This window comes from Mangifera indica, chromosome 2 (genome assembly GCF_011075055.1).
Source record: "Mangifera indica cultivar Alphonso chromosome 2, CATAS_Mindica_2.1, whole genome shotgun sequence".
In the NCBI taxonomy this organism is placed as follows: domain Eukaryota; kingdom Viridiplantae; phylum Streptophyta; class Magnoliopsida; order Sapindales; family Anacardiaceae; genus Mangifera; species Mangifera indica.
Window position 1 is genome coordinate 2,748,724 of NC_058138.1, and position 60,948 is coordinate 2,809,671.

The window sequence follows — 60,948 nt, forward strand, 5'->3', positions numbered from 1 at the left end:
CCGAATCTGGTGTGGTTCGTAGCACCCACACATCGTATCATGCCAGCTAAAATGTCTGGCAACAATTGAAGCTAGGCCCAATATCCCCGTGATCGTGCTTTCGTAGATCTTCAGCATGTTTAAATCATTATATATATTTTTTCAATTTTTAAATCATTATATTATTTTTTTAATTTTTTTAATTTCTTATTATTTTTTCAGGCAAACCTTAAAGCTCTCCACACGTTCTGTAGAGCTTATGGATCTAACACAGCCAACAATTTTCTATGTCATGTTAAAATTGAGAGGGCTTAGTTGTGCCACGAGTTAAGCCAATCGCTTTGAGAGGTAAGGTTTTGATTAATCATAGTAAGGGCCAAAAGACTTATTCTCTTCTAAAGTTTAGAGAAATCTCAAACACTTACTTCTTAATTTTTAAAATTTTTAAAATTTATTATTATGTTAAAATTTATTATTATAATTAATAGTAAAAATATCATTTAGCTAAATATATAAAAACTAAAACTTAAAATTTCTTATATTTTATCTCTTACTTTAAAATTTTAATGATTTTTCTCATTCAAAGTTTGAAAAGTGACTATTCCCTTTTAGCGTTTTTTTTTGTCACCACTTTCTAATGAATTTCATCGTCTACAATCACATTTTCTTTCCCTTTTAGCTTCTCAAGTCTTATTTAATGCCAAAACTACGTGGGAGGGAGAGAGAATGTAGTTGAAGACAACGAAATTCGCTGATAGAAAAAAAAACCCTAGGGGAAAATAATTACTTTTTAAAATTTTGAGTACGGAAAATTTGTTAGATTTTCTAACTAAATGGAAAAATATGATAAATTCTTAGTTTTTTAAAATTTTTTAGTTAAATAACATTTTTACTCTTAACCCTATCATAAATTTTAATAGAATGATAGATATTTAAATTTTTTTAAATTTACGAGTGTAAGTTTCAGATTTCACCAAACCTCGGATGGAAATAAATCTTTTTCCCGTTAAAATAAATATTAATAAGATATTAATGATAATAAATTATCACAAGATTAAATATTATTATATTATTAATTCAAAATCAATCAATTATATAGTAATATATCATTGATACTATATTAGTATTTATTATTATAAGAGCATAATATAACCCAAAACTTTAATAAAAGTTTAGAGAAGAAAGCAAAAGCTTTTGTTGGGAAGGCAATTAAAAAATGTTTATGAATATTTTGTTAGGGGGTTCAATCTGATTTTATACCAATGTGACATACAAACTTTTTTTCAATACAATTTTGCTCTTACATTTGATCTTCCATCAAAACACTTAAAAACTTTTACTTATTTAGCATAAAACTTTTAATTTTTTTGATTATCTTCATTTCTCATTAATCAAGTCAAATAAATCATTACATCCATATTAGAATATGAATTAAAAGTTTAAATTGTGTTCTCACAACTTCCACAATGATTTTTTAATGTACACTTTATTAGAAGTTTAAAAGTAGGTAAATATGGACGAGGTAAAAATAGGGTCATGGTGCACTAAAAAAGATTTTAGGTTTTGTGTTGGGAAGTATCCTACTATCGTATTTGTTAGAGAAAAGGAGAATAGGTCACATGAGAAGATTGAGACCTTGTAACAATTGGTCTTTGGGAGAGGACTTGATTCCCTACAATGTTGCCAATACAACATTATTCATCATTAGATCATGGCGTTGATGATATTGGTTAAACCTCTAATAATATCATTCAACTATGTCTTCACAGCAAGTGTTATTACTTGTACTCTAACTATTGGTGCAGATTGGTTCTCGACAATATCTATGAGTTATTTTGCATGAAAAATACATTGATTGATTTTAAGAGTATGACCACTCGGGTCATTCTTTGACTTGGTATATTTTTTGGAAAAAATATGAAAAGAGTGTTTAAATTGAAATCGAAAAAAAAGGAGTGTTTATTGAAAAAACAAAGAGTTTTTTAAAGACTCTTCACTCTAGCATCAAATTATTGATGATAAAAGTCCCCAACTAGAAATACGCAAAATTAGATGTGTACTTTTATATAAACAATGATGAACAAATAAACTTTTAAAATTGGTTAAGCGTATCTACCATAAACTTACATGTAGTATTATGTCATTAACCTTTTTAGAAGGATTTGGATAGACTACTAGTTTGTGAATATATAGTGTCTTCCATTTGTCTTTATGCAATTTTGCTATTTATTGAACAAAAGACACTTGTTTACCATGCCTATCTTGTTAGTATAAATAGTATACATTGTGCAAATGGTTGTAGGGGTAAGACTCTTTCTCCCAACCATTTATGGATATAAAAATTTATAGAGTTCATTTGGTTTTCAATTAATAAAGATTGTTTTAGTAATTTATCTTTTATTATTTATATTATTATATTTTATTTATTATTAATAAAAATTACGATAATCTTCTATTACCAATATTGATATAATAGATAATTTATATGGTAATTTGATTACTGTATTTATTTTAAGTATTAAAAGATTACCAAAATAATCTTGATTTTATTATAATTATATTATTATTTATTAAATTTTTAGGACAAAAATAACCTTATTTTCAATTAATATAATAAGTAATATAAAAAATATTTTAGAATAATTATTCCTAAAAGTATTTAAGTAAAATAATTTATTAGTATTATTTTATTACTATTAAATAAACACAATAATTAATTATATTTATGAAATTTTATCTAATATAATAATAATTTATACCTATTAATTTTTTAAATAATTTACTTTAAAAATAATCTTTAAATTTTGATAATAAAATATTATCCAAATTATATGTTCCATTAATGATATTTTTATTCAATTTGAGTGCCGATGAAACATTTAATCACTATATATTAGTCGATAGCCATTTGTGTCACATGTAGGGCTGGACTTACACTGAGCCCGAAACGAGCCAGCTCTATATGAGCTCGATCGAATTTAAGCTCGAGCTATTCATCAAGTTTTTTAATTAAAAATTTTGATACAAAACGGTATCGTCTTGATAAATATGTATTAAAACGATGTCATTTTAATAATAAAAAACGAGTTAAACCGAATTCAAACTGAGTTCAAACTTAATTTTCATGAGCTCGAGCTCAAACTCGTTTGTGCTTAACTCCGTTCAAAACTAGCACTAATCACATGTGGAACAATTAAAGAATATAGTGCAGACTACAGAGTACTAAAATTTCCCCTGTAAGACAATCTTCCAATGCAAACGATTCAAATTGGCATCCACCTTCTGACAAACAATGACTTATCGAAAATGAAAATGGGCCAAAGAAACAATTTAAGTTTTTAGAGTGGCCCGAAAATTTATTCTTACGCAAGGAGTACTCCATTTTTTTCACTTAAAAGAATAATTTTTTAACAAGTTTTATCTTTTAATTTAAAAAAAAATAAATTTTAATATTATTATCAAGAATAAAATTTTGATTTAGTTAAATATATTTAAAAAATATTTAAAAAACTACAAATTTATCACATTTCTTATTTAAAAATCTAAAATTTTTCATTAAAAGTTTAAAAAATAATTATTTTTTTAGGTTTTTTTCTCTTATTTATGGCAAATCGCTCCGTCCAGACCATCGACATTCTCTCTTCTTATTGGCTTCTCTCTCCCTTCGGTCTTGTCACCACCCTCCCTTGGTTCAATAAAGATGCGATCGTCTTCATTTGAGAGACTATCGATCGACTTCTCTCTCTTTTGCTTATTTGTTTTCTTTTGGTTGAATTCACTAAATCAAGAGATTTCACAATTAGATATTACTTTTATAATAAAATAGTTTAAATTATATATTTAATAAATAATTATATAAAATTATTTTGAATATTATTTTTGAATAATTAATCACTTTGATTATTATTCATACAGTTTGATTATCGATTAAACCAAATCACTCTCTTTATTTGGTTGATATTCCATTCGATTATAAAAATATCAGATAAAAAGAAGAAAGAGAACTCTTGAAGGAGATGAAAGAGAAAGATAAAAAGTATAATCGAGACAATATAATATAAATTATTGATAAAAATAATAAAATTATATAATTTATTTTAAATATATAAATAATTTAATATGTACTATTAAATGATTGAATTATTATAAATTAAAAATAAAATAAATTTTAATTATATAATAATATATTATATATTTATTTGTATATTAAAAAAATATTTTTTGTATAATGAAAATAAAAATAATGTAATTTATACATTTTAACGGAGGAAACGTGCTTTAAATTCAAAGTGGGAAAATGTTGACCACTTTCTAATTAATTATTTGTGGTCACACTTTGACAACTTTTTTTAACAGCTTTGTATTATGGACAATAAATACCTAAAAAAATTAGGTCACCAAATTCCTTTTTAAAAACTCTTTATTTGGCGCTACAAATCTCTCCCTCACATACGGTCATTTCTATTTTTAATACACTTACACGTGTCTCAATCTCTGTCATCCAAATTCCACGTGGCACCACCCCTCGTTTCCCTCTCTCTATTCAAATTCATGCTCAGCTTTCCTGAGAAAAAGAAAATTTTTTTTAAAAAATTGAAAAGAAATTAAACTCGAATTGATTCCTTTCCCATTCGCTGTAAGCGTAAAGGGGTTGCCTTCCTGTGCATCACATGAGCTCCACATTCCGCTTGAAAACGGTGTCGTGTCGTTTATCGTAGCTGATCGTTTTGATGAAGAATCACGGCGGCAACGATGGGCACGTCAAGATTGAGATCGAAATCGAAGACGAGAATGAAAATGGCGGCAGCCCTTCAGGTTTTTCTTTATTTTAACACGTGGGTTTTGGATATTTTGTTCTCATTGAACAGGTTTCTTTGAAAATGATGGGCTTTGGGGTTAGGTTTTGACTGGAAAATTAACTGTAAGTAAAATAATAATAATAATAATAATAATAATAATAATAATAATAATAAATGTAGGGGAAGGTATATGATCAAATGTTTATTAAGTAGATTGTAGGGATTTTAAAAAAATAAATTTTGATACCAAGAGGATTTTTGGTGAATCTTAGAAAGTAATAAGTTTAGGGGAGGTTCATGTTCTCTTTTTTTAAATAATTTTTCAAGCGTAAAGAGAGAAGCTTGTAATGAAATCTAGAAATTTTAACTTTAGTAGAGGATTTATATGAAATGTTGATATTGTAACTGGGAAGATTGTAATGAAAAACTGAAGCTTAAACTTCTGTTTATGATGAAATTTTTTACATTCGGAATGGAGAAAGTACTGATTAAATTCAGAAATTTAATCTTCAGAGGATTTTATGTGAAATGGTTACATTGTAACTGGAGAAGTTTGTGATGAAAATTTGAAACTTTAACTTTATGGGGGGTTTATGATGAAATATTTATATTTTAAATGGAGAAGGTTGTGATGAAATTTATAAATCTTAAATTTAGGTGAGTTTTATGATTAATTTTGATATTTTAAATGGAGATGCTTGTGGTTTAGAAATTAGAAGTTTGGAGTGGTAGATCACAGAATTTAGTAGTGGCTGGAGAAGTTTGTGATGAGATTAGAAATTTTAACTTTAGGGGAGGATTATGACAAAATTCTTAATGCTGCATGTGGAGAAGGTTGTAATGGAATATAGAAATTTCAACGTTTAGGAGTTGTTTATGAAGAATTTTTTTACATTGTAAATGGGGAAGGTTATGATAAAATTTAGGTTGCCTTTGGTAATGCTCTTTTATCATTTGTTTTAAATATGACTCAAAAGCTAAAATTAGAAGTTACAAAACTCAAGAACAAAATGGAAATAGTGGAATACATTTTGGCAGTATTTGTTAAAAATGGTAAATGCTTCAATATTATGCTTGATATGTTAAACTTAATATGTAAAAAAAAAATTGAATGTAAAAATACAATTATGGATGTTTGAAAATAACAAAAGAAGTGATTTAAGCTATAATTAATTCAATTTTAACATGACTAGAGAATATAAATGTTAGATTTAACATGATGTTATTCTTCATCCGGTAAGATGATTCCGGCTTTTTAGGATTTTTCCACGTAGTGTCACCTATATTTTTGGGGATTCTTTTTGCATCGGCACTTCCTACTCTTTGTTAAACTCTTAGTCCCGTCTTAGATGTGATATTTTTGTAGTAGTGGTTTTTGGATCCGCTATCCAAGTTAACATTAATATACTAAAATGTGGGGGATATTAGGTATAATGAAGTATTTGGAGGGTTTATGATCATCAATTTTTTTGTGGGTTGTATTTCATTTTCTTGATTTTTGAATATATTTTGTTTTTCTTAGAGCAAGACCCGTCTGATGGTGTTTTGACTTCTACCGCTGGAAAGCTGTTTTCAACTTCTACTGTTGAAGAGCCGGTTTTGACATCCACTGCTAAAGAGTCGGTTTCGACTTCTACTACTGAAGAGCTGGTCTTGACATCTACTTCTGGAAGGCCGATTTCAACTTCTACTGTTGAAGAGCCAGTTTTGACTTGTACTGCTGAAGAGCCAGTTTTGACTTGTACTGCTGAAGAGCCGGTTTCAACATCTACTGCAGAAGAGCCGGTTTTGACATCTACTGCTGAAGAGCCGGTTTTGACATCTACTGCTGAAGAGCCAGTGTCAACATCTACTTCTGAAGAACCTGTTTCAACATCTACTGCTGAAGAGCTGTTTTCAACTTCCACCAAGGTTGTAAAGCCTGTGAAAAGTGGAAGTCATCATAAACTAGCTATTTTGGCTTCCAAACTGTTTGATGATAAAGTTCCTTTCAAGAAAAAGGTTCAACTCACTATCATTTTTGTTAGTTATAGTTATTTTAAGCTATGATTGAAGATTACATGGTTTTGCAAAATTTTTTTTTTCTGTATGTGGTTAATTTATATTCTTTAAAATGATGTATTGTGTAAAGGCCATGAAAGAAAAATGGGATATGCTATATTTAAACATCATTTCTAGGATTTGCCCTTGTATTATCACTAGTTTGAGTTTAGTCTATTGAGTTTTCGTGCTGGCATGAACCAAGTCATCATGCTTGTTTGTGAGCATACAGTTTTTCTGAAGGATGTTTAGATGGAATTACTCTTGGACATGTCTTTTTAAATTATCTGAAATGTCCCTTAGGTTTGTCATAGAATTAAGCTAATTAGTTGTTTGAAAAACCAAAAGAATCCTCTGTTTTTAGAGCATCTTTATTAGTTTTATTTATTTTTACTGGGTTTGGTGGTAAATTCCACTAAAACTCTTCTTTTTGTATAATGAGATAGATGGGATTCCTTTAATATCCTTGATTGTCGTATAGATGGACCATTTTGTTCATAATAATCTGATATTTACCAAAGAATGGCTGATTTATAAAAATTTAAACATTTGTTAATGCTAAAATGCAAGGCTTCTACCATTAATTTTACACTGGATTAGTGTCTGTTTTGATTTTATGTTATGCTCCCGTTAGTTATTTATTTTTCATCTGTAATGTTTAAGCATTGTATTCATTTGATGTTTCATTGCTTGTACATTTAATATATCATTGCCTTGATCTGGTATAGCTGATGTGCAGTAACGTAATTATTTCTCAGTGGAGTTCTGTATGTTAACTGATCTGTTGAGATGAGGATGGTGCATTTATGCCATTCCTTTTGTGTATGTATTCTCATAAATTATCTTTCCAATTCTCATAATTTCCTTGTTAGAGTTTTGATTGATTGGACAATTTGCTGCTTTTTTGTATTGACATATTTAACTTTTTCTTAATTGTCTCAGATTGGAAATTGACATTTGCTTGAAAATAAAATGTGCAGCTAAAATGTTTGAAACAACTTGCTACTGTCAAAACTGATGGGACTGTACAATTTGAAGTTCCAGGAGATATTAAACCACAAAGCCTTGATTTTGGAGCTGGAGTTGTTCATAATGGATCTCCTGACAAAGAAACTGCTGAACCCACAGCTGTAGAAGATATACCTACATTGCAAATAGTAATGCTTATTGTTGGAACAAGAGGAGATGTTCAACCATTTGTTGCAATTGGAAAGCGTTTACAGGTTATAGCATTTTTTGGCATTTATAATTTTTTAAAAATATGGCTCTTGATCCTGCTATGTTTGTATGCTTGTCTGGTTCTATTTTGGGTATCTGTTGTGATTTTATTACTACTCTCTCCTCTTGAGATGGATTGGGTGGATATATGTCTGAATAGATGTTCTTAGAACCATAGCCAGAAGCATATGAGTTTATGCAGGTGAATATTTTGTGTGCAGGAAGATGGCCATAGAGTTAGACTAGCAACTCACTCGAATTTCAAAGACTTCGTTTTGAGTGCTGGGTTGGAGTTTTTCCCCTTAGGAGGAGATCCGAAAGTTCTTGCTGGATGTAAGTGTCCAATCTTGTTGTAGTACTTTGTCATCCTTTTTTTGTTTTTTAGATTTTGACTTGGTTTTATTTTTTCATTGGTAATATGGTAACTAGTTTGACAGTAATTCCATGAATCCCTTTATCGCTTCAAAAAGGCATCATACTTCTTTTCTCATATAAAGGATGCTCTCTGTCATTTTTATGTTCAAATACGAACACAGTTTAAGGAGCGAAACCATGGAGAATTGTGAACTATTTTCAGCATTTGCAAAGTTGAAATATTGTAAAGGACTGTTGAGCGATAAATTTTCTGCAGATCGTTTACATGAAAATCGCATGCTGTTTGTTTGAGAGACTGATTTTGCACTAAGGGATGTTCTCCCTCATTTTTATGTTCAAATAAGAAGACACAGTTTAAGGAGTAAAACTGTAGAGCATTTCAACTTTTTCAGCATTTGGAAGGTCTAAATTTTGTAGAGGACTCTTAAATGATAAATTTTCTGGTAGTTCATTCATGAAAATCTCTTGCTGTTTGTATGATGAAATGAATTTCTTAGAGTTTGTGTGTGATAACTGCATATCTACTTGTCTTTAATTTTTCATAGTTTTGGGAACATGCACTTTATTTTTACTTTCCCATTACGTTATGTTTAAAAATATACATTGCTTGATAACAATATTTTCGTCATTTGTATCAATGATCTCAGAATTTTGGTTTCTGATTGAATTAGTTTGGAACTTATATCGATGAGGATAGCAGCTGCCAAAGATATGCTTCATTGTTTTAACTTGGGTGCCTAATAGATAATTCTTTTAAACCATTATCGTGAAAAATTCTAAATTAAATGGCACTACCAATGAAACATGTCCCAGGATGACACTCCTTTTTTCTTCAAAAGTGTTTAAATTTGATATATACTATGGGTTAATCGCTATGTTTTCTGCAGACATGGTCAAGAATAAAGGCTTCTTGCCATCAAGTTCCTCTGAAATTCCTATTCAGCGGAATCAGATGAAGGAAATTATTTTCTCTTTACTTCCTGCATGCACGGAACCTGATCCTGAATCTCACATGCCATTTGAACCAGATGCTATTATTGCCAATCCTCCAACATATGGTTAAATCTTCTCTCTGTCTTTTTTATTTGTTTTGTCTACATACTACGCTTGTCACTATCTTTTTAGAAATAGGTATTTTACAAGGGAAGGATCTTATGAATTACTGCAACTTTTATAACAAAAGCATTCTTATTGGATATATATATATATACTTTTTTTTCATGTGCTGTAATATGGTAGGAACATAGACTAAAGCATATTTCCTTTGTTAATTTGTCATTGCTATTTCTGCTGTTTATATCTTGTTTGGATTAACACAGCTGAATGCACAAAATGTGTTCAGGTCATATACATGTTGCTGAGGCACTAAATGTACCCCTTCACATGATTTTCACGATGCCATGGACGTAAGTGTGTTTGATTTGGACAATCTAAATGCTGCATTCTCTTTTCATTTTAGGATTGTGCAAGCATCATCCATTTTTGTTTTGCACATAATTCAGAGACACAATCAGTTATGGGAATCTGTCTTTTTCCATGCTTATTTTGTTGCTTTGATAGCATGAACCAATGCATGTCTTGTGCTTCCATTTTAGTTTTGGATTTGATTCAACCGAATTGCTTGGTAATGTTTTTCTCCTTTTTCTCAGGCCTACTAGTGAATTCCCCCACCCTTTATCTCGCGTTAGGCAACATGTTGCTAATAGAGTGAGTCTATGCTATTATTATGAATATTATTAGAATTTACTTTAAGATCTAGAAATGTACGTATGTGTCCATTTGAACCTAATTCTTCATAGATACTAAGTGTATTTAAACTGAATTCTTGTTTCTGGTGGGCAAGGATTACAAAACCCTCAAAACTTTTCTCCTCTTATCTGAGATACTAATTCCAGTTGTGTTTTCTTTTTTTATTTTTCGTACTGGTATAATTGTTTTGAAATATAATATTAGACATTGTTTAGATTTTGAAAATACAAACTTCAGATTTTCTCTCTATTTTGTGACACAGTTTTCAAAAACAACTTGGTGAGGATTTATGCAAGGAGTTGTTAAACATAATTTTCTTCTCTGTAGTCTTCTTTTCCATTGATTTCATTTCAACTTTTTTTCTTATGCTCTAAATTAACATTTTGCGGGTTTCTTTTGGTTTTACTATAGTGGCTTTTTGGTGTGTGTGTGTTTCTTTCAAGCCTTTTAAGTTTAACTGTAGATGCTTGATGCGAATCTGGGTATTGGGCTGGCCAAAACACACTTCTTCAACTTCACAGCTTCTCGATTTAGCACTTTTCGCTTCACCTCACTACCACAATGATTTTCCTGCTCACTTTGTGATTCTCAACACAACACAATCCCACAACACATTAGAATATACTGGAAAATCCTGGTATATTATATCTGAATGGAAGAATCTTGCTATGCTGAAATCAGATTAAAAAATATTCAGAGTTCATAAAGGTTGCAATAATTACAGCAAACCACCAAACATCCCTAACCTCAAATCCTAAGGTTGCTTTGCATTCGAGAGGCAAACACTCTCCTTGAATCCCACTCCACTTTTCTGTTAATTCTCAGCTGCCTTCCCCTCTCCTTTTCCTTCACTTATATGCTCCATAACAACCAAGTCTCTTGATGGAATGCCACTTACTTAACCTTTTCAAGTTTGGTGCTTCTGGATCCTGTAAAAATGCCATCTGTTCTCCCCTTTTGCTGCCACTTGCCCTTGAGATATTTCCCTCCCTTTTGTTCTTTTTGTGGGTGATATAGATATGGGTTCTAAAATTGCTTCATCAGCTTCAAAAGCCTACTGCAGCTTCTTTGCCTTTATCTGAGTGCATGTACAATCATTGTTTCATATCCCTCCTTAGAACCCTTCAATAAGTACCGCATTAACTTCATTTATTTATAATGTTATTGCTTTGATTTATTCCCGAATTAACTTGTATAATTGTGATTTCTGCTGCAGCTTTCATATCAAATTGTCGATGTACTGATATGGCTTGGAATACGAGACATGATCAATGTGTTTAGGAAGAAGAAGCTGAGGCTAAGACCTGTTACATATTTAAGTGGATCCTGGGGCTCTCCCTCGGATGTGCCTTATGGGTACATATGGAGTCCTCATCTTGTTCCAAAACCGAAAGGTTATTTATAATACTTATATAGAGCCTACAAATCTTTGTATTACTAGTCTAGCTGCTGCATTTTCACTTTTCATTTAATGGTTTTTTAGCAATTAGATCTTTTTGGATTTTCATGGTTTCATATTATTCCATCACACGCCTTGTAGCAAAAGGTCATTACTTTTTTCTTGTTCTCTATCTTTCAATACTATAGTAATTTGTATGTCATGGATTTGATTTTTTATTCTTCAATAAAAGATATTCCATGCTTGATTTTTTGCTATTAGATGGATGTTGAAACTGGTCTATCCATATTGACATGCTCTGCAGACTGGGGGCCTAAGATTGATGTGGTCGGGTTTTGCTTTCTTGACCTTGCTTCAACTTATCAACCTCCAGATTCGCTTGTGAAATGGCTAGAAGATGGTAAAAAGCCTATCTATATTGGTTTTGGTAGCCTTGTGAGTTTCTTTTCCCACATATATTATGATTTTACTGTTTGAGATTTTTACAGATGTTAAGATGAGCTGAGGATAACTTGATTGTTTATTACCAAATATTATTCCATTGATGTGCTCACTTTATTGGAAAAAGATTTGAAATTTACGGTTTTTTTTTTTTTTTAACCATTTCTTCTTTAAAAGTTAAAACGGCTTATCTGCCCCTCTCCTCTCCTCTCTTTATTTTTAATTTTACTTAAATCATGCTTTTCTGAGGTTTTGGAACTTATCTCCAACTATTTTCCCCTGTTTCAGTTTGCCTTGTAATAATCTATTAGAAACATTATTTAGCACAATTTGTAAAAATCCATGAGTGAAATGAGAATTTTTGATGCGCTTATGATTGTACCTGAATCAATTGGTGTAGATTGAGTGGTCTGCAGCTTTTATGTTCTTGGCAAGTTATCATTTTTTTTTTTTGGACAGATGCTTGTTGTGAAAGGCTTGATTATTCTCTTTTATTTTGTAATTGTTCTTTTCAATCAATGATATTCTTTCTTTCTTTTTAAAAAAAATAAATAAATAAGGAACAAAATGTTAGTCTTTTCTCTCTAAAACTGCAACAATGTCTTTGTATCTTTATCTAAAATTCTAACTAATTCTCTACTTTCTCTGCCTTTATTACCTTTACGGACTCTGCAATTATAGATCACCATATTTCTTTGTGATGCTTTTCTGAATTTACCTTAACCACTTCTTGTATGAACTGAATGGAGCCTAAACATAGAAACTGTTTTTTTTTTTGGGGTCAAAACCATGGTTTTCTAATGCATTAAAGTTCTGCTGATGCTAAAAAATAAAAGTAAAGTTCCTTGGATCATGGATTATTTATATTAACTAATCAGTTCATGTTTCATTATACACTTATTTATTTCTGTTCTCAATTCATTCAGCCTGTTCAAGAACCAGAGAAGATGACTGAAACAATAGTAAAAGCTTTGGAAGTTACTGGACAAAGAGGCATCATTAATAAAGGTTGGGGAGGTCTTGGGAATTGTAAGTACTAGTTCTATCTTGCTAATGTAAAGCGTGTGCAATCCTAATTTTGGCTTATGTTTGGGATTCTATAGAAGTTATGGGAGTGAATATGCACTTATGTATTTTCAGTGGCAGAACCAAAGGACTTTGTGTATTTACTGGACAATTGCCCCCATGACTGGCTTTTCTTACGATGCAGTGCTGTGGTAAATGCCCACTATTTTTATCATTTACATTTTATTTATTTGACTGTAGTGAAGTGGCTTGCTTTGGCGTTGTATCATTTCTTGTCATGTTATGTGGACATCCATGTGTATTCTTGTTCAAATCTTAAGTGATGGGTAGGATGACCTTGCATTTGGGGCTTGGATATCTAATATATGGAGGATGCAGAAAATTTTGTTCTCCATTCCAAACAATCGTTCAATAGAGAATTAAATCTCACTATAAATCTATGACACACAGGACTCAGTAGAATCTCTTTGAATACATATTTTCAAACTGTCACAACTGTTAGTTGTTGCATAACCAAATTTCATGCCTGATCCAAACCTGATAAAAGATTTTGATTGTGTCTGTTTGATCTTATAAATTGATGTTATGATTTTAGTGTTTCAATAAGTCATTTGACTGGCAGTTATAGTTAAAGCTCCAAGATTGATGTACACCGTCCAAGATTTTAAATTAGAGTGGATAATAGAGACTTCTGAGAATAGTTTTGCTTTTGACATACTTCCTTGCATGGTGCTTCTGCGTGATAGAGGATAGAAGATCAATTTAAGTGATGAACAATACTGATTTCACCTTTAGATAAATTTAGAATTATGCTACCTGTTTAAATTTAAAACTCATTTGGGAGCTGTTATGAATTTATGCTAAAACATTATATCAGAAATGAATTATTTTGATGTTTAATAATTCTCCAGATTCATCATGGTGGTGCTGGAACAACTGCTGCTGGTCTTAAAGCTGCGGTAATTTTTTTAACTTATTTTTTCAGTACATTGTTCATCATGGACTCTTAAATTGTGATTGGTTTATTCACAAAAGATGATTCACTGTTTTCTTTGAAATAGTGTCCAACAACTATTGTACCATTCTTTGGGGACCAACCATTTTGGGGAGAACGGGTTCATGCCAGAGGATTGGGTCCCCCACCCATTCCAGTTGAGGATTTTTCCCTTGATAAGTTGGTTCATGCAATAAACTTTATGCTTGATGACAAGGTAGCACATTTTTCAACCAAAATTGACTTTACATATTTATCTTTGTATTCTGCTAGAAAGAAATATACATCATTCTGGTGCTGAATTATAAATTTCCTGTTACTTCCAATGGTAGCTATGACTTACAGTTTTGTGGTTTTGTCAAGCATAAAATAAAGTGTCTTTCTGCAGGTTAAACAATGTGCTGTTGAACTGGCCAAGGCCATGGAAAACGAAGATGGTGTTACAGGTGCAGTAAAATCCTTCTACAAGCATTATCCCGGAAAAAAATGTGATGAAGGGCCTGAGTCACCCCTTCATCATTCAGGATTCTGTTCTGTGGGACAATGTTTTGGCTATCCTTGAATCTTTACAAGAGCTGACTCTCCAAGTTTGACACATTTCTGACCGCGTTTTCCCTGGGTTCTGACATACTCTCTTCAGGTTAACTTATAGCACCCAACTTCAATTGATGTTGCATTTTTCCTTTCCAAAAATTTATCTTGTGGATGCTTATTGATCAATAGAACTGCGAGTGATTGGTATACGGCATTCATGGTCCAATACACAAATTATGATAGTATACGAAACTTATGATAGTATGGACTTTTAGGCTTAATGTTGTAAGTTGTAACTATACACAAATTATATATACATAGCTATGTTGTAAGTTTATAAATGTGGTGTTTGAATTTTATTGTGAAAGTAAAAAGTAATTTTCAAAAGGATGAACTAAAATTCCTTTGGTTTGGTGGAGTGCCCCTTAATTTTTATTTCCATTTTTGGATTGAAATAGTATATCTGCATTCATCCAAGTTTGTCACCTTGAAGCCAGTTGGTTGATGAGGTCTCTTGTAGATGTAAAAGAGATTAGGAGATTCTTATGCATCTTTTAATATGGTTATATGTTTTCATAAAAGTTAAGACTACACTCAGGCTGAGGCAGGGATTTTGTTTGAGTTCAACTTGATCATATTTATGCTAAGCCAAAGCTCAACAAGCCAGAAAGTTACAGGCTCGAAGCTTAAGATAGAAACAATTAACTTGAGCTAGGATTTAACTTATAGCACCCAACTTCAATTGATGTTGCATTTTTCCTTTCCAAAAATTTATCTTGTGGATGCTTATTGATCAATAGAACTGCGAGTGATTGGTATACGGCATTCATGGTCCAATACACAAATTATGATAGTATACGAAACTTATGATAGTATGGACTTTTAGGCTTAATGTTGTAAGTTGTAACTATACACAAATTATATATACATAGCTATGTTGTAAGTTTATAAATGTGGTGTTTGAATTTTATTGTGAAAGTAAAAAGTAATTTTCAAAAGGATGAACTAAAATTCCTTTGGTTTGGTGGAGTGCCCCTTAATTTTTATTTCCATTTTTGGATTGAAATAGTATATCTGCATTCATCCAAGTTTGTCACCTTGAAGCCAGTTGGTTGATGAGGTCTCTTGTAGATGTAAAAGAGATTAGGAGATTCTTATGCATCTTTTAATATGGTTATATGTTTTCATAAAAGTTAAGACTACACTCAGGCTGAGGCAGGGATTTTGTTTGAGTTCAACTTGATCATATTTATGCTAAGCCAAAGCTCAACAAGCCAGAAAGTTACAGGCTCGAAGCTTAAGATAGAAACAATTAACTTGAGCTAGGATTTAAAATTTATGTTAAATATGTTTATCAATTACTCTTCATATTTAAAGTCACGAAATAAGCTTTTGTAAGTCTTAAGTGTAAGATTTTAAAATTTTATTAATATATTAATGTTATACTCGAGTTGAGTTGCAAGCTTATCAGGCCAAGCAAATTCAAACTTGGGCTCCGCTTGATTTGTTTGCAGCCTAATCACAATACACACAATTATGATTCATAAATGTTACGGTGAATTGACAAGGAATGTGAGAGTAAGATGGACTCTCTGTCACTTTGAAGCCTCACAAATGGAGATCAGTGCCAAGTTACAACTTGCACTGAAAATTTCTTCCACGATGAATACATCTTGCCACTTTACAAAGGAAAAATTTGCAGTAAACTTTAAAAACATAAACTTATATCTATGTTACTCTCTTTTAGCAATACTATACTTAGTTTAGTTGGAATGAGCAGCAGATATCTCACTTTTGTTATCTTGCATTGTTGTTTCCCCTTGGGAAGAGTTGACTGTTGCTTCTTCTTTCAGTACTGGAATTATGGGGGGTTTTATTCTTCTTGTTACAGTCATCTGTAATCCTTCAGTTGTGTGGATTGTTGCTCCTGTAGTCATCCCAACCTGCATGAACAACTGATTCTTTAGACTTCTTTTAAGTTTTCTTAAGATTTCATGGTAGATTGGTAGTCTTATGCGAAACTTGACTCGAATTCAATGTGCATGAGGATTTGTAACCTAGACATGACTGGATTGTGTGGATATGAAGTCCAACTACCAAAACTGAGTCACCAATAAGGCTAAATTCGATCCAAGTTGTTAAAGCTCAAACTTAAGTTTGGAAGTATTGAGCTCTTTTTTCGAATTGATTTAGATATTCGAATTTGAGCTAACATAGATTGAATCCAAAGTTAAAATTGTTTTTCTGTCAAGTTTAAACTTAACCTGTTGATATCAAACCGATCCTGAACTAACTCCTTTGGAATTGAACAAATCTGGATTTGGATTTTGTTTGGGATTTGCCTCAATCAAATCTAGCCCTAGTCACCAATAAGTAACAGTAGGGTTTTAAATCTTCCATGGAACTCAACACGGCCATGGAAATGGAGTCATACTTCTATGCATTCTCATTAATCTCCAAAGGCTCTAGAACATCCATTACAGAGTTTTAACAATCCACAGAGAAATCTCCAATTCTAATAACAATGATTTCTAAATTACTCATGAAGGAGTAATCATTCTGGATTAAAAATAAATAGATAACAGTAGGTGACTTACTGCAGGAGCTCCAAGAGCTATTTGAAAGTTGAATCGCCGAACAAGCATTGCAACTGCTACGACTGTCTGTAAATTTTCACAATGAACGGATTTACACTAAGAATCATAAACCACCATGGCAATGATGTACAAAAGCACAAGATTTTGTAGCTCATTTCCTAAGGTAAAGAGCTAACATATTCCAATAACAAGGCTATAAAATTTTCCAGAATAAAGGTTACAGATAAATGAGAAGTTTAAGACAATGATCATGGAAATACCTCAAATGAAGCAAACATATCGCCAATGCATTTCCGTGGTCCTCCACCGAAGGGCAAGTAACTGAAACAATAGTGAGGGCCATTAATGATTTGAAGCGAAAAGTACCGGGTAGAAAGTGAGAAAAATCCAATCTTGCTTGATAATTTGAAAAAGCATAAGGTAATATCGAAATAATAATACTACACTCACTAACTTTTTTTTGTTAACTTATTTATACAAACTGATGTGACCGAAAATACTGCAAGTATTATTGTAGTGTGGTAGCATAGTTCAATTAAATTACTTGTATTTAGTCGATTAACATTATTGAGGACCTCCCAAACACTAGTTATCGTTTTCATTTAGATAATGTACTATATACAACCCTAATCAAGTCAGAATAAACTATATATAATCATAGTACACAAGTGTTTAGGACCTATCTTATAGCTTAGATCCCAAAAACCACTCTCTTTTTTGATCAGGGTGGCAAAGGTGATGGCAACTTCACAAAAGGTATGAAAAATTGTTGATAAAAGCACTTTAAAAGTTGATAACTCACCGGAAATTCTGGTTTGTTTCATTTGGATTGGGTCCATCTAGAGGCCACCTTTCTGGATTAAATATATCGGCATCATCCCAAAGATGAGGACTACGATGAAGGTTCCAAACAGATATAAAGATATCCTCACCCCTGTAGAAACATGATAGAACAGTATCGATATCTTGAACAAAAGGAAAGAACATTCATAAAAATATATTTAACAGTAACAAATACGTTGAGATCAATGACAAAAACAGTAATGGCTATAAGACAATTTTCCTATTCAGTTATACCAAAATGTAACAGAGATGAGAAAAAGCTCTATGGTGTATAAAGATTTATGTACTAACTAGCAAAGAAACAGTAGTATTGAGACACGGTTGTGGATATATGACCTTTTTATAGGATACTTTCCGAGTGTGTCATTCTCAAGAGAACGCCGAATTAAGACAGGTGGCTGCGGGTAGAGCCGTAAGGACTACAAAGAATTTGAAATAAAATTTCAGAATCTAAATGAATGAATAAAAAGATTCAGTGTAAAAAGATTATGCAATGAACAATATGTATCGCCATACTTCATTAATTACTCGAGTTGTGTACTTAAGTTTCTTAATGTCGTCAATGGTTGGAAATCGATCTCCTAAAACAGAATCAGCCTGAAGGGAATTTGAAAATAAATGAACATAGATATATGAATTACATTTACAAGATCAAAAACTCGATTTTATACTTGTAAGAATTATAAGATACCTCATCCTGGAGCTTAGACAAGACAGCGGGTTCCTGCAGTCATCAGAAAAGAAAATATTGATAACGGGAGGAGGAACCAATAGAAAATTAGAAGTGCTGCATGCTAGAAGGCTTCAAGATGATTAGTTATGGATTATAATACAGAAGTAATTTTAACACACCTGGTGAGAAAAGCACTATGGGGCAAAGCCATGGAAAAAGAGAAGAACAGTATGCATTAACAGATAATAGTTAGCTTTTTGACTCAAAGCTTAATTGCAAGTACCTTGGATAGGAGATAAAAGGTCCATGTTAAAACTGCAGCTGATGTTTCATGCCCAGCTATGAGCACCGTCATCAAGTCATCACGGAGTTGCTTGCTCGAAACCTATATACAGTGACAAAAATATTTATTTACTTGTATTATGAAGAAGGATGCCCGAGAGCAGACAGTACATACATCGTCTCCTGAAGCCAAGAGAAAGTGGAGAATACTGGGATCTTGGTCATTCATGTACTCCTCCCCAAACTGTAGCTCCTCTTCATCAACCATTCTCTGCCATTACAGCAATTAAAAAGAGCCCATAAATGAATGAAACAACTCAACAGTAAATCAAATTTTGAACTCAGGTAAAGAAAATAGCAGCCAAACTAAAAGAAGACAGTAGACCTGCAAACTACGCAAGAATTAATTGTTTCATATGATTAGAAGAAACACAGATTTGATATTTGATATGTGACCAACGTAAAGTTTACATTCAACTCAGTTGAACCAAGATACAAATAGTGGCAATGAAATTCCACATATGAGAATAATACCAAATTGACAGTATCATCAGGTTTAATTAATGAGATTCAAGTGAAGCATATATTTTCAAATAATATAACAGAAACAATCCATTCCAAAATAAATGAAAGTGATCCTAGTCGAGCTGTATTGTCTGCATGAATCTGCAATTTTGCTGGGTACACCTATGGAAGAGAGATTAAAGCATGAAATATGTTCACTAAAAGACATATGGACGTGTACCGACAGATGTACATCAATTAAATCTTGCCATATGCCAGTTAGTTATAAATTTACCTTGCATGTTGCAATTAGATCATCAAGAGTATCGTTAATCAATTTGAGGGCTTTGTTAACTTTCCTTAGCCGTGGTGAAACATCTTTCCAAATTGGGATCTCCCAAACTGGTATTGGTGAAACACTCCTATCTTCTGCTTCTCTCAGAACAGTATAAACAGCCTGCTCTAGCCCGAATAAAGAGGCAAAATTATGAGAAACTATGACATGAATTCAACTTCAATGGACCATCAATTAAAATCATTGAAAGTAATGGAATGAAGTTCAGTGATTGAAACAATTATACCTCAACTATCCCAGCATCATTTGTTAGTGAATCAAAATCATAATTGAATACTGCCTTGCCAATTATGTCCAATGTCAAACGGGAGAAAAGTGATTCCATCTCTATGTCTTCTCCATCAGATGCAGCAGCATCCAGTTTCGTGCAAAGCCTATCTGTTGCTTCTCCAAATAGGCTAATCATAGCTGCCACATACTGGATATGAAAATAAAAAGGTCAATACAAATACTTCTGACAAAAGCTCTTTTAGGTTGTCTCAAGCTGGAGTGGCTCAAAATGCCTTCAAGCAGCAAAAAAAGGGAGAGATCTTGTTAGCCATATGGCTAGAAATTTGAGGCCCTGCCAAAAGAATGTTATTCTGCCACTTCAATGCTTCTTCAAATAGGTTGTGTATCTTCTGTTATTTTAATATTTTCATAGAAAACGTACGTCAATTTCATGGCTGCATTGATATGAAAATAGTTTTTCATAACAATCGGTTCTTTCTTTCTTGTACTACAGTTCACCTCTTTTTTATTATTAAAATCTCTTCTTCCTTTTATGAAATATATTTGATGTCTCTTAGGTCTCATGTATGTTGAAAAGTATAGAAACATGCTACCTTTTGATGCAATGCTGGGACAATGGCACGGCGTCGAACACGCCATATCTCCCCATCCGCAGGGATCAGTCCCTTGCCCATGACAAATTCTAGAATTTCAGCCAAAATACCCTGCAGAGTAAGGATTTATTAAAATTGAGGAAAAACATAGCTCATAAATTAAGAAATAAATTAATAAACTAGCTGAGAGCTAACTGGCTTACCTTTGAGTACGACTTTGAATTGTCTTTCAATATATGTTTAGCAATGGAAGGATCAGATACAATCAAAAAGGACTGCCACAGAATAAATCCACAGAGGTTATATGAAAAGACAAATAGTTCTTTGCCCTTGAAATATTGACTAAATTTGATTATTCTAAAATAACACAGAATTTTCTAGCCTAGTCAAAAGAAACAAACCTTTGGTCCAAATTTCAACCTGAAAATTCCACCATAAGTGAGGTAAAGCTCATACAAGGGAATGAAGAATGCCTCACTTCGGACAGCACTAATCTGCCCTTTTGCTTCTGGGATCTTTGGATAGTCTTCATTATCATCAATAAAATTAAATAGAACTCCCAAAATTTCATGAGGAATGCCCAATTTCGACAAACCATTCCTCAGTACTGCTGGAAAACTAAGCCACAACATAAACCCAAAGGAAAAGAAAAAAAATAATTCAAAGACAAAACCAATCACATAGTTTAATATAAAAAATATGCATTCCCTTTAACAAGCAATTCCAGGTAAAGCAAACAGCTTTAATCAAAATTAAAATCAAACACTGCCAGCCCCATAATAGATGTCATAACAAAATAAGCTATCTATCTCTTGATAATATATAATCAATGAAACTATATGCATTGACCATAAGTACTAATTTGTGTTGATGATTCATTATATTATTGGAATCAAAACCCTTTAGAAACTTCAATGATACCGGATTCACATCTGGGTAACAGAGCGTTCCCCTTTAGCAATTAGTACCAATAAAAGCAGAAAAACTTTACAAAAAACTAAAAATCAACACTTAATTCCTGTAATGGTACTGGAGTTCACATCTGAGTACGGAAGATTCGCCTTTAACAAATAATTCTAAGGAACTAATACAATTAAAGCAAACACATTTTGTAAAAACTTAAACAAAACACAATCAGGTACCTCAAGATTCATAGCTCAAATCTAAACATACCCAGATGACTTCACTGTAAATTCTCCAGAAGCAATCCGAGCAGACAACTCAGCCCTCCGCTTCTCTTCAAGAAGCCGCTCCAGTTTCTTCACTCCACCATCTCCCATCTCAGGCTCCCTCCCATTTGAAGAACAGCACGTGACTGTACCAGACTTCACTGTCCCCACACAATCCGCAAAGCATTCCAAAATCAAAACCGAAATATGCATAAAAAAACCGAACTTTAAAGTTCATTTCAAAGAGCAAGAAATGAAAAACAAACAAACCGCTTAGTTTAGCCAACGATGGTGAATTGAAGATGCTGTTTGTGCGAAGTTTGACAGAAGTGACGTGAAGTAAAGGGAAATGGGCAGCCATGAAAGTGATGAAAATGACAACAAGAGAACAAAGTTTTGAGCTTTCTGTTCTGAGTTTTCTATGTTTGGGCTGAGTTGATAACGCAGCCCCAAGCATGTGCAGTTATTAACTGGCGATGCTAACTGCTAAAAGCCAGATGAGGAATCTTTGAGGTTGCATTTACTTTCGTGGATTGATTGATACCATCCAAGAACAAACCAAAAAGGTTATCCTTTTCAAGTTTCGGGTGTCGGTGAAAAAAGTCAAGTCACTTCGACCACTCCCATGGTTGGTTAGTTAAAAAATTAGTTTACTAGGATTTTTTCTCCACGCTTGAGAATACTAATTTGTGGTTGTTTTAAGGGAAATTTTAAAAATTAGTCAAAATTAAGGGGGTCTAAGCGAAATTGCCCAAAATATTTAGGTTTAAGCAAAAATGCCCAGGTTTTGTGAAATAACGAAATTGCCCCCATATATAAACTCAGCAAATTTCGTTCCTTCCCACGTTAATGTTACTGTTTAAATTCAAAGAAAATTCAAAATTTCCAACTCTCCCACGTTCATCCGGAGTTCCACCGATTTTCTTGGTTTCTGGCAACCGGAAATGGCAAATAAAATTAGTATATCTCCCGTAATATTGTTTGAATCAAGTTATTGCTCATATTATTGAGATTTGATTGAGAATTTGCGATTTGAAATTTTAGGGTTTCGAATTGAACAATGCTTTAAATGTTATGATTTTTGGTTGTTTTGGTTGAATTGATTGAGGGGTTTTATGTTATACAACGTGTAGATTTGATTTATGCAAAAATCGGAGGCCGAAACAACAAAATTTTGGCCGAAAATGGCTGCCAAAGTGATCGGCGGTCCGACGTGGGAACAGTGTTTCCCACGTCAAGCACTTTATCCCACGTTCAACAGATTTTAGGGGGGGTAAATTAGCTTTTTTAAAGAATTGGGGTGTCGTGGGAAAGTCCTTAGCCCACGTCGGGTTTTTTTGAAATTGGTCATATAAACGTGAGTTTGGCGAAATTACGAAACAGCCCCTGTATATAAACACAGCCAATATTTTCTTATTTCTCACGTTAAACGCAGCCAAAACTCACGTCACCACGTTCATCCCACGTTCGACCAGATTCCGACGATTTTCTTGGTTTCCGGCAACCGGAAATGGCAAATAAGATTAGTATATCTCCCGTAATCTTGTTTGAATCAAGTTATTGCTCATATTATTGAGATTTGATTGAGAATTTACGATTTGAAATTTTAGGGTTTCGATGTGAACAATGCTTAAAATGTTATGATTTTTGGTTGTTTCGGTTGAATTGATTGAGGGGTTTGATGTTATACAACGTGTAGATTTGATTTATGTAGAAATCGGAGGCCGAAACAACCAAATTTTGGCCGAAAATGGCTGCCGAAGTGATCGGCAGTCCGACGTGGGAACAGTGTTTCCCACGTCAAGTGCGTTCGCTCAAGTTCTAAGCAAATTTTGGGGGTGTAACTTAGCTTTTTTAAAATATTGGGAAACCAGGGAGATTCCTTAGAATAGAGGGGTTTTTCTGAGATTCTTCATATAACAGTGGACCTTTTTGGAATAGGAATTTTCATGAGGGGGTAAATTGAAAATTTTCTTATCTAGGGTTTCTGATAGGGTAGTTTTCAAATTTTATATCCGTTTTTTCTGTTATATGGTTTTTCAACTTTTAGAATTCGAATTTCAATTCCGTTTTTTCGAATTTCACCGTTTTACGAGATATCGACTCGTATTTTTCAGATTTCTGAAAGATTTTTCGATTGTTGCTATTCTAACGTATTTCAACTTTTAGAATTCGAATTTCAGTTCCGTTTTTTCAGATTTCACCGTTTTACGAGATATCGACTCGTATTTTCAGATTTCTGAAGAATTTTTCGATTGTTTCCATTCTAGGGTTTTTCAACTTTTAGAATTCGAATTTCAATTCCGTTTTTTCGAATTTCACCGTTTTACGAGATATCGACTCGTATTTTTCAGATTTCTGAAAAATTTTTCGATTGTTGCTATTCTAACGTATTTCAACTTTTAGAATTCGAATTTCAGTTCCATTTTTTCAGATTTCACCGTTTTACGAGATATCGACTCGTATTTTCAGATTTCTGAAGAATTTTTCGATTGTTTCCATTCTAGGGTTTTTCAACTTTTAGAATTCGAATTTCAGTTCCGTTTTTTCGAATTTCACCGTTTTACGAGATATCGACTCGTATTTTTCAGATTTCTGAAAGATTTTTCGATTGTTGCTATTCTAACGTATTTCAACTTTTAGAATTCGAATTTCAATTTCGTTTTTTCGGATTTCACCGTTTTACGAGATATTGACTCGTATTTTCAGATTTCTGAAGAATTTTTCGATTGTTTCCATTCTAGGGTTTTTCAACTTTTAGAATTCGAATTTCACTTCCGTTTTTTTGAACTTCACCGTTTTACGAGATATCGACTCGTATTTTTCAGATTTCTGAAGAATTTTTTGTTTGTTTCCATTCTAGGGTTTTCAACTTTTAGAATTGGAATTTCAGTTCCGTTTTTTCGAATTTCACCGTTTTACGAGATATCGACTCGTATTTTTCAGATAACTGAACTAAAAGTCGTATTTGATTTTATTTTTTAAATAATCTTATCATGAAAAAACAATAAAAACGTATGATTACTCAAACATTTACACACTTGAAACAATTAGAGAAAATAAAGTAATACTGAAATAACTCATACGAAACACTAAATTTATTACATCAAATGACAATACAATTACACTTGAAACAATGACATGCTTGCACGAAATACGTGAAAGCTGAAACTTTCTACACGTGCAAGACATGTCACCAAAGTCCAAAATACCCATGAATCCACCAAATTCAACAACCTTATACCAAATCCAACAATCCTTCGAAAATCTGAAAAATACAAGTCCATATCTCGTAAAACGATAAAATTCAAAAAAATGAAATTGAAATTCCAATTGTAAAAGTTGAAAAACCCTAGAATGGCAACAATCGAAAAATTCTTCAGAAATCTGAAAAATACGAGTCGATATATCGTAAAATGGTGAAATTCGAAAAAACGGAACTGAAATTCGAATTCTAAAAGTTGAAAAACCCTAGAATGGAAACAATCGAAAAATTCTTCAGAAATTTGAAAAATACGAGTTGATATCTCGTAAAACAGTGAAATCTAAAAAAACAAAACTAAAATTCAAATTCTAAAAGTTGAAAAACCCTAGAATGGCAACAAACAGAAAATCCTTCAGAAATCTGAAAAATACGAGTCGATATCTCGTAAAACGATAAAATCCGAAAAAACGGAACTAAAATTCGAATTCTAAAAGTTGAAAAACCCTATAATGGCAACAAACAAAAAATCTTTCGGAAATCTGAAAAATACGAGTCGATATCTCGTCAAACGGTGAAATTTGAAAAAACGGAACTGAAATTCGAATTCTAAAAGTTGAAAAACCCTAGAATGGAAACAATCAAAAAATTCTTCAGAAATATGAAAAATACGAGTCGATATCTCGTAAAACGGTAAAATCCAAAAAAACGGAACTGAAATTCAAATTCTAAAAGTTGAAAAACCCTAGAATGGCAACAAACGGAAAATCCTTCAGAAATCTGAAAAATACGAGTCGATATCTCGTTAAACGGTAAAATTCGAAGAAACTTAACTGAAATTCGAATTCTAAAAGTTGAAAAACCCTAGAATGAAAATAATCGAAAAATTCTTCAGAAATCTGAAAAATACGAGTCGATATCTCGTAAAACAGTGAAATCCGAAAAAACGGAACTGAAATTCAAATTCTAAAAGTTGAAAAACCCTAGAATGGCAACAAACGGAAAATCCTTCGGAAATCTGAAAAATACGAGTCGATATCTCGTCAAACAGTGAAATTCGAAAAAACTGAACTAAAATTCGAATTCTAAAAGTTGAAAAACCCTAGAATGGCAACAAACGGAAAATCTTTCTGAAATCTAAAAAATACGAGTCGATATCTCGTAAAACGATAAAATCAAAAAAAACGGAACTGAAATTCGAATTGTAAAAGTTGAAAAACCCTAGAATGGCAACAAACGGAAAATCCTTCAGAAATCTGAAAAATACGAGTCGATATATCATAAAACGGTGAAATTCGAAAAAACGGAACTGAAATTCGAATTCTAAAAGTTGAAAAATGAAAATGCCTTTACAATGTAAAATATCCAAAAACCCCTCATATTTATCTAAAATTTTTTGAAACCCCATAATGAGTGAGGGGAGTTATATAAATGAAGGGAAGGGTAATTTTGACATTTTAGAAAAAGTTTGAAATAAATAAATAAATATCAAAATGCCTTTATAATGTAAAATATCCAAAAACCCCTCATATTTATCTAAAATTACATTAAAACCCCATAGTAAGTGGGAGAGTTATATAAATATGAGGGGAAGGGTAGTTTTGGTATTAAAAAAAGTCATAGGCATTTTTTTTTTGGAACAGTGATTTTGGGCATTTTGGCTTGAAAATAGTGATTTTGGGTATTTTTGCTTAATGGGAGGGCATTTTGGCCATTTTTTAAAATTTCTCTTGTTTTAATATATTATTATGTGATTAAATAATATTTTATTTTAATTTAAAATTATTTATATATATTATTATTGATACTTAAATATAGAGATATCAAATAGGTTAAATTAACTCGAAATTCGATGAAAAAATTTAATATGATAAGATTAAAATTAGTATTATAACGTATCACGTTTAACGTATGAGTCTTTCAAATTAAGCCTTGTGCTTAGACATAAAACCCATAGGTCAAAGTGGTTGTTTACTATTTACATAATTAATAAAAAATTAATTAATAATTATAACATGCAAATTTATTGTTTTATTAAAATTAATAGATAGTTTATGGCTCGACCAAATATATGTTAGGTTGTAGTTTTATAAATTTTAAAAGTTGACTTGAAAGCCCATTATTGTGTTAATTTTAGGCCCAATTAGGCCCATTGACATTTCTGTCCGAATGATAATTTATTATAAATGTATATAATTTTATTAAATCAATAATACTTTATATACTAACAACCGATACAAGTACGAATATAAATAATAAATTCTTTAAAAGTGATTATTATTGTGTAATATTATATATATAAATAAATTATATTAATATATTTATATAAAATCAAATTAGTAGCATCTAATTTGATATTTTAAAATAAAAAAATAAATAATTACATCATTAAACATACGCTTTCACCTTAATTTATAAAGATAAATTTATATAATTTTTTTATACACATAATTTTATACTATCGGGCATTTTTCTCACCCAATGTTTAGGCCGAAAACTCTTTGTTCAACAAATAAATTCATAAATGACACTTCCCCCACCAAAATATTGGATAAAATTTAGGATACAATGAAATAGTTCAAGACAATATACAATATCATCACAAGTTCCAAATTGATGATGGTGAGCTCTTGACCTAGGGCTGGATTCGAGCCGAGCTGAGCTCGGCTTGCAGCTAGCTCGGGCTCGGCTCATAGCCAGCTCAGGCTCGGCTTGACTTTTTAATGGCGGGCTCGAGCTTGACTCGAGCAGAATTCGGCTTGGCTCGAGTTCGGCTCATTTTCAGCTCGGTTCGGTAACGGCTCGACTCGACTCATTTTTTATATCAAAACGATATCGTTTTGTATATATATATGGATCAAAACGACGCCGTTTTGTATAAAAAATTTTTAAAAAAATATACCGAGCCAACCCGAGCCAGCTCGGGCTCGGTTCGAGCTTGATCGAGCCGAGCTGAGCCCGACTCGTTTCGGGCTTGAACCGAGCCGAGCCGAGCTCGAGCTCGAGCTGGCTCGGCTCGAATCCAGCCCTATCTTGACCACTAGGATAGGATTTTCAAATTTAAATTGTAGGGATTGGATGCATGTTTTGGGAAATATGAGATTTGTAAAAAAGATTATTCTTTTAAATTTTTTTCAAAATTTTGATAATAAAATTATTATTTTATTTTAAAATGTTAATCACCTTTTTTTTTGAATAATAATAAATATATTTAATATTAACTATATATAATGATTTTAAGTATTAATAAAATTGATGAAATATTAAAATTTTTAGATTTTTATTATATTTATAAAATTTTGATTTATTTAATATAATAACTATAAATTTATTCATTATATTTTAAATTTACCTGTTCGATCAATATGAGAAGAAAATAAAATAAGTTATAAGATGCCATTTGGAATTACATTAATAAATGAATGGTAAAAAAGATGATTAAATGGATATAATTCAATAAAATATTACCTCCATTAATATTGATGGTGATAATTTGACTAATACAATTATAAAATCAATTGTCAACCCATTAACATACAATTACTTTATGAACAAACCCTAATCAAGAATAAAACATGCATCACTTAAATAACTTGTTCTTATTTTATCATCCTTTTAATCTCTATATTTTATGCATTTCTTTTATAAGTTTGTTATATGGATAGACTTTCTTTTATAAATATATATGAAAACTTTAAAAAGAATTTAATCATTAGATACAACCATTCGAGAAGTGTAATAAAAGACTTAGGTTTAATCATTAGATACACAAATAAAAATTTATCATATTTTTTCTAGGTTTAAAAATCTAATAATTCCTCCCAGGGTTTTGATCTCCTTCTCTTCGAAGAACAACAACTTTTTGACCGTCGATAATCTCTTTCTCGGTCAGCTTATTTCTCTTTCTTAGTCGTCATTTCGTCCTCCTTTAGTCGTTTTTATCTTTGACGTAAACAAAATTGTTTTTGTTAGAGACAAAGACAAAAACTATTTATCTTCATTTTTCAAACAGAGATGACCCGTCTTCGTTTGAGATGAAGATAAACAAAGATGATTTTGTCTTCGTTGGAGATGAAGAAGACCCCATAAAAGTGAAATGATGATCAAGAGGTAGAGATAAATTGATCAGGAGGTAGAACATTGATGGTTGGGAAGTCATTGTTTGTTGGAGAGAGGAGATTGAAACCTTAGGGAGAATTTGTCACTTTTCAAACCTTGGGTGGGGACATGTGAGAGAAATTATTAAATTTTAAACCTAGAGGGTAAATATGATAAATTTTTAGTTTTTTAATATTTTTATCAAATGATAATTTTATCTCTAATAATAACTAAAAAAATTAACAGATAGGTGAATGTTTAGGTTTTCAAAGTAAAACTTGAAAAACACTAATCTTTTGGGTGGGAACAATTCTTTTGGCCTTACTAAAAGGACCACTTAGATTGAGGGGGGGTTTATGATTTTTTAAAATACCGGGTTTGTAAAAAATTTCATTAGGAGTTTATGATATTAAGCCTTATAAAATGAAAGAACAAAAATTCCACACTTGCCATCTTCTTCGTTCATAAACCCTACTCCTGTATTCCAAACTCAACGCGGCCACACACTCACCATCAAAATTTGGCGCCAACTTCTCTCTTATACGAAGCCGTTACTTGCAACTACCGCCACGGCGCCGTCACAGGTATTTTATTATAATACCTATTTTTGTATTACCATTAATCTAATTTTGCATAAATCCAATATAGCGATTGGTGAAGTTCCTATTTATCAGCATTATTTGAAACAGTTGTGATTGTGAACAAAATCTCAAATTGAGAGGAACCCATGAAAGGAGGAAGGAAGAATTTGAAGAGGGCTGCTGAAGATCAAATTTTGACACTTCAAGATGGTCAAAATATTATGCAAGTTGTGTCTCTCAGGGGTTCAAATCTAATTGAGGTATCCAATTCATTTTAAGTTCTGTTTTAAAAAGATCGTGTATGAGATATCCCCATAGTGCCTCACTGGTATCAGTACTGGTTAAAATATCCTTTTTATGTTACTAGTTTAATGTATAATGCTCTATGTTATAATCATAAATAACCTTGGGAGAAGCCATAACTCCATACCTTGAAGCTCATACTTAGGCTTTGCAGCCTTGACATCCATGTGGTCTGTTGTGTGCAAGCTGCTGGTGTCACCCAGTGCTGTATGATTGCGTTTGGGAGATGTGATGACGGTTCTAATACCAAATGATACAAATTTTAGGAGAACTATTCTACAAAAGTTATATGTTGAGATTATAGAGCCCTTAATCATATAAACCCCGCATGAGAAGTTCATATTTTCCAATGTGGGATCTATATACCATATCTTGCACTTGGGATCATAACAACTAAGTTTCAGTACAAATGGTGATACGGTGGTGTAGGGGAATCCTCTTATGTTCATATTCTTTTTTCATAAAGACTTATAAATGCTTCATATTTGCTTGTTTGATTTAAATATGGAGAATTTGGGCATAGTGATCATATTCCCAAGTTAGTTTTCATGATAGTTATTATTGAGAACATGCTAGCTGCTGATGGGTGACTGGTATCAATTCTCTATTATTGAGAAAATTGATATACCTATTAATTTCATTTTTTGGATTTTTTTGTAGAGTGATTTTTCTTCTTGATAAATTATGCTCCTGTGCTAGTGGGTTTGTTATTGTTAATTGAATTTAAGTATCAATTTTGTTCATTTGCTAGATCTCTTAGTGTAGTGATCCAAGAGACTTTTTACAAGAGCTCATTGTGTATTACAGGTTTTACCTCTAATGTTACATGTCAAACATTAAATGGTTAATGTATCATTGACCACATTGTGTAATGTGATTTGAGTTAGTTTTTTATCTTATGCTGTAATGATATTTCATGTTCTATATTATGTGTTAACACTACTAATATCTATTCTTTCTGGTAGCATTATTAGGACAATGTTCTGAGCTTGAAAGGTATGGTTGTTTTGAGCTTTCGCAACTGATCCAATAATGTTAATGTTGTCAGTGGTCATTCAAGTGATATTACCTGTAATTTTATTGTCAAGTTTTAACCTTGAAATGGCTTTTTTTTTTTTTTTTAAGCTTTTCGTTTTTCTTTTATCATAGAAAAATTTTGTTGATTTGCAATGTCTTCGCAATGCTTTTGTTTGAGGGTCATATCAGCCGAGTCTAACTTTGAGTCCTTAATCAGCTCATTTCTCTTAATTGTGGCACTTGGGTTGAGTATTGAATCTGAATAAAAATGGATGTTCACTTTGAACTTTGGATATTATTGTTAAAGATGATTGGGTTATGACCTTTTTGGATCATTCACCTCTAATGAGTTTCCCTTGTAAATGCAATGAGATGGCTTTTGCATAATTCAATTCTAAAACAATATCTATGCTATGTTTGCCCTTTTTCTTTTTGAAGGTAATGGATGCTCAAGGTGAAAAATCACTGGCTCTATTTCCAGCCAAGTTTCAAAAGAGCATGTGGATAAAACGAGGTTGGTTTCCTTTAAAATTTCTGTAACTATATCTTTTACCAATTTCATGTGTTCTCTTGTTTTTCAACACTGTCAATTTAATATTGCCACTTGGGAGATTCGGAGCGTCAACTTCTGCAATATTTTAGCTTCCATGTGCATACTCAATTGCTTACATTCTGATGGACTGAGAAACAATATTTAGTTGCTTTCGCAATATGCAGGGAGTTTTGTTGTGGTTGATGAAAGTGGAAAGGAAAAGGCTCTCAGAGATGGTAGCAAAGTGGCATGTATTGTTACTCAAGTTCTTTTCTACGAACAAGTTCGAGCTCTTCAAAAATCGTCAGAGTGGTATGTTTCCTTGACTTCTTAGAAATGGCAGATGCAAAATGATGAGCCATACATCTAATTCCTCCTGCATCCTTGCAATTTCCAGTTTTATACTCAGGGAAAGTAGGATCATAAGTTGAAACCAAGTTTAGCCATTTATTATATGTACATTACTTAACAAAGGCTTCCTAAAACTATCATTGAGATTATGCTTGTTCGAGACATAATTCTGGCTGAATTATTGTTGGTGAAGCTTACTTGCTTGTCCTGCTTGATGCAGGCCAGAAATTTTCAGATCAACAAATTCACTTGATCCTAATGGAAGTTCAGGAAGATACACCTCTTGTAACGAAGAAAATAATCAGCCAGAATTGGGTGATAATGATGACAATGACTATGAAGACGACGACGATGGACTCCCTCCATTAGAGGCGAACACCAACCGAGTCAAGCCATTGGAGTTGCAGACAGAATTGGAATCAGATTCAGGATCAGATACAGATTCTTAAGTTATAAATTTTGGTGATGTAAGTTTTTGTGCCACAAATTTCAAAGATTTGAAATGAAGCACAACCCAGCAAGCAGTAAAGGGTTCATTCATATGGTTCCTTTCCAACTGATAAGCTTGAGTTGAGTAATATGACCTTGGCAAATTTACTCCATAGTGAAGTTGATCATATATAAAGGTCTTGAATGACAGGCCGCACATGGAAAATTCAAATAACTGACAAGTCGTCTACTATTTCACTTGATGTTCATGTGACAAACTATCTACAGAGCAAATGAATTTTCAAAAAAAAAAAAAAAAACAAATTAATATGGGTTTTGACAAAAATAAAGAACTTTAAAGTACCAAAAAGAGGGAGCTCTCTAAATACTTAAATGTCCCTGAAGTCACATATGCCCCTTTCCGTATCTATATAAACACCTTAGGCGGGTTTGAATCTAATTGAGCATGAATAAGGGTCAATGTGACCTCAATTCAAAATCAAAATTCTTATTCAATATACCTCAATTTGAAACCAAAATAACTAGTTTGAGATTGGTTGTTCAATTGGTGAATGGTAATGTTTCGTTAGAAGAAAAAGAATTGTTAAAAAAAAAAAATTAAAAAAATCATTAAAGAGGTAAGTTTCAATATGACAATGTCAACAAAACTCTAATCTTAAGTCAAACTTTAGCTTTAGATCGAACTCAACTTATTTTAAGTTAAAAAATAATTTAAGTTTAAGTTGGTTTTGATCTCGTCTACTTCTGTTAGGCTTATTGACTACATTTTAAAGGGGTATTTTGATAGGAAAATGTTGTGTAGCCTATATAGTCTATTAAAATAGTAGGAGTTTGTTTAATGACAAGAAACTATTATTTTGGTTTAATTGTCTCTTTTTGCTTTGATTAAAGTTATTTTTGGGTTTAGTAATCAATTTATAATTATTATAATAAGTACTTTAAAAGTTTACTCTTAATATACGATAATTGAGTTTTATAATAGAATTGAGCTTTTTAGTTATCCATTTTTTCTTTTGAAACAACTTTAAGAATCCACTTGATTTAACCACTTTGCCAATATAATGGATTATTTTTGTTTTTATTGTACGGTGAGTGGTTATGAGACCCTTGTTGAAAAACAAATAAAAACCGAAACCAAAATCACCAAGTTCTTCGAAATAGGAACCCAATTTTGAACCAATAGATTTGGTAGCTCCCTATAATTGAATTTGTTGTTTCTCATCTTAGTTCCAATTCCTACCCAAACCAACAACATTCACCAAATATGGACCTCCATAGATTTATATCATTTTCTATCTTTCATGGATATATATATATATAAAGTTGTATTATATATTATTTTGTGTATAAATAATAATATATTATCATATGATTAAATATTTAAAAATTAAGAATAAAATAATATTTAATCATATAATAATATATCGTTATTTATATACAAAAATTATATATATAATGTTATTGATAGCTACAACACCTGTTTTACCCGCCAAAGGCAACGGTTTAAGGCCCCAAAGCAACCGCTGAAGTGCTTCAATTATCCATAAACAAAGCAAAGTATTTTATTTTACAAACAAGTTCTATATGTTTCCAAAATTACCCCAAAGTCACCCACCGGGCCTCAGTTTTAAAGTCATCAATTCCTTCCTAGGCACCGGAGATCTACAGCGCGCACGCCAGTTGATTGATGAAATTCCCCAACCAGACCTTCGATCATGGACCCGTTTGATTTCAGCTTATACGCAGCATGGGTTCCCAAAAGAAGCCATAAAGATTTACAGTACATTGAAATTGAGGAACATCAGGCCGGATAATATTCTAATTTTGTCGGTTGCTAAGGCGTGTGCCTTGGCTAGTGATCTTGTTAAAGCTAAAGAGGTTCATGAGGATGCGATCCGTTTTGGGTTTCAGTCGGATACCTTGTTGAGTAATGCGTTGATTGATATGTATGCGAAATGTAGGAACGTTGATGGGGCGAGGCAGGTTTTTGATGATATATGTGTTAAGAACGTGGTTTCATGGACTTCGATGTGTTCTTCTTATATGAATTGTGGGCTACTGAGGCAAGGGTTGGAGGCTTTTCGTGAGATGGGTTTAAATGGGGTAAGGCCTAACTCAGTGACAGTTTCTTCAGTTCTACCTGCTTGCTCTGAATTGAGGGATGTGAATTTGGGAAGACAAATGCATGGGTTTGTCATAAGGAATGGAATGGAAAGTAATGCTTTTGTGAGTAGTGCGCTTGTGAATATGTATGCCAGTTGCATAAGAATCAGGGAAGCTGAGGTGGTCTTTAGTAACATGTCTCAACGAGATGTTGTGTCTTGGAATGGGATATTAACCGCATGTTTCTTGAATGAGGAATTTGAGAAGGGTCTTGCTTTGTTTTATCAAATGAGAAATGAAGGTGTGAAACCAAATACTTCCTCATGGAATGTGGTGATTGTTGGGTGCACACAAAATGGAAGAAATGAATTAGCTCTTGAGTTACTTGGACACATGCAAGATGCAGGGTTGAAACCCAATCAAATCACTGTTATTAGTGTCCTACCTGCTTGTACAAATTTGGAAAGCTTAAAGGGAGGCAAAGAGATTCATGCTTTTGTCTGTAGGAACTGGTTAATTGAGGATTTAAAAGTCACAACGGCCCTGATTTTCATGTATGCTAAGTGTGGTAACTTGGAATTGTCAGAGAGAGTTTTCAGTTTGATGCCAATTAAAGATACAGTTGCTTGGAACACAATGATCATTGCAAACTCAATGCATGGGAATGGGAAACAATCATTGTTCCTCTTCCGTGAAATGTTGGATGCTGGGATCAGGCCAGACTCTTTTACTTTTATTGGTGTGCTGTCTGGCTGTAGCCATTCATGTCTTGTTGATGAAGCTTCTTTGATTTTTAATTCAATGAGTAGAGATCACTCAGTTGAACCTGATGCAGAGCACTTCTCTTGCATGGTTGATGTCCTTAGTCGTGCTGGCCATTTAGAAGAGGCATATGAATTCATACAGAGAATGCCCAAAGAACCAACTGCTGGTGCTTGGGGAGCATTGCTTGGTGCTTGTAGAGTATATAAAAATGTTGAGCTGGGAAGGAAGGCAGCTTCACGGTTGTTTGAGATTGAACCAGACAACCCTGGAAATTATGTATTGTTGTATAATATTTTTGTTGCTGCCAAACTCTGGGGTGAAGCTTCAGAAACGAGAAAAATGATGAGAGATAGGAACGTCCTGAAGACACAGGGCTGTAGTTGGGTCCAAGTGAGAAATAAAGTTTACACTTTTGTTGTTGGTGATAGGAATAGTATGCAAAATTGTGAACTTTACAGATTTTTGGATGAAATGAGTGAGAAAATGAGGTTAGCAGGTTATATGCCCAACACTGAATTTGTTTTGCAAGATGTGATTGAGGAAGAGAAGGAGGATATTCTTTGCAACCACAGTGAGAAGCTTGCAGTTGCTTTTGCAATACTCAATGTAAATGGGGAATCATCGATTCGAGTGTTTAAGAACTTGAGGATATGTGGGGACTGTCATCATACCATCAAGTTCATCGCCAAAGTTGTTGGGTTGCAGATCATTGTCAGAGATTCCTTGAGATTTCACCATTTTAGCAATGGTTATTGTTCTTGTCGTGACTTTTGGTGAAAATTTGTTGTATATCAAAAGTAAATTTTGGAGCAGTTGGATGAAATGACTGTGGTTGGGGCATCACACGATAATCTCTTCTCTATCCTGGTTTTAGACATCATTTTCTCTGGTGCTTCTGTAATCTACTCAATGTTATGCCATTTTTCACCTGACTTCAGGTGAACGGAAATCATATATAATTTAGCTATTCCTATTGTAGGACCATTGTTTTTACTACTTGTATCTTATATTAGAGAGATGCTTGGTTTTATTAAGTTTTTCTCATTTTCAGTTATTTAAACAATTATACTAAAATCTGTTACTTCAGGAACTGCTTGCACTTATGAAGTTTGTGTCCCCACTCAAAATTTATGTTGTTTTTCATTCTGGAGAACTTTCTTTTAAAAATTTGGATATTGTTGCTGTTTTGTTGAAAATTTTTCTGTGTTGGGGGCAGGCAAAAGAGCTAGCGGGTCAATTGTGGAGGCATGTAGAGATCAATCCAGTGTTAAGTGGAATTTGTGGGCACCTTTTAAGATAAATGGTAATGCTCGAACTGCTCGTCTATTTTTATTGTCAGATGTTGATACCTTAGGGCTAAGGTTGTGTTCAAGATTGTGTTTTTTTGGCAGTTTTTAAAGTAATTTGTTTTATGATTTTGAACAAAAAATGATTAATAAGTATTTGAGACATGATATTAAGATACTGAAATCAATCCTTCTGTAATTTTTTTAATGTATCTATCATTCCCCTGTAATTAGGTGCATCATACCCTGTGTATTAAATTTATAAATACATTTAAATATGAAATTTGGATATTAATAGTGAAGAAAAAAAATAAAAAAATCTTGGTTCCATATAATGACATCTTGTTTAATACTTTTTTAGCTTATTCGAAACATATGACAGCAATGTATAAGTGTTGAAGAAGATAGTTGACCAGATCTCATGTTTTTTAGGAAAAGATATGACAGAAATTTACTTGCTATTTTAGTTCTTTCCATAATAGAATAGATTAGCATAAATTGTGTAATTAGCCTTTTATACACCTAGAAGTTAGGCATCTAGTTTTCTATTTAAACCAGATTGTAAAATGTAAACAGTGTGAATACAATTTTACTTTACCTTTCTCCAAGTTAACATGGTATCAGAGCTAGGTTCTCAACTCTGAGATCTAGGCTGTTTTTTCTTTTATTTTTTGAGACCCCACAATGACAACTAACCCAGAAAACCAGTCAAATCAAACCGATTAACATACTGTCCGAATCTCCAATTTAAAACTTAATGGAGACAATTTTCATCGCTGGTCATTATCTGTCCGCTTGTATATTCGTGGAAGGGGAAAGATTGGGTATTTGACTGGTGAAAAGAAGGAACCAGACAGGAAGGATGCAGAATATGCAACTTGGGAGGCAGAAAACTCAATGGTTATGGCGTGGCTTACCAACTCTATGGAGGAAGATATAAGCGCAACCTACTTAGGATATTCAACAGCCAAAGAGTTGTGGGATAACTTGACAGAAATGTACTCAGATCTGGGAAATCAATCTCAGATCTATGAGTTGCAACTGAAACTTGGAGAATTAAAGCAAGGAAATGAGACTGTGACAAAGTATTTCTCAGCAATGAAGAGGTTATGGCAGGAGCTGGATATTTTTAAAGACTATACTTGGAAGGATCCTTCTGATGCAGCTCATTATCAGAAGGAAGTGGATAATTCTAGAGTATATTCTTTTTTGGCAGGTTTGAATGTAGAGTTTGATGAAGTTAGGAGTCGCATTATAGGCAGACGTCCCTTATCTTCTCTAAATGAGGTGTTTGCAGAAGTTAGAAGGGAGGAGAGTAGACGGTCTGTTATGTTAGGGAAAAAGGAGCCAGTACCTGCTTCTATTGAAACTTCAGCCCTGGTTTCACAAGAAAATACGGCTCTTAAAGCTGCTGCTCGCAAACCAGAAGATAAGAAGAAAGTCTGGTGTGACTACTGTCACCGTCCTCGCCATACAAGAGAGACATGCTGGAAATTAAACGGCAAACCAGAAAATTGGAAGGCGAGGGAGAGGAGTTTCCCTAATGCAAATTCAGCAGAACAAGTGTCTCTCACAAAGGAACAGATAGATCAGCTCCTGAAACTAGTAAACCATTCATCAACTCCTAACTGCTCTCTTGTCCACACAGGTAATTTATCTACCAGTTTTTTGAGTCTCACCGATCACACACCTTGGATCATTGATTCAGGTGCTTCCGATCACATGACAAGCATGTCTTCTCTATTCCACACATACATTCCATGTCCTGGTAACAAAAAGGTCAGACTTGCTGATGGTAGCTTCACTCCTATAGCAGGGAAAGGATCTGTTAAAATCTCTAACGCTATCACCTTAGAATCTGTCTTGCATGTTCCTAATCTGTCTTGTAATTTACTGTCAGTCAGCAAGCTATCAAGAAACTCCAATTGTTTAGTCATTTTCTCACCTCAAAAATGTGTTTTTCAGGACAGGAACTTGGGGAAGGAGATTGGCAGTGCTAGAGAAGATGGTGGGCTCTATTATTTTGGAGGAAAAGATCAAGCAGTAGGGTTATCTTGTGATGTAAATTCTCTCTCAATTAGAGAGCAAATAATGACTTGGCATTATAGGTTAGGTCACCCTAGTTTTCCTTATTTAAAGCTTTTATTTCCGGTTTTGTTCCAGAAATTAAAAAATCAGTACTTGCATTGTGATATATGTTCATTCTCTAAGAGTACCCGACAGTTATACAACTCAAAACCATATAGGGCTTCAAAACCTTTCTATTTGATTCATAGTGATGTTTGGGGGCCTTGTAACATCACTTCTTTATCTGGCAAAAGGTGGTTTGTGACTTTTATTGATGACCACACTAGACTATGTTGGGTGTATCTAATGAAACAAAAATCAGAAGTTCAACAATTGTTCAAAATATTTTATAATATGGTTGAAACACAATTTCAAACCAAAATTAGTATTCTAAGAACCGATAATGGTAAAGAATACTTCAATCAAATTTTAGGACAATTTTTACTTGAAAAAGGCATTCAACATCAATCTTCATGTGGTCATACACCTCAACAGAATGGGGTTGCAGAAAGAAAAAACAGACACCTTCTTGAGGTTAGTAGGGCCCTCATGCTAGCTATGAATGTTCCACATTATTTATGGGGAGATGCAGTTCTAACAGCTGCATATTTGATTAATAGAGTTCCCTCTAGAGTCCTAAATCATAGAACTCCCTTGAGTTGTTTAAAGGAATTCTTTCCAGACAATAGATTGCACTCAAATTTACCTCTCAAAGTTTTTGGTTGTACAGTGTTCGTGCATATTACAGATGTGGGTAGATCAAAACTTGCTCCTAAGGCTGAAAAATGTGTTTTCATAGGCTATGCAACTAACCAAAAAGGGTACAAAGTGTTTAATCCTAAAACTAAGAAAATACAGGTTAGTATGGATGTTGTATTTCTTGAACGACAACCATTTTTTGAAAATCATCTTCAGGGGGAGAAGTATAACAGGGTGTTTGAAGATGAAGCTGCATGGACTGGAACAGGTACTGGAAAAAGTTTCCAGGATCAGACCAGTACTGGTGCTAGCTCACCTGTGCCTTATCTTCCTCATCTCCCTAGTGTTTTGGATAAACCCATAGAAATAAACCCTACAGATCAGACCATTTCTCTGAGTCAAAATTTGCCAACTATAGGGGGAGATACAACATCACAGGTACTAAACGAGGACCCTACAACCGAGATACAGGTTTACACCAGAAGGAGACATCAAAATAATAGAGACCATCCTTCAACTCAAGGCCAAAGTCAATCAGCTAACCCCATGGAACCTGGTCTGGAGCTACACAACACAGGTAATCCCTCTATTACTATTGAACCAAATTTTTCCTCTCAAACTAATTCTGGTCCAACAGTTACAGAGTCAAATACAGAGCACAATACCAAAGTTTTTGACACAGATCTGGACATTCCAATTGCTATTAGGAAAGGTGTTAGATCATGTACTAATCATCCTATAGCCAAATACATGTCATACCACAAACTGTCTAGTGAACATAAAGCATTTACCTCAAAAATTTCTCATCTTTCTATTCCTAGAAACATACAAGAGGCGTTAGAGTGTCCTAAGTGGAAAGAGGCAGTCATGGAGGAAATGAATGCACTAGTGAAGAATAACACATGGGAAAGTGTTGTATTGCCCAGAGAAAAAAAGGCAGTGGGATGCAAGTGGGTATTCACTGTCAAATGTAAAGCTGACGGGTCCATAGAGAGATATAAAGCACGTTTGGTAGCTAAAGGATTTACACAAACACATGGTCTTGATTATCAAGAGACTTTTGCACCTGTGGCTAAGGTAAACTCAATTCGAATCCTATTTTCTTTAGCTGCAAATTTTGGATGGTCATTGCATCAACTAGATGTAAAAAATGCCTTCCTAAATGGTTATCTAGATGAAGAGGTTTTTATGGAACCACCACCAGGTTTTGAGCATTTAGTTGGCAGGGGGAGAGTATGTAAACTAATCAAGTCCATATATGGACTAAAACAATCACCAAGGGCTTGGTTTGAGAGATTTGGAGAAGTAGTAAGAAAACTAGGGTATAGACAAAGTCAGGGAGATCATACCCTATTTGTTAAACACTCTAGTGAGGGAAAACGAGCTGTCTTGATTGTGTATGTTGACGATATTATCCTAACAGGAGATGATGACAGTGAAATAGACAGACTTAAGAAGTTGCTGGCAAAGGAATTTGAAGTTAAAGACTTAGGAGAGGCGAAGTACTTCCTTGGCATGGAAATTACCAGATCTGAACATGGGATTTCAGTATGCCAAAGGAAATATGTACTGGATCTTTTGGGTGAAACAGGAATGCTTGGTTGTAGGGCTGCTGAAACTCCTATGGAACCTAATCTGAAAGTGGAAGCATCTACACCTGAGGAACTAGTTGATAAGGAGCAATATCAAAAGTTGGTAGGGAAACTCATATACCTAGCTCATACACGACCTGACATTACCTTTGCTGTTGGAGTGGTAAGTCAGTTCATGCATTCACCAGGTCAGAAACACCATGAGGCAGTAGTGAGAATTTTGAGATACCTAAAGGGGACACCTGGTAAGGGTCTATTCTTTGCTAACAATGGACATTTTCAGGTTGATATCTACACAGATGCAGATTGGGCAGGAGACATAACAGATAGGAGATCAACATCTGGGTATTGCACCTTTGTGTGTGGGAATTTAGTTACATGGAGAAGCAAAAAACAGAATGTGGTGGCTAGGAGCAGTGCTGAAGCAGAATATAGAGCAGTAGCCCTAGGCATTTGTGAAGGTCTTTGGATGAGGCAGATATTAGAAGACCTAAATATCAAGTTAACTTCTCCAATTAAGCTATACTGCGACAACAAGTCTGCCATCGCTATAGCTCACAATCCAGTCCTGCATGACAGGACCAAACATGTGGAGATTGACAAGCACTTTATCAAGGAAAAAATTGACAAAGGACAGATATGCATGACTTATTTGCCTACTGCACAACAAGTAGCAGACATTCTTACGAAGAGCCTTCCAAGAAGACAATTTGATGAGTTGGTGTCCAAGCTGGAAATGAGAGATATTTTCAAACCAGCTTGAGGGGGAGTGTTGAAGAAGATAGTTGACCAGATCTCATGTTTTTTAGGAAAAGATATGACAGAAATTTACTTGCTATTTTAGTTCTTTCCATAATAGAATAGATTAGCATAAATTGTGTAATTAGCCTTTTATACACCTAGAAGTTAGGCATCTAGTTTTCTATTTAAACCAGATTGTAAAATGTAAACAGTGTGAATACAATTTTACTTTACCTTTCTCCAAGTTAACAATAAGCACAAAAATATAGACATAAATAAGTGAAAGAATGAAATAAAGAACAATTTTTTTAATGTTCTCTTAGAAGCTCATAGACCATTTAACGAGTGTTTTCTTAGCATTCCCAAACAATATAGGATGCACGTACACATCCAATATCTCTCCTGTGTTTTGCCAATACGTGTTAATGCAACTTGGAAAGGTGGTGGCCTATGTTTCTAGGCAATTGAAGAACTATGAACGAAATTATTTAACTTATGATTTAGAATTGGCAGATGTGGTATTTGTCGTAAAAATTTGGAGGCATTACCTTTATGGGAAGACTTGTGATATTTACATTGATTATAAAAGCTTGAAGTATTTGTTCACCCAAAAAGAGTTGAATTTGAAACAAAGGAGATGGTAGAACTTGTGAAGGATTATGATTGATATATTCATTATCATCCTAGGAAGGCGAATGTGGTACCTGATGCTCTTAGAAGAAAGTCATTAGGAGGTAAAACACATTTGATTTTTACTCAAATGCAAAGTCATTAGGAGGTAAAACGCATTTGATTTCTACACAAATGCATATTTTGGATGATTTGAGCAAGTGTGGTATTAGGGTAGTATTGTGAGGGCAAAGCGGTTTCTTGGTGAATATGAAGGAACAACCAATGCTAATCGAGAGGATTAGAGTGGCTCAAAAGAAAGATTCATTATTATTAGAGTTTGTTGAAGAAGTAAAGAAAGGTAATGAACCAAAGTTCAGATTTCCTAATAATGATATTTTGAGGTTTGGAAAACGGATATGTGTGCTTAATGCTGATAATTTGTGAAGAAAAATTTTCAGTGAAGCTCATGAGTCTATTTATAGCGTTCATCCAAGGAAAACTAAAACGTATCATGGATTGAAGAATAACTTTTGATGGAGATACATGAAAAATGCTATTGTTGAATATGTCTCTGAATGTTTGGTATGTCAACGAGTAAAGATTGAACATTAGAGACCCAAAAGACCTCTACAACCATTGCCCATTTTTGAATGGATGTGGAACCATATTACGATGGATTTTGTGAGTGGTTTACCTCCTTTGAAAAAAGATATGATTTTGTTTGAGTAATGGTTGATTGTTTGACTAAATCAACACATTTCTTAGCAATGAAAACCACTGATAATATGTTCCATTTAGTTGACTTATTTAGTCAAGAGATTTTGACATGGCATGGATTTTTTTAGTTTGTTGTGTCTAATGGAGATGCACATTTCTCCTATAAGTTTTGGGCAAGTTTACACCTAAAGTTTGGAACAAAGCTTAGTTTTAGTATTGCTTTTCATCCCCAAACAAACGGTCAATCAAAAAGGACCATCTAAACCCTTGACGATATGTTACAAGCTTGTATGTTGGACTTGGGTGGTTTCTGGGAAGACGATTTACCGTTGATAGACTTTGCTTATAATAACAATTTATTACTCTAGTATTGGAATGACTCCCTATGAAGCTCTGTATGGTCGTAAGTGCAAATCATGTATTTTTCGGGATGAAGTTGAAGAAAGAAATTTGTTAGGACCAAAGCTTGTTCAAATTACATTTGATAAAAATAAGTTGATTATAGAAAGACTTTGCATAATTTAAAATAGACATAAAAGATATGTTGACCATTGTAGGTGACCGTTGGAGTTTGAAGTTGGAGATTTTGTTTTTTTATGGATATCATCTTGGAAAGAAATTTTTCGGTTTGGGAAGGGAGGCAAGCTAAGCCTTATGTTTAAAGGGCCATTTGAAATTTTGGAAAGGGTTGTGTGGTTGTATATTGTGTGACCTTGCCACCAAGCCTTTTTAAGGCTTCACAATGTCGTTCATATTTCAATTTTGAAGAAATATTTACCTAACACTTCCTATGTGCTAGACTACCAACCAGTTCAAATCTCAGAGGATGTGTCATAGGAAGAGCAAGCATTGAAAATCATTCATACAAAGGAGCAATTTCTGAGAACTAGAGTTATCTCATTGGTGAAGGTGTGTTGGAAAAATCGCTCAATAGAGGAGGCCACATGGGAGTGAGAGTTTGAAATAAAAGAGAAGTATCCCCAACTCTTTGAAGCTTGAAGTAGACATTAATTTTGAGGACGAAATTTTTTAAAGGGAAGAATTGTAATATCTAGTATTTATTGTATCAGTATTATCATTTATTTATTTTAAATATGATAAATTTTGTTTTGAGATAAGAATAAGAGATGTGAGATAAGATTTTAGTTATCTTAATTTTTATTTTTTCGAAAGGATGAGATATATTTAGAATATTAAGGATAAAAATTTTAATTATCATCAATTTCCATTTTGAAGAAGATGAGATGTGATTTGAATAGGTATGATAAGAGATAAAATTTTATTTTTGAATAAGGTGAGATATAATTTGAATCTTAAAATTATCTCAAATTCCATTTTTGAAGATGAGATATATTTTCAATATTTGAATATTAAGGGTGATAAATTTTTTGAACTTAACTTTGATCTTGGAGTCATACTTTAAAATTCTCACTCGACCAACAACTTAAACACTCTAAAAGAAAAATTAAACAATTGTGATTATTATTGTTAGAGTATTACTATTGGAGGAGGCATAGGCGTTATTGAAAAAGGACTTTGGGGTAATGAAAGAAGCATTGTTGGAAAATTTCCTTGCAATATGGTAAGTCATTAATGTTTAATTTATTTTTTATATGAATCTTATATAAGATTTATTATATAGATTAGCTTTTGGAAGGATTACAATTCATTTTTATGTGTTAGAATAAGAAGCAAAAGTTATAAAAGTTGTCTAAGTTAAGTGTTTGCATTGTGTAGCTTTGTTCCACCGTAATGACATGTTTGTATATAAAATCTAAACAAATATTTTTTTTTAAAAATATAGTTATAAAATTAGCATTATTCATGAATTGATTGATTTGTTAATAAAGGCGAAAGGACTTATTCCACCCTAGGTTTAGTGAATTCCAAATTTACACCCGGTAAGTTTTAAAAACTCAAATACTCATTTATAGAGTGTTAAAGTTAACAAAATTCATTAATTTTGAAGGTAAATTGTCATTTAATCAGTGATATTAAAAAAAAAAAGGGACTTTATTTCATTTTTTCCCTTAAACCCTCAAACTAATAATTTGCTCCCAAGCTGAAGTTTTAAAAAGTTGTATTTTTCCCCCTAGAGTTTTAATATTTTAGTGAGTTTTTTCGATGAATGGTTTCCTTCTTTGGAGAGGGAGAGACTTTGCCAGGAGAGGGCTGGAGAAGGTGGCTATTTGCCAGAAAAGCTATTGAAACCCTTGGGGAAAAAATGTAATTTCTCAAAACTTAAGCTTAGAGGGAAATTGTTAACTTTTAGGGTTTTGGAAGGAAAATGAGATAAATTTTTTTTAATATCATTGATTAAATGATAATTTTACTTCTATAACTAACGGATTTCGTTAACTTTAACAACCTATAAGCGGGTATTTAAGGTTTTTAAACTTAATGAGTGGGAAGTTAGGAATTCATTAAACCTTGGGTGGGAATAAGTCATATAAGGGGGGTGAATGTGATATCTTTGGCCAAATCCTATATTAGTAAAACACAATAGAGATGTTAGGTATGTAAATACATCCCACATTGCTTAGGGATACTAAGATTATATTGGTTAAATAACTTATAAGCTCTTAATGCTATGAAGATATATTTTAGGTTATAAAATCCAAAAACTAAACCATGATAGATTATGTGTCCAAAATGGATAATATCTTGATAAGAAGTTGGGCTATTTGGACCAAGAATATTGCATTGATGGTAACAACTATATGAATTATATTTTTGGTTGGAAGATGTTATTATAGAAAACTGCAATTGTCACATCAAATCAATCCATACCCAACCCAACAGTTATAACATTTAAAAGACATGAGCCTAAAATAACTAAAAGCAATTAAAACAAGAATAAGAACTGCAATCTAGTTTCAGAAATAACTTCATAGTGTAGCACAAAGATTTGTGCCAGCATCAGTCGCCATATCTGTGATAGTTTCATTTCTTAGAGCACAGTAATATAAAGACACAATTTATAAAACTAAAATTTGAAAGATATGGCCTTATTTAGATATTTTAGTTCCTAATAAGAGGCCATAGTATATATAAATAAATCCAATTGTCTATAAAGTTGATGGCCCAACTTATTGAAAAAGCAAAGTCCTGCAGCTGAGTCTGACTATCAATGTCCACCTATCCATGATAATCAAAATAAGTAAGATAAGTTTGAAAGTATGCTATAATATTTCTAAATGACCAAAAGACTTTGTGTATTTGACTTAAGCAGAAACATATTTTTTGAGGTGGATAAACATTTAGCAGACTTTATATTAATTAATAGAGTGCTTCTGAAGGAACTATTCACATATATTTTAAAAATGTGTGTTCTAACAAAAATAATTTACATAATTGTAGATAATTTTCCAAGCACACTTAAGATTTGTTACAATGATAACAATAATGGTTAAGGGTGTAGCGTACAATGCTTCTATGAAAATTGGTTTGAAATTTCCAGTATAAGTGCTTTTGGTAAAGTCATTTAAAACTCTTTATGAAAAATCATTTGCTAACTAATTTCATAGGAAAACAGGTTCAATGCTTTTTCTGATTTAGAAACTTCTTTTTGGGAGAGGACATATCATATGATTTTAAAATGGGCCTAAAAATTAAACTAAAAACTACAGTAGAGATATATAAATGTCGTCAACATTTAAAATGTTTTAATTATGCAATGAACTATAAATTGGAGATCTTGCTTACCATATTCACGGCTTGCCATAAACATTCGCAAATGAGGGTCTATAGGTAAGCCAATAGCTTCATACATTGGATCATAAACAGAGTTTTTGAAGTACCTGGTAATATGTGAAAACGACAGTCATATTTATTCTAATATAAAAAGCAAATATGAGGTTGCTTTAAATAAATATAATATTTATTGATTGATTCAGTTTATACCATGTAGTTGAAGCATTGAGAACACTGTAGGATTGGCCTAGGATGCTTTGTTCTAGTGGACTCAATTGAAATGGATGAAAGTTTGATGCTGGTGGAATGTTGTCTTGCCATGGAATTATCATCTACAATATTTTGTAAACTACATTAAACAATGTATGTGCTCGGATAATTAAACAATGAAATAAAACAAATAAACCATTAGATCATCTCTGGGGTGAGCGCTTTTTAAACATGCTGTAAATGAGAATTTATCTGATCATTATCATGAATGTTGTGTAACTATTAGTTAATATATAAGCAATGTGATTAGATATAGTCTCTTGGGGGATTTATAGAAATCTTTGTCAATAGAGAGCAATTCTTGTTATAACTTTGCATATGCAAATTAGCTAGAGTTCCTTAGGAACTTTTGGTGTACAAAAGCAAACTAGAGATGAAGCTAGGATGAAAAAGTATAACATCAAACCACTTAATTTGAGTGTGGATTTATGGAAACAATACCTTGCAGTTTGAATTGGTTGTTATGGCATCTGATTGAAGAGGAAGTGCTAATTCCGTTTTCTATCAACAAATTTGTAAAAATATTAGTTATCTCCATATATTTGTAGTTGCAAAATGGAGTATGCTTAGTTACCTTTTGAAGAGGCACAATTGCTAGTTGAAGTGCATTAGTAACCCCACTTGGACAAAAGTTGGCCGATCCTATCGCTGAACCCAACAAGCCTTGGAAGCTAAATTCTTGTGGCCTAATCATTAAAAATAAAATTAGTGTCTATTTCTAAATTTATTCACTATAGCTGGTAAGTAATTTGTTGTTGTTGCTGTTGAAGTGATTTCAGATAAGCTAATATTACCCAAACCATGACTTGACAAATTTACTTAGTAGCTCAAGTTCATAATTGTTAGCATCCTAGAGTTGAATAAGTTTTTAAGCTATACTCGCAAAAACTTCATACATGGATGTGAAAATATTGGAGTATGTATATAACAATCAAATGTAAGTAATGAACTTATTTTATCTAACATATCATCTTTAAGTTCAATGATTAAGTGATTTAAAATATTCAGATTTATTTATGTAATAATAGTCACACATGCATCTACACATGCATACTTGTAATGAATATGCAGATCTACTATTAATTTTCTATGTCATATAGTATATGTTATACATGAACATATGCAAATACCCAAATGTAGAGGAAGAGTGCTCATGCATGTTGATTTGAGGCTGGGCATTCCTGTCACTGCACTGTGTACTCATGAAGGGATATTCATTATTGCCATTTCCTGATGTTCTCTGTACAAACCATGAATAAAAAAAATAGAGCTAGTTTATAAACAATTTATAAATGATAAAAATTTCAGTAACCTCTCCAAGAAAAACTTAAGTCCAAGGCATGTGAAAATTGCATATTCATTGAAAACCTCCATTGAATCCTTAATATTTGAAAAACCCTCTTCTGAACTTTGTTAGAGAGACTGCACCATAAAGAAGGTCACCTACTATAAAATTTACCCTGAAATAAGACAATAATAATTGGCATAGAGAATGATCACCGGTATTTGAGGTTGTTGGGGCTGAATCTGAGGAACTGGAGACCTGGTACTGGAAGAAGATTCCAAACAAAAGTCTGCTGGCAAATTTGGTGTGGGAAGATGATAGAAAATGTTGCTTGAGCTCAGTTGATTTTGATTGCTGATATCCATGGCTTGCTGAGAATTTAGTGGTTGAAACACTCCAGCTTCTGGTGATGGCTCAACCTAATCATGCTTAATCTTAAGAATTTATCTTCAATAGTTTGGTATCATAGGTATATTCACTATGTGCAGAGTGATTAGTTTATCGTGTTAAGTTGACACAGCAAGACATACCAAGCCTCCTGGAGGAAAGAGTTGTGATGATGTTGCCAAAGTGCACATAGGGTGCAAATTTCCTGCTGGCTGTAATTGTAGAGTGCCATAAGGTGCAAGATTTTCAGTGCTTGGTTCAATTGACATGCGGGATCTGAACCAAGTTTACCAAAATTGAAAATCAGGACCAAAAGACAAAATTCAATGACTAATTACAATATGTTAAAACTAGAAACCAAGTACATGTACACTAATTTTGCAACTATCAAATTTATGATAAATTACTTTTACTTCATTCCTACTATATATTCTTCCTTATTCTTACTTTACTAGCCTTTAAAGTCCATTGAGAATGTTTTATTTCTGTCTGATTATTACCATTGGTTCATTCCTATGTTCTTACCATATATTTACAACCAAAGCTATGCAAGTATTATTCAAAGAGGCATTTACCTTTGAAGAACTGATGTTGCAGATTGATTCAGGTCTTGATCAGAATTGGGTTGATTCGGATGGGGTTCATTACTTCCATCTGAGGATGAGGAGGAGGATTCCCTTGCAGGTTCTTTTTCCACATGCTCCTATTAAATCAAATTAAACTATGTTTAAGTTTATCTTACATAAGAATTTTCCCACAGTTTAGATAACCTAAACCTCTTTTGATTTATTAGAAACTTTATATTCAATTATAATACTTAATACCATAACAAGTTAATATTATACTCACTTTAGTAATAGTGAAAATTTTAAATGTTATTTGAAAGTAAAAATCTATAATAGATCTCAAAGTTATTATATACTATTGAACAAATATTTCCGAAAGTAAAAAAGAAATATGAAAATATAAACTTAGGGTATGCCTTTTATGAGTTCAATAATCATTCAACAATTTACCTTTTCGTCTTAGATTCCATAACTTTGGAAACAGTTGTTCGTATGTTTGATTGATCAAACAACAATTACATATATAAAGTTTAGTTAACTAAAATTAATTTATAATTAAATGCTTAAATAAGAGATAATTAAAGATTAAACAATTATTACCGGACTTTCGGCCATATGTCTTTGTGTCCCCCTGAGAAACTTTCCATGAACATCAGCTGACTCAGTTGACATAGTGAACTTTGAGAGCAAACCAACAAAATCAAGAACAAATTAGTAGTACAAAATTAAGAAAAGTATCAATGAAATTATGGTTGACAAAAATAATTTTTATAAATGAAGTTATGGATAATAGATAATGTATAATGCCCAGGTAAATTAGTGGGGTTGTGTATGTGTTTTAGACTTTGATTTAAACGGGTAAAATCTCAACAAACCTGTTTACAGCAGTTTCATGATCATATTAAAAAGTGATCAATTCAATTAATTTTTTTTTCTTTTTTCCAATTTTCTTTTCCTAAACTGTACATAACTTGAACTATATATAGTCTTCAATGTGTGATATATTCTTGAATTCTTGGCCTTTCATGCATGCAAACCACTTATGGGTAAATAACCTTTGATCTTGATGCTTAAGAACAACCGAAACTTATGATGATGGATTAATATTTTTTGAAAAATTCTTGTAAATGACAATAGAAAAGGACTATTCAATTGAAATTTTAGAAGGATTAGAGAGGAAATGAACACCTTTTAAGGGTTATTCGATGTTACTTGAACACATAAAAAGAAAACTTTGTTACTTGTAAAACTTCACTCATTGTTATCATATAAACGACAAAATAACTCAAATTTAATCCTAGAATTATTGGTGGAGTTATTAAAATTTCATCGGATTTATAAGGTAAAAAAAAAAAAATCAAATACAAAGAATATAAACTAAACTTTTAGAGAATCGCCACGTGAGAACATTAAATATGGTGTAATAAGGTAACTAGAAAAGATAATCTATGGATCATATGTCATGACACGTGTGTGTTAATTGTATCTAGAATGTTGACTTGATCGATCTAATATTGAACATTAACAAACATGTAAAATGAGATTATCTATTGATCAATCTATGTTGATCCAACAAGTTAGAAAATGAGGTTAATTGAAGGAAAAAAGAAAATAGAATGAATATGAAACAAGTTTAACTAGCGAATTCATACAAAATATATATATAGGAATATTAGACTAAGACTATCATTTATGGGCTAGGTTTCATCTTCAACAAAGCTATTTCAATTTCATAAATCAAGAGATTAGATTAAATATCTAATGGAGGAAGTACATATATTATATACATACAAGTAAATACTAATGTAAAGAGAAAAGTATAAAACAAATAATAACAATCTCTCATGTGCTTTACTAGTCCCATAACCCCAAGCTAACATACCTTCAATCTTGCAGTTGAACTTTGAGAAGAATTAGATCAACAAAAAATAAAGAAAATAACTAATTGAAAAGACCTGTATAGCATTGGAACATGAAAATGATAAGAACAATGAACGAAAAGGGAAGAAAATTGTGAACATACTAGGGTGATAAGATTAGTGGTTATAGCCATGTCATAATACCTTTTACTTAAATAATTGCCACACTTAGGAAAAGATAGGTTATTGTTAACTATGACATTCAAAAGGCCTCTATGCTTATATGTAAATACAAGTAGGCTGAAATATTTAGTAAAGTGATTGCAATTAATATGAGAAGGTAAAAGACACAAGTCTTGATTTTTCATAATCTATTGGGTATCCACATTAGATTATGAAAAATATATACCTGATTCCTAGATGAGAATTTGATATGGGTTTTCTAAATTTTCTGTCTCAAATTCACATGTTAAAAGGACATTTAAAAGATGATTGGTAAATGTTTTGATGTTATTCAAGAATTTAAATTAATTTTTCCGTTAAACTATTCAAATGGAGTTTTTAACGTGATTATTAGTATTTAGGGTTGGTTTTCATGTAACGTTAAAGCGCACATTAAGAGAAGCCATCGTATAAAAATAAGAATTTTATGAAATGCCCTTACAACCTCTCATGGCATCTTTGCTGTCAACAATTTAAAACAAATGAACGCAATTATTTATAAATTTTAAAAGTTTTCATTTTAAATTTATTTTCAAACAGAGACATTACAAAGAAGGTTAATTATGGTAAAGTTATAAGGATTGTCTTTATTGCCAAAAAAGTGATTGAGTATGAGTTGGATAGATTATTTTTTTCATAAAATATTTGTTATGATATGGTAAATGTCTTTACCTAGAAAGTTCTTTATTCAGTATTGTAAATTTTCAAATATGAAAACATCAAGCAGGCCAACTGTTTAGAAAAACAATTTTTTGTTGCTTTGAAATCCACAGTTTTTAAATTGCACAAATGGGTCTAGAAACAAATACTCAAGTTATTATCTTAAGACAAAAAGCCTCCGGAGCGAATTCCAAGGATGGAATCATTCATTTCATGCAAACATAATTATTTGAAAATAAATAATTTCGATTTGTTAATGGAAATAAAATGGTTATTTTGTTCATTTTATTTGACTTACAAAATTATAATATGTGATAAAAAACTGTTGTTGGAAACATTAAATATAGAATACAAAAACTAGAAAATCTCTTTGTAATTGTAATACTTTTATGATAATTTTTGAAAACTATCGCCCTTGAAGTGATTTCTAATAAATGATTTATATTCTTCTCAGATGTCATAACATAGTGAATCTAAGTCTTGGATTCATAAAACACATCAAGCATATTTACAAGTGTTGCTTCTATGCATATTGATTTCCTCTTTCTAATGACGATAATATATCTTCATAATTAACTTAACTATATAGTATGTTTGCCTGTGATTTTGAAACATTGAAGCATGTTATAAAAGAAAAAACAGCCTTCGGAGCAAATTCGAAGGATGGAATCATTCATTTCGAAAATTACATTAAGTACCTTCCTTCTTCCTACCATTTACTTTGTTGTGTTCTGCAACATTTCTCTTTTCTTATTTCATATATATAGTGGTTTTATGTATGCCTTTCTTTGTTTGCTTTTATCATTTCATATTGCAAATAATATATCATGAGAGTCGTATAATACAAGAGTTAACATGAAGTAGATTTTAATTTAATTATATCCTGCTATACTTTCATATTTCAAATTTTGTGATAAAATTTTCTTCGATTATACAATTTATTATTGCAATCTTTGTACTAATTAATCCTATACGTTGGAATATTATGTATCATAATCAAACTTATATATAATATAATATTTTGTAGGATAAAACTGTAACTTGGTAGCATCAATTATAAATTTGCATAACATATTGTAAACGAAATCCTGTGATCACATCAATTTTATATGAAGAGGATCGATTTAAACTGAAATTGATTTTGTATTCTTCATGTTTAGGCTGAAAACATAATATATACTGCTTCATATACCCAGATGATTGCATTTTTCATACTGAGTGTAGATATTCATACTCCTTTCCAAGACATTTCTTATACAACATTATATCTGCATTTCATTGTGAATACATTAATCATTGATCTAACACATTAGCAAATGATCTTGTAACAAGGAAATAACCGAGCATTCAAAAAATTTTCAAATTAAATTAATGTTTTTATATGCTCAATTTAACATCTTTAGGTGCATGTAACTGTATCTTATTATGATATTGAATCATAAATATTATTTGTGTACAAGTTTTCATTTTTAAATCCAATTTAAAGTATAGAAATTACATTAAAGGTAAATTATGGCAAAGATTCAATGTCATGTGTATTGCCAAAAAATGGTATATTTATTTGTTTCTTAATATATTCATGATAATAAGGTAAATAATCTTTTCTTTTTACGGAATATTGTAAATTTCCAAATGTGAAAACATCACCCCACCAATAGTTTAGAGAGAATTTTTTTTCCTTATAATGGCATGTATGGAAATATGGTAAATTCAGTGTTTTAAATTGGATGATTAGGTCTAGACAAAAAACACTTTTAATTTAAAGTTCATATTGGTTTGTTCCATTTTGTCCACCAAATTGTTAAAATATCCCTACATAATTCTTCTTAAACCATCAATATAGTATACAATATTTAAGAGTGTTGTTACATTTGATTGAGTGTTGTTAATTAAATCTAACACAAAATCATGAAATTTCATATTCCATTCCAGAAGGATTTTTCAGATATTCCTATCCTAAACGTCGTTTTTGTTGCTTGAATTGTATCAAAAAAATTCAAGGAAAATTGCTAACATGTTAGGTTTAACTTCTTTTTCGACTCATTTTGAATTAGCAAGAACAAGTTCTTGTGGAAGAGAATAAAAAATGGGAAGTGGGTCTTCATAATATTAGATGATATTTGGGAAATAATTAAATTATGTAAGATTATGTATTCTTGTTGGGATTGCCCATAAATGTTGTAATATTTTAATCCCCTCTCAAACATGTGTGTAACAAAATGGAGTGCCAAAAGATATGAAACTTGATCTAAACCAGAATCTTGGGAACTCTTTAGAAAGATTATGGGCTTGAGTGTTGAAAATTTTGATATTAACTCAATTGGAAGTGAAGTGGTTATTGAACATGGGGAATCGCCACTTTGCAATTTTGACAATAGCAGGAGCTTTAAAAGGTAAGAACAAGCATATGTGCAGCCACACAATATGACAAGTTGAAATTTCTAGCCCTACAAGCATCCTAAGATTGGAGAGAAATGTTTTTTTCCCTCTAGAATTGTTATGAATCTTAGGAAAATTATACCTTAAAAGCTAGTTGTTGAAATTTGAGTGTTTAAAGTCATGTAAACCTTACACCAAAAGCCCATACTTTTCGATATGTCTGGTCAAGTTTCATGTCTTGTGTTTGAGATTCTAACAAACCACCATGCTTTACAGTCTCGGTGGCCCACACGAAAAAGCTATGCACTAGCTCCATGCTTGCCTCGAGTAAGTACTACAATGATGGTATCACCACTTGTGCCACATGATTAGTATTGAGAGACATGTTGGTGGCACCAATACTAAATGATATGAACCTTAGGAGAACTATACCTTAAACGCTAGCTGTTGAGATTTGGGAGTTTGAAGTCATATAAAACCCCTAACAGAAGCCCATCTTTTCGATATGAAATTCAAGTCTCACACTTTATACTTGGGATATTAACGGGAGCCTAAGCGTCAATTATCTAGAAATTATGGAGATAAAATCACTTTATTTTGTTTTGTATCTTACTTCCAGAGGATTATAATATTCCTATTAAAGCTTTGATTTGATAGTTGATAGGTTTGAGGTGGTTTGTAGATACTCATGAGGCAATAGAAGATACCAAATTTGTAGGTTTTATTGATGTTGGGAAATAAAAATTTGATAGTCTCTAGTTATTTCTTAAAGGAAATGACTAATCTCAAAGTTTTAGACTTGAGACAAATCTACATCAAGACATTTGTTGATTCACTTTAATATCCTACAATTCTTAGAATATTATATATTAATAGTTCGGACTTGGTTGACCTATCAGTAATTGGAAAACTGAATAAACTTGAGGTTTTTTACATTTTTTATTCTAAACTTATTAAAGAGATCCCTTCATCTTTTAGTCGATAAACTAATCTTCAATATCAGGTTTGAATTATATGAAATTAAACCAATACGTTGTGAAGTTATATCCTATCTTCAAAAGTTTGAGAAGTTATATGTTGATCGTTTTATTTAATGGGAATCTAAAGGTGGTAGTAATGCTAATATTGTTAAACATTAGCACAACAATAGTTTACAGTCCATTTTCCTATAGATTTCTTTTTGATAAATATTCAAGTAGGGTGTTTTTCTCCATAAATATAGAGATCTCATGGATTAATATATCGATGATATATGATAAGTTTCAAAGGTTTGCTAAAAAGAAAACTGAGTCTAATTTTTGTAAATATTGCTAATTTAGAGAGTATTAATCATTATATAATTGAGTAATTTTAGTAAACAATTGAATCATTCAATCACAAAATGACACGTCAACATGTTTGTACCCGTTTAGGACATATGATATTACTCAATCTTGAATGTGATACCATGCATTCGGAGATATATTAAACATTATTAAGTTAGAGAGTATTAGTCATTACTTTTTCATTTGTTTTGAATTCATGTCTTGAATTTACTGCAACAGTCTCCATATTCTAATAAATTGGTTCTTATAGTTTTTATATGCATCTAAATAGATTTTGACGGTTATTAATTAGGAGAATTGTCAAACACCTTTTTCTAAGCATAAATGTTTCAGATTACAGTAGATATTAATATTGTATTTACACAAAATTTGTAGTTAGTAAAATACAATTGTAATATCCTTAGACAAAACCTATGTTGACAAAGCCCGAAATTAAAGTGGAACAGATGTTAAATGAATCAATTAGAATTTTGGATTGAGAGGTTGAGCCTCATACTTTAGAGCATGGATAGAGAATGGAATCATTTCTTAATTATATACCTTACTTTCTCATGTTATTCATTTTAATTTCTTTCTTTTATCATGCATTATTTGGTTCTTATATTTCTTGTGTTTGCACATTTTTTTATTTTTTATTTTTAAAGAAAATATTGATCATGTAACAAAGCGATTTTGAGAGCAAAGGCAAAGGATGGAATCACTTTTTTCAAAGGTAAATTACATACCTTCCTTGTTTAATTTGCTTTATATATTCGGAAATTTTCTCTTTTTTTAATTTTGTTTATGTGTTCCTTCTTCTTTATGTTTTCCCCATTTTATCATTTCATAACAAATAATTATTAATTTTGTGAATAAGATTAGGTGATTTGAGTGACAATGGTTACATACACAAGTATAAATATTGATGTGTTATTCTGTGATTGAGTACTACTTTATTTCTAGTTTAAAATCTTTTAATCGCATGATGATATGTTAGTGTTTGTACTTATATTTGTTTATACTTTGTAATTGCATAAAATATTATTGTATATCTATAGGTTGAAATAGTAAGTTTGAAGAAGAATGAGAGTTTATTCTTTAAATTTTCCATAACATCTCAAAATGTATGATATGATATATGTATATTATTGATTTTTTATTCTTTTTGTTAAGGCTGAAAACATTGTACATATTGATTTTCTACGTTCAGGCTGAAAATTGGAGATGAAGCTTACCATTTTCACAACTTGCCATAAACATTTGCAAGTGAGGGCCTACTGGTAAGCTCATAGCTTCATACATTGGATCATAAATAGAGTTTTTGAAGTACTTGGTAATATACCAAAATGACAGTTTTACCTTGAATTTGAAGCACTGAGAACAATGTAGGGTTGGCCTAGACTTCAGTTAAATGGATGATAGTTCCATGTTGGTGGAATGTTGTCTTGCCACTGCATTTTCGTCTACAATATTTTATAGACCACATTAAACAACTTATGTGCATGGAAAATTTAACGATGAAATTAAAAAAAAAAAAACCTTTGGATCATCTCTGGGATGAACTCAATAAACATGCTGTAAATGAGAATTTATTTGATTATTATCATGAATGTTGTAAAACTGTTATTTAATATATAAACAATGTGATTAGATCTTCTTAGGAAAAGTGATGGAAAACCGAAAGTTTTGGACTAAGCCAAAACGCACTTTCTCACTTGCTTTAGTAAAGAAGAGTTGAGAAAAATCTCTCTCTCAATAGAAGTAGCCTTATGCTCAATTTGTTGCTGGCTGTCATTGATTCAATCTGAAGGTGACTGGTGTTTGTTTCTATTTTCTGTTGTAAAGATCAAAGGCCATAAGATGCTTTGGATTATTGTATAAATAGATGCTATAGCATGAAATTTCATTAAGTGAATGAAATTCAGATTTTTTCTCTGAAGAAGTTTTTGCTGTTTTCTGCTCATGGTATCAAAGCCATAGAAGTCTAATGTCTATATTCTATGGTTGATCTTTTCTGCTAATATGACCACAGTGAGTGAAATCCTAGATGAGAGATATTCCAAATTGAGCCAGTCTTCAATTCTGTGCTGCAAGCAATCTCACCAAAGATCAGAAGAACCAACTTTCCAATATGGAAATCACAAGTATTGTTCACAATCGGAGCTCATGATCTTGAAGATCATTGGACTGATCTTCAGTATGTCCACCTCCATTCTACTACACACAATCAAAGGGTTTGGACTCTAGTTCCGGTATATGTAAAAAACCTAATTCTGATTATGTGCTCTGGTTAGTTGGTTACTTGTGTCTATATCTGAAAGTATGTTTAGAATGATTTCAAAATGTCAATTTGCTTCGGAGATATGGAATACTTTAGAACTTGAGTTCATTAGTGAGTCTAAAACTCAGTTGTTGCATGTTTGGAGTCTATTGCAAACTACTAAGAAGGACAATCTGTCCATAAGTGAATATGTACTACAGATGACAAATTTTGCTGAGGTGTTGTCTTTTAATGGCCAAGATATGCCAAATAAGGAGTTGATTTATTACATTTTAGAGTGCCTTGGCTCAGAATATGATGCTATAGTGGCCAGCTTAATGTCTAGGATTGAATCAAGGCATGATTCCTTTAACCCTACAGGAGGCACAATATCTACTTCAGAGGCATGAACTTAGGGTAGAAAAACCAATCAAATTTATCCTATGTAATGTCCTAGATTTTCATGGTGGCTCTGCCCACACAACTTTTCTGTTAAATCCACAAGGACAACATTGTGTAGTAGATACTGGTCCAGGAATTATACGGAACCATACTGCAATTCACAAAGGCTAATCTCAGGCCTTTGTAGCAGCTCATAGTTCTTCTATTCCCCAGAATTCAGTTCCCGTTCAACAGACTTTTAATCAACATATACTACAGCCTGGGCTGAATAATTCTAGTCCTTTTTTTTGGGGACATCTGGGCTCAGTAACATGGCCTTGAGACAAATCCAACCTTTCCTGGTTATGCACCTCAGTTTTATGGAGTGAAGAATAGAGGTCGAGGTTTTGGTAGAGGAAAAGTTATATGTCAGCTTTGCAGCAAGCCTGGGCATATGGCCATGCAATAGCAATGCTACCATCTATTTAATGTGCATTATAATACCCAATCTGTTGTTCTTGAGTTTTATCCAGGAGTTATACAGGAATCAAAAGCTAATTTCTCTTTACAACCCCATAATTTCTATTCACCATCTACTATACCTTCCAACACTTTTCAATCCTCCTCTAAAAATTATATACTGTTAAGACGCCCATGTCTGTACACTCCCCCTCAAAATGGCAAAGTTGAAAGAAAATGTAGACACTGGTCTAACTTTGCTCACAAAGGTTGGTTTTCCATTGAAATATTGGTGGTCTTCTTTTCAATCAGCTGTAAATTTGATTAATAGATTGCCTTCTTCATTCCTAGTGTGTACTTGCCCTTTCCAAATACTTTTAAAAAAGATTACAAATTATTCAGCCCTAAGAATATTTGGTTGTGCAGCTTATCCATTTCTTAGACCTAATCATACGCAGAAATTTCAGTTTCACGCCATTAAGTGTGTGTTTACAGGGTGTTCCATAAACGGTACAAGTGCTAGGCCCCTAATAGTAGGATTTACATAACTCAAAAGTGTCAAATCTGATGAGTCTGAATTTTCTTTCCTAACCGATTCTGTTTTTAGGTGTCTAAAATCTGATACTGCTGAATTTGTAATCTGTTCTTCTAATCACCAGGATCTTTCATCACAACATAATTCTCCTTGGTCCATTTGGTTTCCTAGAGTATCTTCTTCTGCATCATCATCTCCTGCTTTAATTAATAACACAACAGATCAGTGTATTCATGCCCCTGCATCGCATCAAACCGAAGATATTTCATCTAATTTCAAGCATCCTTCTGTCTCTCTTCCCTTACACTGTTTGTCTAACCATATTCTTCTACCAATATCCTCAAACACCAGTCTAGTTTCACGTACATCAGTTCCTACTTGGCCCTCACCTTCTACAGTTGATCGTGTTGTTGACATAGACAGTCCTCATATTTCTTCTAAAACCACAAAAATCCGGCCCTTTAATTCTTCAAATACAAACTTAGTTGTAGATCTATCCAAATTTACCCATCCAACCGCATACCTTTTACCAAAATAAACATCCTATGGTAACAAGATCAAAATCTCCCATTACCAATGCTTTGTTGTCTAATAGTACTTCCAATATAAAATACACAGCCTGTCTCATGGTCTTGTGTTTAAACGAAGCTCTCTGTTACAGTCAGAATGCTGATTGGACGAGCGATATTACAAATTTCAGATCCACCACAGGGTATTGTCTATAACTAGGTCCTGATCTTACTCAATGGTGCTCTAGAAAGCTGAAAGTAGTGGCATTATCTTGCATTGAGGGAGAATATAGGGTCCTAACCCGTACAGCTACTGAGATTGTTTGGCTGAAGAGTCTTTCCTTTGAACTGGGATTACAGTTTACAGCTCCTCCAATTCTGTGGTATGACAACAAAGTGCTAGTGCTTTAGCAGCTGATCCTGTCTTGCATGCAAGAACCAAACATATTAGAGTGAAGTATTACTAGCAAAATATTTGGTAATTCAGTATGTGCCAACAGAGCTTTGAAAAACTGATATTTTAACTAAAGCTCTAGGTGGAAACAAGTTTGAAACATTGAGAACCAGTTTGAAGATTGTGTCACTTGATGAGTTCCACTGAAATTCTTCAGGTTTTATTTTTGCTACCTCAGTGGTCACAGTCCAGCGATGTTACCGTGATGATTTTTGTCTGTCCTACTGAGCATCTGCTGATTTTCATCTGCTGCAGTTGTGTGAAATCTTTTGCTGTTTATTGTTGTTGATGAGAATGTGTTTGTGGTTTACTGCAGAATTTGTTTGCTGGTGATTAGTGATGCAACGTTGGTGTTGTTGATAGTAAGGACATATGTGATACCGATGGCCAAGTTTATTGAAAACTTGAAACTAAAACAATATGAATGTTTATTTGGTTTCATGTTGCAATGTGATAACTATGTATTAATATATATGACAGTGATTTGTTCCATTTTGTCTAACAAATTGTAAAAATATCCCTACAAAATGCTTTTTTAAACCATCCAAAAACTAAACAATATTTAAGATTGTTGTTACATGTTTTGCCCTGCATTGTGACTGAAACGAATTTGATTTCTGATTGTAAATTAAATCTAACACAAAGTCATGAAATTTCGTATTCCAATCTAGAAGGATTTTAAAGGATATTTCTATCTTAAATTTTTGTTCCTTGAACTGTAGTATGAAGATTTGAGACATAATTGCTTACATATTAGGTTTAACATCTCTTTTGACTCATTTTGAATTAGCAAAAGCAAGTTCTTGTG

General features: G+C 32.5%; 4 protein-coding genes across 11 annotated transcripts; 3 read left to right on the forward strand and 1 right to left on the reverse strand.

The window, feature by feature from the left end:
• Positions 1-4,550: 4,550 nt before the first annotated feature.
• LOC123208829 (sterol 3-beta-glucosyltransferase UGT80A2-like) lies at positions 4,551-14,968 on the forward strand. 2 transcript variants are annotated; one of them, XM_044626406.1, is made up of 14 exons: positions 4,551-4,794; positions 6,301-6,779; positions 7,799-8,041; positions 8,258-8,369; positions 9,299-9,469; positions 9,754-9,817; positions 10,061-10,118; positions 11,377-11,554; positions 11,864-11,994; positions 12,927-13,029; positions 13,141-13,217; positions 13,938-13,985; positions 14,088-14,237; positions 14,409-14,968. In XM_044626406.1, the coding sequence occupies exons 1-14, from the start codon at positions 4,710-4,712 to the stop codon at positions 14,580-14,582; spliced, it is 2,073 nt and encodes a 690-aa protein (XP_044482341.1). In that variant the 5' UTR covers positions 4,551-4,709; the 3' UTR covers positions 14,583-14,968. The 2 variants fall into 2 exon arrangements, with proteins under 2 accessions (XP_044482341.1, XP_044482342.1); XM_044626407.1 differs by having other exon boundaries at positions 4,669-4,794; positions 6,345-6,779.
• Positions 14,969-16,057: 1,089 nt separating this feature from the next.
• Positions 16,058-22,368, reverse strand: LOC123208830 (protein LUTEIN DEFICIENT 5, chloroplastic). 2 transcript variants are annotated; one of them, XM_044626408.1, is made up of 16 exons: positions 22,072-22,368; positions 21,806-21,968; positions 21,034-21,250; positions 20,836-20,907; positions 20,633-20,743; positions 20,035-20,226; positions 19,749-19,910; positions 19,125-19,220; positions 18,951-19,052; positions 18,686-18,718; positions 18,511-18,591; positions 18,331-18,413; positions 17,954-18,085; positions 17,412-17,472; positions 17,152-17,217; positions 16,058-16,497 (listed from the first exon to the last, which is right to left on the reverse strand). In XM_044626408.1, exons 1-16 carry the CDS (start codon positions 22,256-22,258, stop codon positions 16,318-16,320), a joined length of 1,938 nt encoding a protein of 645 aa, XP_044482343.1. In that variant the 5' UTR covers positions 22,259-22,368; the 3' UTR covers positions 16,058-16,317. The 2 variants fall into 2 exon arrangements, with proteins under 2 accessions (XP_044482343.1, XP_044482344.1); XM_044626409.1 differs by having other exon boundaries at positions 21,806-21,962; positions 22,072-22,367.
• A 7,157-nt stretch (positions 22,369-29,525) lies between these two features.
• On the forward strand, positions 29,526-32,425 carry LOC123199389 (probable RNA-binding protein EIF1AD). 2 transcript variants are annotated; one of them, XM_044614369.1, is made up of 5 exons: positions 29,526-29,685; positions 29,776-29,942; positions 31,441-31,516; positions 31,720-31,846; positions 32,106-32,425. In XM_044614369.1, the coding sequence occupies exons 2-5, from the start codon at positions 29,829-29,831 to the stop codon at positions 32,332-32,334; spliced, it is 546 nt and encodes a 181-aa protein (XP_044470304.1). In that variant the 5' UTR covers positions 29,526-29,685; positions 29,776-29,828; the 3' UTR covers positions 32,335-32,425. The 2 variants fall into 2 exon arrangements, with proteins under 2 accessions (XP_044470304.1, XP_044470298.1); XM_044614363.1 differs by having other exon boundaries at positions 29,791-29,942.
• Positions 32,426-33,835: 1,410 nt separating this feature from the next.
• On the forward strand, positions 33,836-60,717 carry LOC123208425 (pentatricopeptide repeat-containing protein At1g20230-like). 5 transcript variants are annotated; one of them, XM_044625947.1, is made up of 7 exons: positions 33,836-36,141; positions 36,420-36,506; positions 44,410-44,499; positions 49,150-49,236; positions 56,208-56,275; positions 56,753-56,822; positions 60,457-60,717. In XM_044625947.1, the coding sequence occupies exon 1, from the start codon at positions 33,920-33,922 to the stop codon at positions 35,978-35,980; it is 2,061 nt and encodes a 686-aa protein (XP_044481882.1). In that variant the 5' UTR covers positions 33,836-33,919; the 3' UTR covers positions 35,981-36,141; positions 36,420-36,506; positions 44,410-44,499; positions 49,150-49,236; positions 56,208-56,275; positions 56,753-56,822; positions 60,457-60,717. The 5 variants fall into 5 exon arrangements, with proteins under 5 accessions (XP_044481882.1, XP_044481881.1, XP_044481879.1 ...); XM_044625946.1 differs by lacking the exon at positions 44,410-44,499 and adding an exon at positions 57,575-57,739; XM_044625944.1 differs by lacking the exon at positions 44,410-44,499.
• The last annotated feature ends 231 nt before the right edge of the window (positions 60,718-60,948 follow it).

What these genes read in the sequence shown, in the direction of transcription:
- LOC123208425 (XM_044625947.1), top strand. Translation starts at nt 33,920, where the DNA reads ATGTTTCCAAAATTACCCCAAAGTCACCCACCGGGCCTCAGTTTTAAA.
- LOC123208830 (XM_044626408.1), bottom strand. Translation starts at nt 22,258, where the DNA reads ATGCTTGGGGCTGCGTTATCAACTCAGCCCAAACATAGAAAACTCAGA. An exon ending in TTTACAGTGAAGTCATCTGG is followed by an intron (nt 21,251 to 21,805) that starts GTATGTTTAGAT and finishes GTTGTGGCTTAG; the next exon opens with TTTTCCAGCAGTACTGAGGA. An exon ending in ATATGTTTGCTTCATTTGAG is followed by an intron (nt 17,218 to 17,411) that starts GTATTTCCATGA and finishes GAAAATTTACAG; the next exon opens with ACAGTCGTAGCAGTTGCAAT.
- LOC123199389 (XM_044614369.1), top strand. Translation starts at nt 29,829, where the DNA reads ATGAAAGGAGGAAGGAAGAATTTGAAGAGGGCTGCTGAAGATCAAATT. An exon ending in GGGGTTCAAATCTAATTGAG is followed by an intron (nt 29,943 to 31,440) that starts GTATCCAATTCA and finishes TTCTTTTTGAAG; the next exon opens with GTAATGGATGCTCAAGGTGA. An exon ending in CTTCAAAAATCGTCAGAGTG is followed by an intron (nt 31,847 to 32,105) that starts GTATGTTTCCTT and finishes TGCTTGATGCAG; the next exon opens with GCCAGAAATTTTCAGATCAA.
- LOC123208829 (XM_044626406.1), top strand. Translation starts at nt 4,710, where the DNA reads ATGAAGAATCACGGCGGCAACGATGGGCACGTCAAGATTGAGATCGAA. An exon ending in TCCGAAAGTTCTTGCTGGAT is followed by an intron (nt 8,370 to 9,298) that starts GTAAGTGTCCAA and finishes TGTTTTCTGCAG; the next exon opens with ACATGGTCAAGAATAAAGGC. An exon ending in TTGGGGAGGTCTTGGGAATT is followed by an intron (nt 13,030 to 13,140) that starts GTAAGTACTAGT and finishes ATGTATTTTCAG; the next exon opens with TGGCAGAACCAAAGGACTTT.